Consider the following 59,137-nt stretch of genomic DNA (forward strand, 5'->3'; position numbering starts at 1 on the left):
CTCCAGAGGTAGAATTCCTGGGGATGAGGGTAGCAGCAGATGGGATCAGTCCTACTGCGTCCAAGACGGAAGTGATCCAGAGAGCACCCAGACCCCGTAACATGACGGAGCTGCGTTCGTTCCTGGGGCTCCTGAACTATTTTAGTAACTTTCTTCCCAAATTGAGCACGCTGCTAGAGCCGCTACACGTGCTCCTATGCAAAGGTCGTGAATGGGTCCGGGGGAACAGCCAGGAAAGGGCTTTTAATAGAGCACGCAATTTGTTATGTTCCAACAATCTGTTAACGCTATATGACCCATGTAAGAAACTTGTAATTAACGTGCGATGCGTCATCCTATGGTGTCGGGTGTGTGTTGCAGCATGTCAATGCCAAGGGTCAGTTACAGCCGGTAGCTTATGCCTCCAGAAGTCTGTCCCAGGCAGAAAGGGGCTACGGGATGGTAGAGAAGGAGGCGCTCACATGTGTATATGCGGTAAACAAAATGCACCAGTACCTGTTTGGCAGGAAATTTGAGCTGGAGACAGATCACAAACCCCTAACGTCCCTTTTGGCTGACAACAAGGCCATAAATGCAAACGTACCAGCCTGCATACTCACATTAGCCTCCTATGACTATACAATTCAGCACAGACCGGGCACCGAAAACTGCGCCGATGCACTCAGCAGGCTCCCACTAGCCACCACTGAGGGGGCTACCGAGCATGCTGCTGAGATGGTCATGGCTGTTGAAGCTTTCGGAAGCGAAGGCTCACCCGTGACAACCCGTCAGATTAAAGTCTGGACAAATAGAGACCTATTGTCTCTAGTCAAGAAATGTGTCCTGAATGAGAACTGGGCATTTCACAGGAGCAGGGATGAATTCTCGATTCAGGCCGATTGCCTACTGTGGGGAAACTGTGTAGTCATGCCCCAGATGGGCAAAGAGGTGTTCATCAGAGATCTCCACAATGAGCACCCGGGCATTGCCATGATGAAGGCAATTGCCAGGTCACACATTTGGTGGCCAGGGATAGACGCAGATCTGGAACTTTGTGTTCGCAGGTGCAACATGTGCGCCCAGCTGTGCAATGCGCCCAGGGAAGCCCCCCTGAGCCCCTGGCCATGGCCCGCCAAGCCTTGGTCACGCATCCATGTGGACTACGCAGGTCCTTTCATGGGAAAAATGTTTTTGGTTGTAGTAGACGCCTACTCCAAATGGATCGAATGTGACATTTTAAATTCAAGCACATTCTCTGCTATGGTAGAAAGTCTACGGTCAATGTTCGCCGCCCACGGTCTACCGGACATCTTGGTCAGCGACAATGGCCCGTGCTTCTCAAGAACTGAATTCCAGGATTTCATGGCAGGCAATGGAATTAACCATGTCAGAACGGCACCGTTCAAGCCGGCCTCAAATGGTTAGGCAGAACGAGCAGTGCAGATAATCAAACAGGGGATGCTCAGAATCCAAGGGGGTTCCCTACAAACCCGCTTATCACGCCTCCTGTTGGCCTACAGAAACCGACCACACTCGCTCACAGGGGTTCCACCCGCAGAGCTGCTAATGAAAAGGACGCTCAAAACCCGGTTATCCCTTATACACCCCACTATGAAAGAAATTGTCAAGAGCAGGTGTCAGTCACTATGGCCCCAAGTTTCCACATGATTTGCTCCTGATTTTTAGGAGCAACTGGTGTAGAACGGAGTATCTTAGAAATCGGAATTCTCCACATTTAGTTTCCTCCAGTTCTAGTCAGGTAGAACAGTTTCACTTTGGAACAGAATTTTTTTTTCAAAAGAGGGCGTGTCTGGCCACTGACGTCTGCTTTCAAAGTTTCGTGAGTGAAAACTTACTCCAAACTAACTTAGAATGGAGTAAGTGAAGATTTTTGTACGCTTGAAAAAACCTTGTCTACACTTTAAAAAATCAGGCGCAGGTTACAAATTAGGCGAAGGGATCGAGGTGGGGGGGGGAGGGGGGGGAGAGGGGGGAAGGGAAGTCATTAAATTCTACAATCAATCCTTAGTTATACTTATACAAATATTATACAAATAAATCCAACCTGAATAAAAATTTATAAGCAAAGAAAAGGTTAAATAAACCATGTTCCTACCTGTGTGAAAGTGCTTCAGGCAGGCCTTTCAGGCAGCGGTGTGGCGTCAGTGTCTCGACGGCAGCGGCAGCAAGCAGCCTTCGAGCTGAGCTGCAGTGCTTGAGGCAGGCCTTCATTCTCTTCGTGGCTGGCCGCGAAGAAGCAGCACCGGACGGACCCGAGGCCATTCGGCCATGAGATATCAGCGGCGTCAGTGGCTGGCCGGCAGCCGAAGATACAGCAGCAGCCTTCGAGCTGTGAGGGGGACTGAGGCCATTTGGACAGGGAGAGGCAGCCACATCGACAGTTTTATATTTAAATTCGCAGAATGGGTGCTGCATTGTCAACACCACGTATTATTGCAAAGTTGAATTGGCACTCTTATTTCTCCAAACACACAGTCCTTAATTTGCATGCACCAATGCAGCACCGGTTCTGCAAGTTTAGCAGTGAAAAGCTGAACTCACTGATTTCAGCAGGTGATTTATTCAGCAGTGCTGCTAAAAGCACTCCCTCACACACAGAAATATCAAAAAAAATTAAATTACAAGCCTTTGCAGGGTCCAAGAAACAAATCTTCACTTTTTCGGCAGTATTTAAAAAAATGGCTGAGTGCCAATGTTTGTGTGAGACTGCGCGCACGCTCCAACGCGCACGCGCAGGTTTGCCGGCACCTCGAAGGCTAATTTAAATTGTACCCGCCCCCTGCTTCTTAGAAAATCGGCGCGAGTGTTAGGCTCCGCCCCCTGCTGCGAAGAGCGCGCCGCGTCAAGCAGACATCGAGCTCCAAGGAGCCCGAGAATATCGGATTTTTTCTTAGGCGCACTTTCCGGCGGGAAAAACAGGCGCCCAGCTCGGAGGTGCGCCGTTTTCGCTGCGGCACGAAACTTGGGGCCAATATCACTACCATGACAGGAATGCGAGGGCGCGATGTATTGATGTAAATGACCCTGTTTTTGTCCTCAACTACGCTGCAGGGCCCAAGTGGCTCGCAGGCACTGTGATTGCCAAAGAGGGAAATAGGATTCTGGTAGTTAAACTTACCAATGGACAAATCTGCCGCAAACACGTGGATCAAACAAAAAGGAGGTTCAGCAACCCCATAGAAGAAGCAGAGGAAGAACACGATATAGAGTTTACTCCACCACAGGTGACCGAACACCGGAACCAAGTGGAGGAGAGCCCAGTCACTGTGGGCAGTCCAGATAGGCCTGAGGCACCGCAAACAGCAGACACTCAGGCCAGCGCCCAACAACTGGAGCCCGAACTCAGGCGCTCTACAAGAGAGCGTAAACCACCAGAGAGACTCAACCTGTGATCCCAATAAGACTTTGGGGGGGGGAGGTGATGTCATGTATTCAACCAGCATTGTAACCCATGTATAATCTGACCTAAGTTGTACACCGTGAGAACATTGACCACGAGGTGGTGAACTTGTGGGAGACACTCCTAACCTGGACTTTCAGGTATAAAAGGGGAAGCTCCACCCACTTCCATCACTTGAGTGCTAAGGAATAAAGGACAGGTCACAGACTGACCTTCTCTCAAGCATGGGCCTCGTGTGCATTTATACTGTATAGTAAGGACTTATCAATAATGACTTAAGTCTTCACATTCTAATTATATGATGCAACCCATTGGTGAGGTGAATGGCCCATCAGAATGAGCGAGGGAGTTTTAGATTCAACTGTTTGGCTCAACCTGTCACATTATTTAACTCAGTAAATGATTCTTTCAGCCATCTCGTTCTGTTACGATCAGACAGAAATAGCATCCGTCCCAATACAACCAGCTCTGGCAGGAGGGGAAAAAACTTTCATTCATCCTTTTTACTATTCCCAACTGCCAGACAGCCTATTCTCAACGTAATTGATTAACCCATTCACCTATCTATTCCCAGTGTCAATGGATGATTAGAGATTGGCTTCGGCTGGACAGCATTAAAAAAGAAAGACTTGGATTTATATAGCACCTTTCACGACCAGATTTACAATCAATGAAGTACTTTTGGAGTGCAGTCACTGTTGTAATGTGGGAAACGTGGCAGCCAAGTTTAACACAGCAAGCTCTCCCAAAAAGCAAAGTGATCATGACCAGGTCATCTGTTTTAGTGATGTTGATTGAGGGATAAATTTTAGCCAGGACAGCGGGGATAACTCCCCGGGGCCGAAATTGCCCTGCACCTCATTTGGGGACAGTAACCTTCCGGGCCCGGGACTTTTACTGCTCAGGCCGAAGTCCCTCCCCCCCCAGCATGCAATCGGGGCGTCAGCGCAGCGTTGAGTTCAGCACCGTGCTGAAGAGGTCAACGCTAAGCGGCAGCTCCTTCAGTTAAAGGGGTGGGCCGCCGCGCACTCTGCAGCCTGGGGCCACCAGGGACGTGCTCAACCGGGCCAGTGGCCCAGCACCCAAAAGGGAGTGCCGGGCTGTACCATGGCGGCCCGAGAGACGCGAGGGCTGCCACTGTCAGGCCGACTGAAGAGTCAGCTGACAAAATAAAATGGCGGTTACCGGGGCGCCCTCGTGGCCCGCAGGGCAATTTCCTCCGTGGGCCGCAAAGGGGTCAGCGTGCACGGTGATGACGTCATCACCTGTTGTGTGCCGGAACGGGGCACTAACCGCAGAGTGCAGCACTACCAGCAAATTGCCCCCAAAATCTCTGGGGCAATTTCACCCAAGGCGCTACTGCCATCTGCCCCCAGCTGCCCCGTTAGCGCCTCCCGTAGGCACTAACGGGTCGCAAAAAAGGGGCAATTTTGCCCCCCGCCCCCCCCTCCCCTCACTGCTCTTCTTAGGAATAGTGCCATGGGATCTTTTACATCCACCTGCGAGTGGAGACAGGGCCTCGGTTTTACATCTCAGCTTCCATGAGAATGTCTGTTTAACGGAACGCTTGTGTTGACAGGGTTTGTTTCAATGACGCTCTTCTGTATCTTAAGATAAATGTATTGCTTGGAGTTGGGCTATGAGAATAGAAATTGATAGCACAAGACTGCCCATCTTCTGAGTATAAGCTTTCCAACAGCCCATGTGCAGCTCGCACTGTTGAAGATTCAATCTGACTAGTCCTCACAATAAGAAACAGGAGGTGATGAAATCTATCCACCATTGCTCCATGTCCCTCGATACTCTTACCTAACAAAAATCGATCGATCTCAGCCTTGAAAGCTCCAATTGACCTTTTGGGGGAGAGAGTTCCAGATTTCTACTATCCTTTGCGTGAAGAAGTGCTTCCTGATTTCACTCCTAGATGGCCTAGGTCTCATTTTAAGATTGTGCTCCCTTGTTCTGGATTCCCCCACCAAAGGAAATAGTTTCTCTGTGTCGACCCTATCGAATCCCTTTATCATTTTAAATACAGTCACCCATCGCTTACAGTAGGCACGTTGGTGCTAATGCTATTTGCCCACTCTACCGAGTGATAGCTGAGCCCAGAGAGTGAGTATCGGAGTGCGGGGATCTCCCAGCGTTCTACCCGAAGCCCGTACACCTGGATTTTGCAGAGGGAGCCCCGCACAGGTGGGGCAAAGACCTTACGGCGTCTGCCAGCTGAGATCCCACCCGCTGCCAGTTCGCATTTGGACCACGAAGAAGGAATTGGCCTGGGGAGTGAGATAAGTGGGCACATAGGCGAGCTGAGAAGCATTCTCAGAGGGAAGGAAGTCACAGCTGTCCTGAGAGAGTAGGGCTGATTGAACCCTGGGGATGGGGATTCGGAGCCAGGAGAAGGAAAGAGATCTTAGAGGAGAGAAACCGAACACTCTCAAACAACAACTGGATCAACCATCAAAGAATATCATTATTAAGTAATCGTGGTCAACACATCATCGATTTGTAGCATTTATTCGAGAAGCTTATTTTTTTGAAGCAGTCAACTACGGTAATTTACGATAATGCAAATGGAACATGGTTAGGGTTTTTGGTCGATTTAAACGTGGGCATCTTAAATGGTGGGAACTACCTCGATTAGATCACCCCTCAACCTGCTAAACTCAAGGGAATATAACCCAGGTTTATGGAAGCTGACCTCATCATTTAACCCACTAAGCCCCGGGATAATTCACAACTCTCAAGAAAAATATATTCCAGTGAGGAGGAAAGGGTGTAAGTGAAAAGATAGCCATCTGTGGCTAACTAAAGAAATAAAAGACGGTATCCAATTAAAAACAAGGGCATACAAAGTGGCCAAAATTAGTGGGAAGACAGAAGACTGGGAAGCTTTTAAAAGCCAGCAAAGAACGACTAAAAAAATGATTAAGAAAGGGAAGATAGACTATGAAAGTAAACGAGCATGAAATATAAAAACAGAGAGCAAGAGTTTCTATAGGTATATAAAAAGGAAAAGAGTGGCTAAAGTAAATGTTGGTCCCTTAGAGGACGAGACCGGGGAATTAGTGTTGGGGAACATAGAGTTGGCAGAAACTCTGAACAAATATTTTGTATCAGTCTTTACAGTAGAGGACACTAACAATATCCCAACAGTGGATAGTCAAGGGGCTATAGGAACAGGGAGTGGGGGGAGGAGAGAAACTTAACACAATCACTAAGGAGGTGGTACTCAGTAAGATAATGGGACTAAAGGCAGATAAATCCCCTGGACCTGGTGTCTTGCATCCTAGTGTCTTAAGAGAAGTAGCGGCAGAGATAGTGGATGCATTGGTTGTAATTTACCAAAATTCCCTGGATTCTGGGGAGGTCCCAACAGATTGGAAAACTGCAAATGTAACGCCTCTATTTAAAAAAGGAGACAGACAAAAAGCAGGAGACTATAGACCAGTTAGCCTAACATCTGTGGTTGGGAAAATGTTGGAGTCCATTATTAAAGAAGTAGTAGCAGGACATTAGGAAAAGCAAAATTCGGTCAGGCAGAGTCAGCATGGATTTATGAAGTGGAAGTCATGTTTGACAAATTTGCTGAAGTTCTTTGAGGATGTAATGAACAGGGTGGATAAAGGGGAACCAGTGGATGTGGTGTATTTGGACTTCCAGAATCATTTGACAAGATACCACATAAAAGGTTACTGTACAAGATAAAAGTTCACGGGGTTGGGGGTAATATATTAGCATGAATAGAAGATTGGCTAACTAACAGAGAACAGAGAGTCGGGATAAATGGTTCATTCTCTGGTTGGCAACCAGTAACTAGTGGGGTGCCACAGGGATCAGTGCTGGGACCCCAACTATTTACAATCTATATTAACGACTTGGAAGAAGGGACTGAGTGTAATGTAGCCAAGTTTGCTGACGATACAAAGAAGGGAGGAGAAACAATGTGTGAGGACACAAAAAATCTGCAAAAGGACACAGACAGGCTAAGTGAGTGGGCAAACATTTGGCAGATGGAGTATAATGTTGGAAAGTGTGAGGTCATGCACTTAGGCAGAAAAAAAAAATCAAAGAGCAAGTTATTATTTAAATCGAGAAAGATTACAAATGCCACAGTACAGCGGGACCTGGGGGTACTTACTAATGAAATACAAAAGGATAGTATGCAGGTACAGCAAGTGATCAGGAAGACCAATGGTATCTTGGCCTTTATTGCAAAGGGGATGGAGTATAAAAGCAGGGTAGTCTTGATACAGCTATATAAGGTATTGGTGAGGCCACACCTGGAATACTGCGTGCAGTTTTGGTTTCCATATTTACGAAAGGATATACTTGCTTTGGAGGCAGTTCAGAAAAGGTTCACTAGGTTGATTCCGGGGGATGAGGGGGTTGACTTATGAAGAAAGGTTGAGTAGGTTGGGCCTCTACTCATTGGAATTCAGAAGAATGAGAGGTGATCTTATTGAAACATATAAGATCATGAGGGGACTTGACAAGGTGGATGCAGAGAGGATGTTTCCATTGATGGGGGAGACTAGAACTAGAGGGCATGATCTTAGAATAAGGGGCACCCATTTAAAACAGAGATGAGGAGAAATTTCTTCTCTCAGAGGGTTGTAAATCTGTGGAATTCGCTGCCTCAGAGAGCTGTGGAAGCTGGAACATTGAATAAAGTTAAGTCAGAAATAGACAGTTTCTTAAATGTTAAGGGGATAAGGGGTTATGGGGAACGGGCAGGGAAGCGGAGCTGAGTCCATGATCAGATCAGCCATGATCGTATGAAATGGCGGAGCAGGCTCGAGGGGCCGAATGGCCTACTCCTGTTTCTATTTCTTATGTTCTTATAATTCTCGTGAATCTGTGCCCCCTCCAAGGCCAATATATCCTTCCTGAGATTCGGTGCCCAGAACTGAAGGCAGTACTACAGATGGGACCTAACCAAACCTTCGTACAACTGAAGCACAACTTCCTCCCCTTTGTATTCCGAACCCATGTATTCCGAGACAAATCCAACATCCCATCAGACTTTTTGATTATTTATTTGGACCTGTGACCTGTGCACTAGCTTTTAGTGATTTATGAACATGGACACCCAAATCACTTTGCTCTTGCACAGGTCGCAGTTTCTCGCCCTTAAAAAAATATTCTGACTTGTCTTTCTAAAACTGACAAGGAGCTGCATTGAAATGCCTGGAAATCACTGAAATCCAGTCAGACCAGAGTGAGATTTGGACCTGGTTCCTGAGTTATACTGCACCTGGTGAAATCTCTGACCAGAGATTGGGACCTGGTCCCTGCGTTATACTGCACCCAGTGCAAACTCCAACCAGAGATTGGGACCTGGTCCCTGAGTTATACTGCATCTGGTGAAACCTCTGACCAGAGATTGGGACCTGGTCCCTGCGTTATACTGCACCCAGTGCAAACTCCGACCAGAGCAAGATTGGGACTTCACTAAATTTAAAAATAAACCAGAGGGGAGATGTAAAGACTTTTTTTATGCAGCACGTTGCTAGGATTGGTGCTGGAGTCACTGTTGCTCACAATTTACATAAATGATTTGGACTCGGGAATTAGATGTACAATTTCAAAATTAGTTGATGACACCTGTTTGTGGCGTCTAGTCAATAGAAAGCAAGAAAATACAGGAGGACATTAATAAACTTGCAGAATGGGCATGTAATTAGCAAATAAACTTCAATATAGATAAGTGTGAGGTGGTACATATTGGTAGGAAGAGTAAGGAGGCCACACACTGCTTGGGAAATAAGAGTCTAAATGGGGTAGGGATGAGGGATCTAGAGGTTCAGATACACAAATCACTAAAAGTAGCGATGCAGGTTGATAAGACTATTAAAAATGCATCCAAGCACGGGGATTTATTTCTAGAGGGATAGATTTGAAAAGCCAATAAGTTATGTTAAACTTGTATAGACCTTGTGTAGACCCTTGGTTAGACCACTATTACAAAAGCAAAATACTGTGGTTGCTGGAATCTGGAATAAAAACAGAAAATGCTGGAAATCTCAGCGGGCCAGGCAGCATCTGAGGAGAGGAAGCAGAGTTAACGTTTCAGGTCAATGACCCTTCGTCAGAACTGGAGAGTGTTCGAAAAGAACAGATTCTTAACAAGTACTGAAAGGGGGAGGGGATGAAAGAACAAAAGGGAAGGTCTGTGATAGGGTGGAAGACAGGAGAGATTAGAGAGACAAAAGGGATGATGGCCCAAATTCAAATGGTAATGCCAGGAGTTAGAAAAGCATTAGTCAAGATAGGGTGTGAATGGTGGGATAATGACCAACTGGAGTAGTGTAAACTGTTCTGGTCTCCATATTATAAAAAAGAAATAGAAGCACTGGAGAAGGTGCAAAATAATTCCTAGAATGATACCAGAACTGAGAGGTGATACATATCTGGAACGATTGAACAGGCTGGGGCTCTTTACTCTAGAAAAAAGAAGACTGAGGGGTCACCTGATAGAAGTCTTTAAATTTATGAAATGGTTTGATAGGGTAGACGTAGAGAAAATGTTTCCACTTGCAGGAGAGACCAGACCTGGGGAGCATAAATACAAGGTAGTCACTAATAAATCCAATGGGGAATTCAGGAGAAACATCTTTACCCAGAGAGTGGTGAGAATGTGGAACTCGCTACTACAGGGAGTGGTTGAGGCGAATAGTATCGATGCATTTAAGGGGAAGCTGGATAAACACACGAGGGAGAAAGGAATAGAAGGTTATGCTGATGGGGTGAGATGAAGAGGTGGGAGGAGGCTCGCGTGGGCCTAAACACCGGCTTGGGTCTGTTGGGTCAAATGGCCTGTTTCTGTGCTGTAAAATGCTATGTAGGACTATAAGTGACTGTCGATGGTTAGTGGTTGTCAGGTGTCAGTGACTGAGTGGTTCATAGAAAACACAGAAATTTACAGCATGGAAGGAGGCCATTTTGGCCCATTGTGTCTGTGCTGGCTGACAAGAGTTATCCAGCCTAATCCCACTTTCTAGCTCTTGATCCATAGCCCTGTAGGTTACAGCACTTCAGGTGCATATTCAAGTACTTTTTAAATGAGGTGAGGGTTTCTGCCTCCACCACCCTTTTAGGCAGTGGTTTCCAGACCCCCGCAACCCTCTGCGCGAAAGTAATTCTCCTCAAATCACCTCTAAACTTCCTACCAATTACTTTAAATCTATGCCCCCTGGTTGTTAGCCCCTCCGCTAAGGGAAATAGGTCCGCCCTATCCACTCTATCTAGGCCCCTCATAATTTTACACACCTCAATCAGGTCTCCCCTCAGCCTCCTCTGTTCCAAAGAAATTAACCCGAGCTTAACCAATCTTTCCTCTTAGTTAAAATTCTCCAGTCCAGGCAACATCCTCGTAAATCTCCTCTGTACCCTCTCTAATGCAGTCACACCTTTCCTGTGATGATCTGTGGACATACACTCCGAGATCCCTCTGTACACTCTGTTCCTCTATGCTTCTCAGTGTCCTACCATTTATTGTATATTCCCTTGCCTTGTTAGCTCTGCCCAAATGCATCACCTCACACTTCTCCAGATTGAATTCCATTTGCCACTATTCTGCCCACCTGGCCAGTCCATTGATATCTTCCTGCAGTCTACAGCTTTCTTCTTCAGTATCAACCACACAGCCAATTTTTGTATCATTTGCAAACTTTTTAATCATATCCCCTACATTCAAGCATAAATCATTGCTATATACCACAAAAAGCAAGGGACCTAGTACCGAGCCCTGTAGAACCCCACTGGAAACAGCCTTCCAGTCACAGTGAAGCACCTTGGAGGGGGGGGGGGGTTGTTGTAATACATTAAAGCCGCTATATAAATGCAGGTTGTTGCTGCCTTAGTGTACTGTAAAGGCAAAATAACGAGAAGTATCTTGTGCAGCAAATGAGTATGTTTGTGCCAACCGTGTGTTCCCCTCAGCAGAAAGGCTCCTGCGATGGGCACTGTATTGATCGGTGGTCTCGGTACAGTTCCCGCCTGTGGTGCTTGGCAGGTCGCTGGTGGGTGGGGGGGGGGGTTGTCTCCCTCGCCTTGAACCGCTGCAGTCCGTGTGGTGAAGCAGAGTGGCCGTTTCAGAGGGGCGGTTAAGACTCAACCACGGGGTGGTGTGAGACTGGAGTCACCAGTAGGCACGAACCGGGGTTAGAAACATAGAAATTTACAGAGCAGAAGTTGGCCATTTCGGCCCATCGTGTCCGCGCCGGCCGACAAAGAGCCGCACGGCCCTCGGTCATTTTAACCAATAAGGGAATTAAGGGTTATGGGGAGCGGGCGGGTAAGTGGAGCTGAGTCCACGGCCAGATCGGCCATGATCTTGTTGGGTGGCGGAGCAGGCTCGAGGGGCTAGATGGCCTACTCCTGTTCCTAATTCTTATGTTCTTATGTAAAACACCCATTGGCCATTACCTTTTGCTTCCTGCCTCTGAGCCAATTTCGGATCCAACTTGGCACTTTGCCTTGGATCCCTTATATACATCAAATTTGCTAAAATCCATATACACTACATCAAACGCACTACCCTCACTGACCATCCTTGTTGCCTCTTCAAAAAATTAAATCAAGTTAGTCAGACACGATCTTCCCTTAACAAATCCATGCTGACGGTGCTTGATTAATCTGTGTCTGTCTAAATGAAGATTTATGCTGTCCCTCAGAATTTTTTCCAATAATTTTCTCACCACCGAGGTTAGGCTGACTGGCCTGTAATTACTTGGTCTATCCCTTTCTCCCTTTTTAAACAATGGTACAATGTTAGCAGTCCTCCAGTCCTCTGGCACCACACCTGTAGCCAGAGAGGACTGGAAAATGATGGTCAGAGCCGCTGCTATTTCCTCTCTTGCTTCTCTTAACAGCCTGGTATAAATTTCATCCAGGCCTGGGGATTTATCCACTTTCAAAGCTGCTAAACCTCTTAATACTTCCACTCTCACTATGTTTATTTCATCTAATATTTCACATTCCTCCTCCCTGATTGCAATGTCTGCATCGCCCCTCTCTTTTGTGAAAACAGATGCAAAGTATTCATTAAGAACCATACCCACATCTTCCGCCTCCACACATGGGTTACCTTTACGGTCTCTAATGGGCCCTACCCTTTCTTTAGATATCCTCTTGCTCTTAATGTATTTATAAAATATATTTGTTCATGCTCCCGCTTTGCTTTCCTAATTTGCTTTTTAATTTCACCCCTGCACTTTCTCTACTCCTCTAGGGTTTCTGCAATATTGATTCTCAAGGGTCAGTGGCTGAGTGACTCTCAGAGGTTGGTGACTGAGTGACCCTTGGGTTAGTGACGGAATGATTCTCAGGGCTCGGTGACTTGAGTGACTCAGGGGTTGGTGACTGAGTGACGTTGTGTCAGTGAGTGAGTGGGGTGGGGGTTCCAGGCAGCTGCTTTCAGAAATGTATGTATTCCTGGAAGGGGTGTGCCTGCTGACTGTCCAGTCAGGGTATATCAGAAGGGGGTGTGAGACAGGCGGGCAGTGTTAAACCACACAACCTACTTCAGGATTGAGGGGACGGAGCAACCCGCTGTGTGTGTGTGAGAGAGAGAGTGAGGAGAGAACTCGCACCAACTAGCCAGTCACTGCCGGGTCGTCGCAGGTAGGAGATCAACTCTCAGTTCCTCATCTCACCCTTTAACACCCAGTGCTCGCTTTAAACTTTATTCCTCTTTCTGTGCCCCGAGCCCCCTTTAATCCTTCAGCTCTTGCTGCCTGTCCTCCCATTACTCTCCCCCTCTCCTTCCCCCTCCCCCCCCCCCAACCATCTCTGGACTCTGTTCATGATTTCCTTTCCTGGTCTCGCTAAATATTTTTTCCCTTTCTCTTTGTGGTCAACTCCTCAGGTTTCACATCTGGATTGCTGCTCCGTGGGATTCTCTCTCCTTCTCACTTGTTCTGCTTCATTTCCCAATTTCTTTTTTCCAACAACCTTTAACTTCACCGGTACTTGTCACTTAATGGGACGCAGATTCCCCGCCGTCCTCCCCCACTTTCGCCGGTCCCTGCCCCCACCCCAGCTCCCCTTGGTCCTCTCTCTTTCTCGCAATCACTCCCCTCTCCGGCGTCCCAGCTCCCGGAGTGTTTGACCCGGATAGAACCCGGGCCGGCTCCCGGAGTGTTTGACCCGGGTAGGGGTCGAGCCGGACCCCGGGGGCGAAGGACGTGCAATTTCGGGTCAGTTTCCCTCTGCACTCCCCCTTCACTTTAAGTCCTGAGGTGGGGGGTTTCAGGGAATGGAGTTGCCCGGGTGGGACTGGGGTCCGAACCCGGGGACAAGTCTACATCACAAGGTGAGAAAGGACAATAAAATCAAAGTATAGATGGCGGATGCCATGCGAGGAAGCGGGCGCGCTGGGTCAGTGGCTTGTACAGTCTGTCACTGAATCCCGCGAGCAGCAAGGTCCCAGGTTTGATCTCCGCTCTGGGCTGAGGACAGTAGTGCAGCTCTTCATGCGAAGGAGGGGGGATGTGTCTGGGTGTGTGTTGTGTATTTCCAGCTCTGTAACATCGCCTGTCTCCGCCCCTGCCTCAGCTCACCCGCTGCTGAAACCCTCATCCATGCCTTTGTTACCTCTAGACTTGGGTAGTCCAACACACTCCTGGCTGGCCTCCCACATTCAACCCTTCGTAAACTTGAGGCATGCCCATGTCCTAACTTGCACCAAGTCCCGCTCACCCATCACCCATGTGCTCGCTGACCTACATTGGCTTTGGGTTAAGCAACGCCTCGATTTCAAAATTCTCATCCTTGTTTTCAAATCCCTCCATGGCCTCACCCCTCACTATCTCTGTAATCTCCCCCAGTCCCACAACCCCCAAGATGTCTGCGCTGCTCTAATTCTGCCCTGCGGCCATGCCTTCTGTTGCCTGGGCCCCAAGCTCTCGAATTCCTTCCCTCAACCTCTCCGCCTCTCTACCCCCTCTTTCCTCCTTTTAAGACACTCCTTAAAACTTACCTCTGACCAAGCTTTCGATCATCTGCTGTAATTTCTCCTTGTGTTGCTCAGTATCAATATTTTTGTCTTGTAATACTCCTGTGAAGCGCCTTTGGACATTTTACTATGTTAAAGCTGCTATATAAATACAAGTTGTCGGGTGTCTGTGTGTGTGTGTGTATATGTGTATCTGGGAGTGTGCGTGGACTCTGGGCCAGGGTCAAGCTCCAGTGGAGTGCTCTGCATTGACCTGACAGCCATATCCAGGCAATACAGGAGGATTAGTGCCCGCAGAAATTCACTCCCCAGTGCTTTCGGGATGGGGAGTGTGGATAACAGTTGGGGGAGGAGAGAGAAGACAGAAAGAAAGCATAGGTGTGACAAATAGACAGCCACAATGAAGATTAAAGAATCGAATCTGGATAATGAGATGCGATAGAATAAAAAGGAGCAGGAGTTGGTGGACAGAACTGCTTGCCTTTTTTCACCTTGTTTTATGCAGTTGAATATTGGTGAGCTCTCCCTGGAATAATGTTCTATGTCGAAGGAAATGTCTGAATGCAAGGAGAAAGATAGAGAACCAGAGATTCAGATACAGTACCGGGAACTACAAGCAAGGGTCGGGAGCCCCAGGCAGAGAACATTCTTTCCTTTTGTGACCCTCGGGCATGTAAATACGATTTCAACTGATGGGCATGTTTTGAGTTTTTTTGCAGTGTAACACTAGATTCCATGTTGTTGAATTACTGAATATTTCGATTCGACAGGTTTCATGGACAGCTACATTGATAGAATGAGTCTGTTGGCATTGATACGGGGGCTTAAAGGGTTAAATTTTAAGGACCGGTTGCATACACTTGGCTTGTATTCCTTTGAATTTAGAAGAATGAGAGTAAATCTAATCAGTTCTTTTTAAATGATAAAGGGATTTAATACGGTAGATAATTAACTATTTCCTCTGATGGGGAAATCCAGAGCAAGGGGGCAAAAAAATAGGTCAGAGGTATATCAGAGGTATAGCGAGTGTCTCATCTCCTGACTCCCTAAAGCCTTTCCACCATCTACAAGGCACAAGTCAGGAGTATGATGGAACACTCTCCACTTGCCTGGATGAGTGCAGCTCCAACAACAATCAAGAAGCTCGACACCATCCAGGACAAAGCAGCCTGCTTGATTGGCACCCCATCCACCACATTAAATAGTCGCTCCCTCCATCATCGGTACACCGTGGCTGCAGTGTGTACCAGCTACAAGATTTGTCCATTGGATTACGGATGGGAGCAGGGGAAGCTGGATGTGGAGGCCCTAACCCATGACATGTTTTCACAAGTGCCACATGCAAACAGATGGCACACCGTAAAACATAGGAACTCCGGAGTAGGCCATTTAGCCCCTCGAGCCTGTTCCGCCATTCAATGAGATTAGGGCTGTGCATGGAGAGTGGGTCTTAAGGACGAGATTATTAATGTTACAGCAGCAACCACTTGGGCAAACATCCACTTGCTGACTAATAACAATTTGAAAGATTGTAGACTGCTGAGAATGGGCTCCCGCTCCATTGATTTGGCTTTCCGCCAACAGCCTTTTTAGAAATGCCCTTCAGGGCTGGAAGTCCACTTGTTTTATGCAAAGGCTGAGACCGTTACATTCGTCATTAATGCATTTGACAGCGACAACCTCTCGGAAAGGTAACGCTGGAAATGCTGGGGGCACCCTACTTCCTGCAGATCCTCTCCCCATGTGATGGTTATAACAAAGTAGGATATTTGGCATCACCCCTAACATGATCTCTGAAACAATTCACATGCAGCATAAAATAACAAGGCTAATTGGGGGGGGGGGGGGGGGGCGAAATGCATTGACATGAGCATAGAGGTAATTAAAAGCCCAAAATACCTGTCCACACCATGTACCCTTATAGGACAGAGCTCTCATTGTGACACAGGGCTGTACACATGGTGGAACTGAGTCCAAATCTCAGTCGCTGGGACTTAATTTTTGACCTGCAAAAGGATTCAGTACAGCTCAATATCCATTGGGTTAATTTCAACATTTGTTTACTTTTCATTTTCCAAACGCCAATGGAGCATAATAACGGCTACAGTGTGGGATTCCAATGGCTAATGGCCATAGGTTCAAGTCCCATTCCAGGATTTGATCAATTAATCTAGGTTGACTGTCGGTGGTGCCGTCTTTTGGATAAGACGTGAAACCAAGTCTGCGCGCTCAGATGGATGCAAACAATCCCATGGCACAATGGGAAGAAGAGCAAGGGAACTCTCCTGATATCCTGGCCAACATCTACCTCTCAACCAACATCATTAAAAACAGATTACCTGGTCATTGATGACACTGCTGTTTGCGGGACCATGCTGAGTGCATCTGGCTGCTGCGCTTCCCTACCTTACAACAGTGACTACACGTCAGAAGTACTTCACTGCTGTAAAGCACTTTGAGATGTCCTGAGGTTGTGAAAGTCATTATAGAAATGTAAGTCTTTTTTCTTGGAGTTCTTCATTTTATTCTATTCTAGTCAGCTCCACCAAAATATAGTTAAATACCCTTGCTGCATTTAACTGTGAGCTGGGTTCAGTGGCTGGCACTTTTGTCTCCTGACTGAAGGATTATGGGTTCAAGCCTCACCCTTTGACCTAAGAATGCAATCTTGACGGAGACTCCAGTTCAGGACTGAGAGACTGTTGTGCCATTGGAGGTGTTAAACCGAGAGCTTGTCTTCCGGCTCAGCATTATTGGAAGAATAGGGAATTCTCCAGCCAACATTTTTATTCATTCACTGGATGTGGGCATCCCTGGCAAGTCCAGAATTTATTGCACAATCTTAATTATTCTTGAGAATGTGGTGGTGAGCCACCTACTTGTCCACTGCAGTCCTTGTGGTGAAGATACTCCCACAGTCCTATTGGAGAAGCAGTTCCAGGATTTTGACCAAGTGACAATGAAGGAACGGCGATATATTTCCAAGTCAGGGTGGTGTGTGACTTGGAGGGGAACTTGGAGATGATGGTGTTCCCATGCGCCTTGTCCTTCTAAGTGGTAGAGATCACAGGTTTGGGAGGTACTACCAAAAAAATCTTGCGAGTTGCTGCAGTGCATCTTGTAGATGGCAAACACTGCAGCCATGATGCGTCGGTGGTGGAGGGAGTGAATGTTGAAGGTGGTGGATGGGGAGCCAATCAAGCGCCTGCTTTGTCTTGGATGGTGTCGAGCTTCTTGAGTGTTGCTGGAGCTGCACTCATCCGGGCAAGTGGAACATATTCTATCACACTCCTGATTTGTGCTTTTGTAGGTGGTGGAAAGACTTTGGGGAGTCAGGAGGTGAGACACTCGCTGCAGAATACCCAGCCTCTGACCTGTTCTTCTGTCACAGTATTTATGTGGCTGGTTCAGACAAGTTTCTGGTCAATGGTGACTCCCCAGGATGTTGATGTTGGGGAATTTAGCGATGGTAATGCCATTGAATGTCAAAGGGAGGTGGTTAGGCTCTCTCTTGTTGCAGATAGCCATTGCCTGGCACTTGTGGGTCACGTATCAGCCCAAGCCTGATTGTTGCCCAGGTCTTGCTGTATGCGGGCATGGACTGCTTCATTATCTGAGGAGTTGCAAATGGAACGGAACACTATGCAATCATCTGACCTAATAATGGAAGGAAGGACATTGATGAAGCAGCTGAAGATGGTTGGGCCTAGGGCACTGGCCTGAGGAACTCCTGCAGTGATGTCATGGGTTGCGATTATTGGCCTCCAACAATCACAACCATCTTCTTTTGAACTGAATATGACTCCAGCCAGTGGAGAGTTTTCCCCCTAATTCTCACTGGCTTCAATTTTACTAGGTGTCCATGATGCCACACTCTGTTAAATGCTGCCTTGATGTCAAAGTCAGTCACTCTCACCTCACCTCTAGCATTCAGCTCTTCCATCCATGTTTGGCCCAAGGCTGTAATGAGATCTGGAATTGAGTGGTCCTGGCGGAACCCAAACTGAGCATCGGTGAGCAGGTTATTGGTGAGTAAGTGCCACTTGATAGCGCTGTCAATGACCCCTTCCGTCACTTTGCTGATGATTTGAGAATAGACTGATGGGCGGTAATAGACCGGATTGGATTTGACCTGCTTTTTGTGGACAGGACATACCTGGGCAGTTTTCCACATCGTCGGGTAGATGCCAGTGTTGTAGCTGTACTGGAACAGCTTGGCTAGAGATGCGGCTAATTCTGGAGCACAAGTCTTCAGCACGACAGCCAGGATGTTGTCGGGGCCCATAGCCTTTGCTGTTTCCAGTGCACTCAGCTGCTTCTTGATATCACGTGGAGTGAATCGAATTGGCTGAAGACTGGCTCCTGTAATGGTGGGGACCTCAGGAGGAGGCCGATATGGATCATCCACTCGGCACTTCTGGCTGAAGATGGTTGCACTCACCTGCTGGGCTTCGCCATCATTGAGGATGAGGATATTCGTGGAGCCTCCTTCTCCCATTAGTTGTTGAATGGTCTATCACCATTTATGACTAGATGTGGGAGGACTGCAGAATGTTGATCCGATCCATTGGTTGTGGGATCATTTCGCCCTGTTCTGTTTCTGCTGTTTAGCAAACACGTAGTCCTGTGTTGCAGCTTCCCAAGGTTGGTACTTCATTTTTAGGTACGCCTAGTGCTGCTCCTGGCATGCCCTTCTACACTCTTCATTGAACCAGGGTTGGTCCCTTGGCTTGATGGTAATGGTAGAGTGAGGGATATATCGGCCCGTGGGGTTACATATTATGGTGGAATACAGTTCTGCTGCTGATGGCCCACAGCGCCTCATAGATGCTCAGTTTTGAACTGCTAAGTCTGTTCAGAATCTATCCCATTTAGCATGGTGGTAGTGCCACACAACACGATGGAGGGTGTCCTCAGTGTGAAGATGGGACTTTGTCTCCATGAGGATTGTGCGGTGGTCACTGCTACCAATGCTGTCATGGACAGATGTATCTGCGACAGGTAGACTGGTGAACGAGGTTAAGTAGGTTTTTCCCTTGTGCTGGTTCTCTCACTACCTGCCGCAGGCCCAATCTGACAGTTATGTCCTTCAGGGCTCAGTCAGTAGTGGTGCTACCAAGCCACTCTTGGTGATGGACATTGAAGTCCCCCGTTCAGATTATGTTCTGTGCCCCTTGCTACCCTCAGTGCTTCTTCCAAGTGATGTTCAACATGGAGGAGTACTGATTGATCTGCTGAGGGAGGGTGGTAGGTGTTAATCAGCAAGAGGTTTATTTTCCTATGTTCGACCTGATGCCAGGAGTCAATATTGCGGACTCCCCAGGCCACTCCCTGTATACCACTGTGCCACCACCTGTGAGGGGGCTGTCCTACCGGTGGGACAGGACATATCCGGGGATGCTGATGGAGAAGTCTGGGACATTGGTTGAAAGGTATGATTCTGTGAGTATGAGTGTCAGGCTGTTGCTCGACTAGTCTTTGGGGCAGTTCTCCCACTTTTGGCAGAAGTCCCCAGATGTTAGTGAGGAGGTTTTATTCTTGGTAGTATACTTTGTAGCAATTTGGTACAACTGAGTGGCTTGCTAGGCCATTTCAGAGGGCAGTTAAGTCACCATTGCTGTGGTCTGGAGTCACATATAGGCCAGACCAGTTAAGGACGGCAGATTTCCTTCACTAAAGGATATCAGTGAACCAGATGAGCTTTTACGTCAATCCGGTAGTTTCATGGTCGCCATTACTAATACTAGCTTTTTATTCCAGATTTATTTAATTAACTGAATTTAAACGCCCCAGCTGGTGGGATTTGAATTCATGTTTCCGGATCATTAGTCCAGGCCTCTGGATTACTAGTCCAGTACCATAACCACTTTGCTATCATTCCCGTTATTTAACTTTAACTAAAATAGATGAACTAACAATTTATCTCCCTGCTTTGTGGGATATAGTGCTCAAAGTGGCTTTAATGTGGAGTCTCTTCAGATGGAGTGGAAGCAGATCCTGCCTTTCATTACTCGTATCATCCTTTTAAAGAAATAAAACCCAGGATATTTGCATCATCTATCAAGTGACATTTCTATATCGTCCTGTTCTTCGGACTGTTGTTTAGGGATTTTGTAAAGAAAGCGAACAGAAATCTGTAGCGAAATATCAGAGGAAACATTACGTGCCTTCAGAGCAGACCAATCTGAAAGCAAGCTCTATTTTAATTGTTCTATATCAGTGTGTGTCAGTTATAGAAAGCTCAGTATTTTATTTGTCCTATATCAGGCAGGTAAGGGGATTCCAGGTGCAGTGCTGGAGGAGCCTCAGTCTGTGTCCTTATCCAACAGGTATGAGGTTTTTGCTGCTTGTATGGATGAGGGGAAAGTCTGCAGATTGAAGGAGCAGGCTGACCATGACACCGTGGTGCAGGAGGCCAATCAAGTGGGGGGAGTGAAAGGGAATGTAGTTGTGGTAGGATACAGTAGAGTCAGAAGGACAGTTCTGTGCAGCTGCGATCGGGAGTTCCGAAGGTTGTGTTGCCTGCCCAGTGTCAGGGTTAAAGACATCTCCTCGTGCCTGGAGAAGAACTTGGAGTGGGAAGGGGAGGATCCAGTTGTCGTGGTCCACGTAGGAACCAATGACGTAGGTAAAACTATGGAATGAGGTTCTGCTGAAAGAGTTTGAGGAATTGGGGTTAAAATTAAAAAGCAGAACCTCAAAGGTAATAATCTCTGGATTGTTACCTGAGCCACGCGCCAATCGGTATTGGGACAAGCAGATTAGAAGGTTCAATGCGAAGCTCAAAGAGTGGTGTGGGAGGCAGGGTTTTGCTTCACGGGGCTCTGGCACCAGTCCTGGGGAAAGAGGGAGCTGATCCGTTGGTACGGGCTCCACTTGAACCGGACAGGAATCAGCGTCATGGTGAATCGAATAACTAGGGCAGTAGACAGTGCTTTAAACTAATGAAGAGAGGGTGGGAGCATTCAGGAAAGAGTAAATTTTAAAGCAGCAAGAGAAATGTCAAGGCTCTAGAGCAGAGCAAAGTTTTGGGTAAAAATAAGCAGTGTGTGTTCAGCCATGAACTCATTCAATGGCAGTGCAGGCTCGAAGGGCCGAATGGCTTACTCCTGCACCTATTTTCTATGTTTCTATGTTTCTAAGGACAGAGAGAGTCACATCACTGACGAAGGTGACATCAGGGAAAATAGAAAAAGGCAAAGCTAAAAGCACTATATCTGAATGCGCAAAGCATTCGCAACAAAATAGATCATTTTATAGCAGATAGAAATTAATAGGTTTGATCTAATAGCCATTACGGAGATGTGGTTGCAAAGTGACCAAGGTTGGGAAATAAATATTCCAGGATACTTAACTTTTAGAAGAGATAGGCAAAATGGAAAAGGAGGATGGGTAGCCCTGATAAAGGATGTGATAAAGACAGTAGAGAGAAAGGATATTGGCTCAGAAACTCAAGAAATAGAATCTGTTTGGATGAAGCTAAGAAACAGCAAGTGGCAGAAAACATTGGTGGGAGATCTTTATAGGCCTCTACACAGCAGTGGTAATGTAGGGCAGAATATAAATCAGGAAAATAGAGGTGCATGTAACAAGGGTAATACAGTCATCATGGGGGACTTTAATCTACATATTGACTGGGTAAACCAGTTGGCTAAGGTAGATTGGGAAACAAAATTAAAAGGTATGATGGTAGGCAAGCAATGGCTAGTATTTAAAGAATTAATACATAATTTACAACAAACATACATTCCTTTTAAGGCACAAAAACCCCACAAGAAAAGTGGTCCAACCATGGCTAACAAGAGAAGTTAAATGTAGTATTATATCAAAGGAAGAGGCTTATAATGTTTCCAAAAAGAGCAGCAAGCCTGAGGATTGGGAGGATTTTAGAATCCATAAAGGAGGACCAAGAAATTGATAAAGAATGGTAAACAGAATCTGAGAGTAAACTAGTGAGAGACATGAAAACAGACAGTAAAAGCTTCTATAGGTATGTAAAAAGATTAGCAAAAGTAAATGTGGGTCCCCTACAGGCTGAGACAGGAGAAATTATACTGGGGAATAAGGGAATAGCAGAGAAACTAAACAAATACTTTGTGTCTGTCTTCACGGAAGAAGACACAAAAAACCTCCCGGAAATAGTGGAGAACCGAGGGTTTAGCGAGAATGAGGAACTGAAAGAAACTAGTATTAGTAAAAAAATAGTACTGGAGAAATTAATGGGACTGAAAGTCGATAAATCCCCTGGACCTGATGGTTTATATCCTAGGGTTTTGAAAGAGGTGGTTACAGAGATAGTGGATGCATTGGTTGTCATCGTCCAAAATTCCACAGATTCTAGAATGGTTCCCGCAGATTGGAAGGTAGTTAATGCAACCCCACTATTTAAGAAAGGAGGGTGAGAGAAAACGGGGAACTACAGACCAGTTAACCTGACATCAGTAGTCGGGAAAATGCTAGGATCTATTATTAAGGATGTGGTAACAGGACACTTAGAAAATAATAATAGGTTTGAGCAGAGTCAACATGGATTTATGAAAGGGAAATCATGTTTGATGAATCTGTTTGACGAGCTTTTTGAGGTTGTAACTAGCAGAATAGATAAAGGGGGAACCAGTGGATGTGGTGTATTTGGATTTTCAGAAGGCATTCGATAAGGTGCCACACAAGAGATTATTGAACAAAATTAGGGCTCATGGGATTTGGGGTAATATACTATCATGGATTGAGGATTGGTTAACGGACAGAAATCAGAGAGTAGGAATAAACTGGTCATTTTTGGGTTGGCAGGCTGTAACTAGTGGGGTGCCACAAGGATCAGTGTTTGGGCCCCAGCTATTCGCAATCCATATCAATGATTTGGACGAGGGGACCAAATGTAATATATCCAAGTTTGCTGATGATACAAAGCTAGGTGGGAATATAAGTTGTGAGGAGGATGTAAAGAGACTTCAAGGGGATATAGTAAATGGACAAGAACTTGGCAATGGAATATAATGTGGAGAAATATGAAGTTATCCACTTTGGTAGGAAAAATAGAAAAGCAGAGTATTTTTTAAATGGTGAGAGATTGGGAAATGTTGGTGTTCAGAGGGACCCTGGGTGTCCTTGTACACAAATCACTGAAAGTTAACATGCAGGTACAGAAAGCAAATGGTATGCTGGCCTTTATTACAAGAGGGTTTGAGTATAAGAGTAAAGACGTCTCACTGCAATTATAAAGGCCCCTGGTGAGACCGCACCTGGAGTATTGTGTACAGCTTTGGTCTCCTTACCTACGAAAGGATATACTTGTCATTGATGGAGTGCAACAAACGTTTACCAGACTGATTCCTGGGATGAGGGGATTGTCTTATGAGGAGAGATTGGGTAGACTAGGCTTATATGCTCTAGAGTTGAGAAGAATGAGAGATGATCTCATTGAAACATACAAAATTCTTGACCGGGAGGATGTTTCCTCTGGCTGAGAAGTCTAGAACCAGGGGTCACAGGCTAAGACTAAGGGATAGACCATTTAGGACTGAGATGAGGAGAAACTTCTTCACTGAGGGTGGTAAATCTTTGGAATTCCCTACCCTAGAGGGCTGTGGAGGCTCAGTCATTGAGTATTTTCAAGACAGAGATTGATAGATTTTTGGATATTGAGGGAATCGAGGGATATGGGGATAGTGCAGGCAAGTGGAGTTGAGGTAGATCAGCCATGATCTCATTGAATGACGGAGCAGGCTCGAGGGGCCAAATGGCCTGCTCCTAATTCTTATGTTCTTATGCTTCAATTATAGAAAGCTCAGTGTTTTATTCGTTCAATATATATGGTTGGTACATTTTGCTGGGACATTTGAAGACCACCTCAATGAAGCTGACGGTTAAGGTGTATGTTTAATGTATCTTTTTATTTTGCAGCCTATCCTAACTGCATCAATTATGAAGACCTCACTCCTGTCTCTCGTACTGCTCTTCTGCCTGGTTCCTTGTTGTCAGGGAGACTGCAAGGCGGAGTGCCTCACCTGTAACAAACCCTTCTACCAGCATCAGCACTTCAACATACTGGTACGTCTCAGAAACCCTGTCTCCATTTCACAGTCTCACATGCCAGTTTTCATCAGGATATGCCCTGTCACTTTGTCTGCTGCTGTCCCTATTATTAACCTGAGCTGTGAATCATTCTGTAAAGAACTGTATGGTTAGAGGGGATGGATGCTGAGAAACTTTCTATTTCTGGTTGAATCCATAACAAGGGGGCATGAATATAAGCTAGTCACTAACTGATCCAATAAAGAATTTAGGAGGAAACTCTTTACACATACACAGTGGTGAAATTGTGGAACTCAGTGTCATATGGTGTGGTTGAAGCAGAGGGCAGTTTATTCGGTTAAGGGGAGTCTTGCATGAGGGAGAAGGAAATAGAGGGATATGAACGCTGTGCAGAATTGAATCGAAAGGGAAATGTGGCGGCCAATTTGCACGCAGCAAGGTCCCACAAACAGCAAAAAGATAAATGACCAATCAATCTGTTTTGATTGAGGGATATGTATTGCTCTATGACCTCGGGAGAGCTCCCTTGCTATCTTCCAATAGTGCCATGGAATATTTTACGTTCACCTGAGTGGTCAGACAGGTCCTCGGTTTAACGTCTCATCAGAAAGACGGCACCTCCGGTAGTGCAGCACTCCCTCAGTACTGCACTGGAGTGTCAGCTTAGATTTTATTCTTAAGTGTCTGGAGTGGCACTTGAACCCACTCAGAACATGTTCCAACCCACCTCCTCTTTCAACTGTGGACCTGTTCACCTGCATCTTGCTGGATCCAGGGGCCGATGATCCCCCTTATCTGGAATATAAAACAATACAATGGGGGCAGCTGCAGTAATAAATTACAGTAATAAAGACTGAGATTGATAGATTTTTGCTGGGTAAGGGTATATGGAACAAAGGTGGGTAAGTGGGGTTGAGCTACAGATCAGCTGTGATCTAATTGAATAGGCTCAAGGGGCTGAATGGCCTTCTCCTGTTCCTGTGTAAGAATGCTTGTAGATTGATAAAACTTGCAGATTGATCAAACAAATTATTTAATAAAAAGGAAGTATCAGAAGTACACTCCATCACTGTATAACCTGTTCTGTTGTTTTAGGTCTGCATTCTAGAGTGTGAAGGGAAAGTTGGATCCTCTGTTATTTGGGAAGACTGCAGGAAGCTTGCCTCTGCATCACCAGTGTTGCCTCTGGATGTGAGCACGTCTCAGGCCAGAAGTCTGCCTTTTGGAATTACTGGAAGCAATGGGAGACTCCACTCGTGGAGTCGTGGCTCTCTCCAAACTGTGAAGAACATGCCGCCCATTGGCAAAACAGAAGACATCTACGATGACGGAGACGAGGCCACACTTGAGGTGGACAACAGTCAACAAGATACAGAGATGCCATCAGACCAGAGCTCCTTTGGTTTCCAAGCAGGGCCACTGGCTTCCAAAAGATATGGAGGGTTTATGAAGACGAGAGACGATTTCGGAAACGTTGCCGAGGACAAGAGAAGTTTCCAGAAGAGATACGGCGGCTTCATGGGCATCAGGAAATCGGCCAGGAACTGGAGCAATCTGAGCAGACAGACCAATCAGAAAAGATATAGCAAATTTCTGAGGCAGTACCTTGGGTTGACAACACGTGCTGCTGAGTATGACAGTTTACCAGGAGACTTGGCTGTGTAAATTTGGGATTGTGAGACTTGGTAGAGCTAATGCCTAGGCTAGTTTATAGGGGAGTCAGCCTTAACATTAGTCATTTACTGCTTTGGGATACTGACACACCTAACTCACGGGTAAATATAAAGTCACCACCACTACACACAACACACTCTGATGGCTCACATGTTTCCTTCAAAGGAAAAATTTACATTTTGTTTTTTTGCCCAGTTCCTCTGCCATTTAAAGAATCTTCATCATCTGCCAAAAGTGTTGAGCGGGCCATTGGACCAGATTTGGTGGACGGAGGTGCCATGAAGTGATGTGGTGGTAAACGCTAGGATGTTAACTCACCACTGATTGCATCTGTCTAACCCTGAAAGACCGCACCACGAAACGCTGACCTGTTGGACCTGCAATGCTGCTACTCTGAAACACATCTGATGTTCAACTGGACAGACACTCGGAGGGGTTTCATAGACTCTTAGAGCAATATCGCACATGAGGCTATTCAGCCCATCGTGCCTGTGCCAGCTCTTTGAAAGAGCTATTTAATTAGTCCCTGCCCATTCCTCAAAGCCCTGCATTGTTTTTTCCTCCCAAGTATTTATCAAATTCCCTTTTGAAAGTTTCTATTGAATCTGCTTCTACTACCCTTTCAGGCAGTGCATTCCAGATCACAATAACTCCCTGCGTAAAATAATTTCTCCTAATCTCACCTCCGGCTCTTTTCTGGGAATGAATCTGAAGTTTTCTGGTATGGCTAAAACAACCCTTTAAAATAGGGTGCCCATATTTTCTAAATCTAATCCGGCGACACACACGCAATGTTCCTTTAAAAAATCTTTTGGGTGCTCAGCCCTTTTAAAAGACCATGCTTGCTCGGTGTTTCCTAGTTAGAAGCTAGTGAGCTGACTGCACGGGACTATGGCTTAAAGGAAACATTGCACACAGGGTGGGAGCACAGCAAAAGTAACCAGAACGGAAAAGGTAGGTAGTGCAGAGCAGCGAGGCAACATTTTTTAGCAGCCTATATTTTATTATTAATAATATTTATATAGCGCCTTTAACTTGGTAAAACATCCCAAGATGCTTCACAGCAGTGTCACAAGACAACATTTTAACAGTTGCACATTTACACTACAAATGCAAAACATGTGCATATAATTATCAAGGTTGTGACATCACATTCACTCACCGTTTATAAATAATCCACTAACATTGTTCAGGAACGTCAGTTTTTCGTACTCACTGTCTATACGACCTATTCAGAAAATCTTTCTTCACATCACTGCCCAAGTCATTTATTTTTCACAGAATTACAGCCTGTGCTATCTCCGCATTTAAAGAAACAAACATAACGACTTTGTTGCTTCGGCTAGTGGAATACGGGTAGAGATTAACCTCCATCAACCATCACGCAGTTAACGATAATGTGGATATGTAGAACAGGTGCTCTGCTGTCCGCTAGTTCCAGGATATGAAAGGTTACCCGGGAGGGTCTCTGATAGTTTGTCCAATGTTCCTATCTTTACTTTGCACACTGAAGACCACAAAGTACAACCAGCAGCATCCACCTGTTGGTCCCAAGCTTTCGGCAGTGACTGACACCCAGCTCTACCTTTCCACCACCTCTCTCTACATTTCCACCGCCTTTGTGTTGTCAGATTGCTTGTCTGACCTCCAGTCCTGGATGAGTTAAACATTGAGAACACCCAAGCAATTGTTTTCTGCTCCACCACAAACTGTTCCTTGGCCACCGATTCGGTCTCCGTTCCCTGACTACTATCGCAGGTTGAACCAAATTGTCCCCCACCGCAGCGTCCCTAAACTTAGCTTCCAACTCCACAGTCCTCTCCATCACAAAGACCACCCACTTCCACCTCCGTAACATTGTCCCTCTCTGCTCCTGCTTCATCCCATCTACCCTCCTATATCGGAGGGGTTTCAGCTTTCTGAATTTTCTCCAGTGTATGTTTGATGGAAATTCCAATGTTCTCGCCAACAACACGTGGAAGGAGCTCACAGACTTGTTTGTCACGAAGATTCAGACCATCTGTTCATTTGCCTTTCCCACATCCCGCAATCCACCAAGCCAAATCTCTCCCAAGGCTCCCCTGTGTCCTAGCCTTGAACCCATGTCCTTAGTTTCTTCCTTACCTCCTGCTCTTTTGATGTGAATGAGCCCCACTTTCTGACTCACTTGATCCCATTCCCACTAAACTGTTGGCCACTAATGTACTAGGAATGGAATCAATTGAGCCAGGAAGTGGGGCTCATTCACATCGAAAGAGCAGGAGGTAAGGCAGAAACTAAAGACATGGGTTCAAGGCTAAGGCACAGTACATTAGGCCCAAGACCGCCCTAAGTGGAGGAAGTGCAACCGAGAGGGCGCTGAGCACCTCGAGTCTCATCGCTGAGAGCATGCAGAAATCAAGCTCAGGCAGTGGAAAGAGCGTGCTGCAAACCAGTCCCACCCACCCCTTCCCTCAACGACTGTCTGTCCCACCTGTGACAGAGTCTGTGGCTCTCGTATTGGACTGTTCAGTCACCTAAGAACTCATGCTAAGAGTGGAAGCAAGTCTTCCTCAATTCCGAGGGACTGCCTATGATGATGATGATGACTAGTGTTTATTTCAGTATCACTGCACACAAGCAACAAACTAAGACAAAGGGCCGAAAAAGGGTGGTAAAAATTGATTCAATATGCTAGAATTTTGAAACAAAACAAATAACAAATCAGCATCTATGAAAATAAATAACATTTTTTGGCCCCAGAGTTCTTTAGAACTTGGGGTTGAATAAAGCACCTCAGTTAGTAAGGCTACAGCAAATCCAAGTACTTAAAAGATACTGGTTAAATAAATGTACTTTCTTAAATTTGGCGGGCTTTCTTTGCTCCATTCTTATGTTGCTCTTTCATAAATACACCACCCACTCCCCCTCTGTCTTTCAGCGGATAATCCCGCCTCTGCTCGCACTTTAATTTATTTATGATGTAGCTGCAGTTCAATCTCCCCCTGCCTAGGTTGGTCAGTTCCGCCATCATTCATCAGTCACCCCAGTTTGCCGACATGGTGGACAGTGCCACCAGTACGTGACGGCCAAGGTTGTTGAAACTTCAGCTGCACCCACGATAAATAATTATGATCGCTGAACATTTTATTTGGGGACGAGTTTCCTGAACCGGGGAACTCTTCCGGGGATATTGTTTGTTTGGAGACACCGTACCAAATCCAGGGACTGTCCCAGGAAAACGGGGACGTGTGGTCACCTTACTTTAACAGCCCATGGTCATTATGAATCTAAATATCAGACAGGAAAAGACCAACTGGTCGATCCAGCCTGTCCCGTACAGCTGTGATGCCTTGTGCATTGTGATTAAAACATGGCACCTAGGGGGTAGGGAATGTAATAATCTGGGAGAGGCGAAAGACCAAATAAAAACCCAAGGCCAATTGGGGGGAGCAAAAACTGGAAAATTCCTCTAGGTGAGTGGAACTAGTCCAGGAGGACCACACTGCCCACGACTTGTATTACTTGGTACCTACCGCTTGTATAACCTTGGGTCAAAATGAACACATTTGGTTTAGCTAAAGTCTGGGGCAGTGAGACATGGCTAAAGTTCTTACTGTGTGCATGGGTGAGGTACCCTCATTAAAGCTTTGGCCTTCCCTGTTGAGCACCAGAATACAGGAATCACAACATTGCATTGTAGTCATAACTAAACTGAATAAAACTCTGCACGGCCACCTTACTCTCCAGTGACCACTTGAGTCTCCAATCAATTCTACTTCTCATTCCCAACTGTTTGGATCTGGAGGTTTAAAAGACTTACACTCCAAGATAGTCATTCAACACTCCCCGGTCGTTAGCACCGGTGACAAAAATATAATTACTGCCTAAAACCTCAAATTACCACTTGGCCTGGTTTACCTTCTCTGTGAGGACAGGTAGGGTAGAATTTCTGCTGTGTTCTTCCAATTTTCCACCATCTTCGGCGAAAAATTGGCTGAAAACCCCCCAAAGAGGGCCGTTTACGCCATTTCATCAGCTGCCTCCAAAGTTACAGGCAGGAGATCGTGTGAACCTTTCTTCCTCCACCACACAAAGTTCTTAGTAAAAAACAATATTCATTTGTTGCCCCTCGCTGTCTCATCGATTAAAAGCTTAATTTCTTTGAGGGTCATCCACAGAAACAATCCCAGGAATGGATTACCCTACGGCAGGGGTAGTTAATGATCACCTATTACCTACCTCGGGGTCAACAGGGTTCATGAGAATGACCGACTTTGCAATTACTTTTTTTTGTGTCTGTAACCAGGTATTTTTGTAGTTATATTACCAGACAAACATATGGTGGAATACAATTGGACTTGTGTTGAGAAATACATAATGCACACAGACAGTGGGTTTGTAGGTTCCATTTTGTTGATCCATTTTGGGACTATTTTGAAATGTCCCACTGCTCATTCTCCCTCCCCTCCCCCCCCCCAACCCCTCTCACTCAGCTAACCATCAAAAGAAACCCAAGAGAAATGGTATTGGTGTTTTAGAATTACTGGCTGCATTCTGTCCCTGTTACAGCAGTAAACTGGTCACTAGGGTCATAAGGACAACAGGTATGGGACAAGGAAAGCCCATCAAACCCATTCCTTGGACAGGCCACATACAATTCTCCGTATCACAAGCTGCACTCAACCTACAACGCCAGTGACTTGCAATTACATAGCGACTTTACTATAGAGAAAAGTCCCAAAGCGCTCTACAGATTCGACATATTTTTTTCAAGACCTGCTTGCAGCCTTATATCTCCGACTAATTATATTCCATGGGTGACCCCTCTGTGCTAATAGTGGCAACAATCTGGCCCTAGAAAAGACTGAAAGGATCAGACCACGGTTACAAACATGTGGGAGATGACTTGAACATCTTTGCCTAAATTACAGCCCAGGTATTTAGCATTCTAGATATGAACCATCTGGCCTCTCACTTGTAATCTGGAATCACGCTGGTGAAGTCATTACTTTCTGTGTTTTAATGCCATTACATTCACTGCTTTGTCGAATATACCTAAACAGAAGTAGTTAATTTTCTTGCTCTTGCCATGTATTAGATAAGCCATCCATGAATAGGTACGTTACACTTAGGTGTGTGTGATCCTCAACAGTTAAGGCTGACTTCCCTTTCAATGGAAAGTACTTGTGTTTAGTTTAGCTGCCGCATGCACTGTAACCAGCGATATAATTTCTAAAACTGCTTTTTTTTTCCAACTCTGCCGCCTGTATTTATGGATTTGATTAAACCAGACTTGTTGGTTCAGCCAGCTTGCCTGCCTGCAATTCCGTAGCACTGAGCATGACCAATAAAGAGAACCTGCTTTCATTGTCACATCAGCAAAATGTTTGTAACGTTGTTTGTATATCGGACCACAATTTTCAGCATTATAAACTGTACATAGGAAACTATGAATAAATTAGTTTACTATTTATTTAATCTCAGTGTTGCAGGCAGATAATGGTTTATCCAGATTTGCTCCTGTGCATTTATTGTTTCTGCGCTTTCAGCCTTGTTGGCCAGTCTTAATTCAGAATCAAAGCACGTTCTAGGCATCCTGGAATGCTCTCGCTGACCGAGCCCTTGCTCTGCATATCTCTCTCTCTCTCTCTCTCCCTTCAGCAAAGACCTTAAACTGCACTCATGGATTACCCGTGGCATTGCTCATCTCATAGATAGCCTTCAATGACAAATGTACCAAAGGCATTTGTCATGCGATTGACAGAGCTTAAAAATATTACACATTACTGATCCTGAATGATAAAGGCTGCCCACCACTGAATGGTTTTCCATCCATTCATTTATACGGATGGTAAAGTGCGGGATTCAGAAGCGGAAAGCCCTCAGCCTTATGTCTTCCACATACTACACTTGTAATACTGTTTCATCGGCGATTTACAAAACTCACGAGGTGTAACTAACTTTTGTTCGTTCTTCCCTCCCCGAAAAGCGCTTATTCCCAGTTATTATTCGCGCTACCTGGGTTGCAGTACAGTATCCATTGCGTACAGCAAGTGTGCTGGTGTTAACGTGATTCGCCTGCTATATGCGATGGTGGACGTGAGAACCAAAAATCTAATATAACCAACTTATTTTTTTAAACCAGGCTTGATGTAGAACCCCTGTAAACTCCACTTAACTGTTAGCCTCTCCTAACTGTTAACAGTTGCATTCAAAGTCTTGTCACTTGGGTAATGGTGTTCTTTTCCTCTCTCTCCAACGTCCTGGTAGCAGTGTTGTAGAAACTGCTCTCCTCCTCTCCCCTGAAGTGTTGAAGCAGTAGTCCCCTTCCTCGTCTTCCTGGGGTCTAAGGTTTGCAGACCTACAGTCAGGACCAACGTGGGTAATGGTACTTTAACTAGGTGTGAACAGCTGATTGAAACTACTTGAAGACCCGAGAAGTTAATACTGGAGGATTTGGTTGTGGAGAAGGCGAGGCAGTATTAATTGAGCCGGTCCAGCCACATCTGGCTGTAGGCAACAGGCCAGTTATATGCCATGTATGTCTAGGGTCTGCACGCATCAAGTCGCTGCCTGTGAACCAGTCTTTGGCCAGACACAGGTCGTTGATCGACAATCCGAGATGGGGTCTTGGATGTGGAGTCCACACTTACAAGGGAGCCAGCATGCTTGGTGGACAACATGGAGCGGGCTGGTGGTTGGAGAACAGCGTGTCGGGAAAGCAGGCACTGGCGAAGGGAAGAGGGGTAGGAAGGAGGTTAAAGAGGCATTGTATTGGGTGAGATACTCAGTGGGAGAGGGAGATGCCACTGCTCTGGCACAGCCAACAATGGGTCCTGTGGATTCCATGGGTAAGGTCAGCTAGAGGGAAGCTCTGGACACTCAAGCTAGAATGCAAGAGGGACATGAGGTCATAGAAACATAGAAACATAGAAAATAGGTGCAGGAGTCGGCCATTCGGCCCTTCTAGCCTGCACCACCATTCAATAAGATCATGGCTGATCATTCACCTCAGTACCCCTTTCCTGCTTTCTCTCCATACCCTTTGATCCCTTTAGCCGTAAGGGCCATATCTAACTCCCTCTTGAATATATGCAATGAACTGGCATCAACAACTCTCTGCGGTAGGGAATTCCACAGGTTAACAATTCTCTGAGTGAAGACGTTTCTCCTCATCTCGGTCCTAAATGGCTTACCCCTTATCCTAAGACTATGTCCCCTGGTTCTGGACTTCCCCAACATCGGGAACATTCTTCCTGCATCTAACCTGTCCAGTCCCGTCAGAATTTTATATGTTTCTATGAAATCCTCTCTCATCCTTCTAAACTCCAGTGAATACAAGCCCAGTCGATCCAGTCTCTCCTCATATATCTGTCCTGCCATCCCAGGAATCAGTCTTGTGTACCTTCGCTGTGCTCCCTCAATAGCAAGAACGTCCTTCATCAGATTAGGAGACCAAAACTGAACACAATATTCCAGATGAGGCCTCACCAAGGCCCTGTACAACTGCAGTAAGACTTCCCTGCTCCTATACTCAAATCCCCTAGCTATGAAGGCCAACATACCATTTGCCTTCTTCACCGCCTACTATACTGTATGCCAACCTTCAATGACTGATGAATCATGACACCCAGGTCTCGCTGCACCTCCCTTTTTCCTAATCTGCCGCCATTCAGATAATATTCTGCCTTCGTGTTTTTGCCCCGAAAGTGGGTAACCTCACATTTATCCACATTATACTGCATCTGCCATGTATTTGCCCACTTGCCTAACCTGTCCAAATCACGCTGCAGCCTCTTAGCGTCCTCGTCACAGCTCACACCGTCACCCAGTTTAGTGTCATCTTCAAACTTGGAGATATTACACTCAATTCCATCATCCAAATCATTAATATATATTAGAAAGAGCTGGGGTCCCAGCACTGAGCCCTGCGGCACTCCACCAGTCGCTGCCTGCCATTCTGAAAAGGACCCGTTAATCCCGACTCTCTGTTTCCTGCCTGCCAATCAGTTCTCTATCCAGCCAGCTAGGGAATGGAAGACCAGCAGGAAGAGCAGTGCAAGGAAGGTAGTGCAGGGGTCCCCTGTGGTCATCCTCCTGCAAAACAGATACACCGTTTTGAGTACATTTGAGGGGGATGACTCATTAGGGGAGGGCAGCAGCAGCCAAGTTCATGGCACCATGGCTGGTTCTGCTGCACAGGAGGGCAGGAAAAAGAGTGGGAGAGCGATAGTGATAGGGGATTCGATTGTAAGGGGAATAGATAGGCGTTTCTGCGGCCGCAACCGAGACTCCAGGATGGTATGTTGCCTCCCTGGTGCAAGGGTCAAGGATGTCTCGGAGCGGGTGCAGGACATTCTGAAAAGGGAGGGTGAACAGCCAGTTGTCGTGGTGCACATTGGTACCAACGATATAGGTAAAAAAAAGGGATGAGGTCCTACGAGACGAATTTAAGGAGCTAGGAGCTAAATTAAAACGTAGGACCTCAAAAGTAGTAATCTCGGGATTGCTACCAGTGCCACGTGCTAGTCAGAGTACGAATCGTAGGATAGCTCAGATGAATACGTGGCTTGAGCAGTGGTGCAGTAGGGAGGGATTCAAATTCCTGGGGCATTGGAACCGGTTCTGGGGAAGGTGGGACCAGTACAAACCAGACGGTCTGCACCTAGGCAGGACCGAAACCAATGTCCTAGGGGGAGTGTTTGCTAGTGCTGTTGGGGAGGAGTTAAACTAATATGGCAGGGGGATGGGAACCAATGCAGGGAGACAGAGGGAAACAAAAAGGAGACAAAAGTAAAAGACAGAAAGGAGATGAGTAAAAGTGGAGGGCAGAGAAACCCAAGGCAAAAAACAAAAAGGGCCACTGGATATAAAGGGGCTGCAGGAGGGGGGAAAACTAAAATTCATGGTTTAAAAACTAGTATTAAAACACTCTACCTAAACGCATGTAGCATTCGAAATAAAGTAAATGAGTTGACGGCACAAATAATTACAAATGGGTATGATTTGGTGGCCATTACAGAAACGTGGTTGCAGGGTAGCCAAGACTGGGAATTAAACATACTGGGGTATCTGACGATTCGGAAAGATAGACAAGAAGGGAAAGGAGGTGGGGTAGCTCTGTTAATAAAGAATGATATCAGGGCAGTTGTGAGAGACGATATTGGCTCTAATGAACAAAATGTTGAATCATTATGGGTGGATATTAGAGGAAAAAGTCACTGGTGGGCGTAGTTTATAGGTCCCCAAATAATAACTTCACGGTGGGGTGGGCAATAATCAAGGGAATAATGGAGGCATGTGAAAAAGGAACAGCAGTAATCATGGGGGATTTTAACCTACATATCGATTGGTCAAATCAAATCGCACGGGGTAGCCTGGAGGAGGAATTCATAGAATGCATATGGGATTGTTTCTTCGAACAGTATGTTACAGAACCTACAAGGGAGCAAGCTATCTTAGATCTGGTCCTATGTAATGAGACAGGAAAAATAAACAATCTCCGAGTAAAAGATCCTCTCGGAATGAGTGATCACAGTATGGTTAAATTTGTAATACAGATTGAGGGTGAGGAAGTAGTGTCTCAAACGAGCATACTATGCTTAAACAAAGGGGACTACAGTGGGATGAGGGCAGAGTTGGCTGAAGTAGACTGGGAACACAGACTAAACGGTGGCACAATTGAGGAACAGTGGAGGACTTTTAAGGAGCTCTTTCATAGTGCTCAACAAAAATATATTCCAGTGAAAAAGAAGGGCGGTAAGATAGGGATGACCAGCCGTGGATAACCAAGGAAATAAAGGAGAGTATCAAATTAAAGACCAATGCGTATAAGGTGGCCAAGGTTAGTGGGAAACTAGAAGATTGGGAAAATTTTAAACAACAGCAAAGAATGACTAAGAAAGCAATAAAGAAAGGAAAGATAGATTACGAAGGTAAACTTGCGCAAAACATAAAAACAGATAGTAAAAGCTTTTACCGATATATAAAACGGAAAAGAGTGACTAAAGTAAATGTTGGTCCCTTAGAAGATGAGAAGGGGGATTTAATAATGGAAAATGTGGAAATGGCTGAGACCTTAAACAATTATTTTGCTTCGGTCTTCACAGTGGAAGACACAAAAACCATGCCAAAAATTGCTGGTCACAGGAATGTGGGAAGGGAGGACCTTGAGACAATCACTATCACTAGAGGGGTAGTGCTGGACAGGCTAATGGGACTCAAGGTAGACAAGTTCCCTGGTCCTGATGAAATGCATCCCAGGGTATTAAAAGAGATGGCGGAAGTTATAGCAGATGCATTCGATATAATCTACAAAATTCTCTGGACTCTGGGGAGGTGCCAGCGGATTGGAAAGCAGCTAATGTAACGCCTCTGTTTAAAAAAGGGGGCAGACAAAAGGCAGGTAACTATAGGCCGGTTAGTTTAACATCTGTAGTGGGGAAAATGCTTGAAACTATCATTAAGGAAGAAATAGCGGGACATCTAGATAGGAATAGTGCAATCAAGCAGACGCAGCATGGATTCATGAAGGGGAAATCATGTTTAACTAATTTATTGGAATTCTTTGAGGATATAACAAGCATGCTGGATGGAGGTGTACCGATGGATGTGGTGTATTTAGATTTCCAAAAGGCATTCGATAAGGTGCCACACAAAAGGTTACTGCAGAAGATAAAGGCACGCGGAGTCAGAGGAAATGTATTAGCAATGATAGAGAATTGGCTGGCTAACAGAAAGCAGAGAGTCGGGATAAATGGGTCCTTTTCGGGTTGGAAATCAGTGGTTAGTGGTGTGCCACAGGGATCGGTGCTGGGACCACAACTGTTCACAATATACATAGATGACCTGGAAGAGGGGACAGAGTGTAGTGTAACAAAATTTGCAGATAACACAAAGATTATTGGGAAAGCGGGTTGTGTAGAGGAAACAGAGAGGCTGCAAAGAGATTTAGATAGGTTAAGCGAATGGGTTAAGGTTTGGCAGATGGAATACAATGTCGGAAAGTGTGAGGTCATCCACCTTGGAAAAAAAACAGTGAAAGGGAATATTATTTGAATGGGGAGAAATTACAACATGCTGAGGTGCAGAGGGACCTGGGGGTCCTTGTGCATAAATCCCAAAAAGTTAGTTTGCAGGTGCAGCAGGTAATCAGGAAGGCGAATGGAATGTTGGCCTTCATTGCGAGAGGGATGGCGTACAAAAGCAGGGAAGTCCTGCTGCAATTGTATAGGGTATTGGTGAGGCCGCACCTGGAGTACTGCGTACAGTTTTGGTCACCTTAGTTAAGGAAGGATATACTAGCTTTTGAGGGGGTACAGAGACGATTCACTAGGCTGATTCCAGAGATGAGGGTTACCATATGATGATAGATTGTGTAGACTGGGTCTTTACTCGTTGGAGTTCAGAAGGATGAGGGGTGATCTTATAGAAACATTTAAAATAATGAAAGGGATAGACAAGATAGAGGCAGAAAGGTTGTTTCCACTGGTCGGGGAGACTAGAACTAGGGGGCACAGCCTCAAAATACGGGGGAGCCAATTTAAAACCGAGTTGAGAAGGAATTTCTTCTCCCAGAGGGTTGTGAATCTGTGGAATTATCTGCCCAAGGAAGCAGTTGAGGCTAGCTCATTGAATGTATTCAAGTCACAGATAGATAGATTTTTAACCAATAAGGGAATTAAGGGTTGTGGGGAGCGGGCGGGTAAGTGGAGCTGAGTCCACGGCCAGATCAGCCATGATCTTGTTGAATGGCGGAGCAGGCTCGAGGGGCTAGATGGCCTACTCCTGTTCCAAATTCTTATGTTCTTATGTCAGTACATTACCTCTAATACTATGTGCTTTGATTTTGCACACCAATCTCTTGTGTGGGACCTTGTCAAAAGCCTTTTGAAAGTCCAAATACACCACATCCACTGGTTCTCCCCTGTCCACTCTACTAGTTTCATCCTCAAAATATTCCAGAAGATTTGTCAGGCATGATTTCCCCTTCATAAATCCATGCTGACTTGGACCAATCCTATCACTGCTTTCCAAATGTGCTGCTATTTCATCCTTAATGATTGATGCCAACATTTTCCCCACTACTGATGTCAGGCTAACTGGTCTATAATTACTAGTGGGGCACTAGCATCGAGTGGAGTATGGGGACCCGTGAAATAGAGGAAGGAACAATCTTATTCAAGGAACATCTGTCTTATCCACAGGTCCAGACCTCCCATTACCAAAGTTAAGAGTTAGCATGCAAAACACATTTATGTCATTTTATCTGGTCATTTTATTTTCCTGTTACCCTTTGCTGAGATGAGATAACAACAACAACTTGCATTTATATAGGGGCACAGTTATTTGCACTGTGAAAATGGCCGCATTGTCTCTGATTGGCTTTCCATTATCACATGACTTGAGTGCTGATTGGTCCCCTTGGAGGATAAGCCACATCCAGCAGTTTCTCTGGAATGTGTAACTGGAACTGCCCTGCCCAAGTATTGACTCACTTTGCAAAGTGTAATTTGATGCATTCTGACTTCAGAAGCCACAGAGGCTAGATCTCCACCAACCCAGCAAAAGCTCCTTTCCCCAGCCCAATTCCATGCCTCCCCCAGCCCAAGTTCCTTATGTTAAACCTCCGCCCGCCATAGATGGGGCATTGTGTGTGGCTCACGGATTGTTAACAGGTTTATTGGGTATTAAGTGAATAGTGACAGTGCCGTGACTTCTGGATTTCATCCACTCCAACCATGTCCTTTGTAACACACGCACCAAGCTTTCTGAGAAATTGGGAGTGGGTGTAAAGGGGGTTGGAAGAACGTGATCCGTCTTCCCTGAGTTCCCTCTCTCCCCTCCGATTCCCCCCTCCCTTTTCCATCCCGGTCACTCTCTCTCTCTCTCTCTCTCTCTCTCACGCGCCCCCCCCCCCCCCCGTGCCTCTCTCCTCACCACCCCCGTCTCTCTCTCTCTCTCTCCTCCCCTATATCTCTCCACCACTCCCCGCCCACTCCCCCGTGTCTCTCACTTTCTTACCTCCACCCATCTCTCTTGGTCTCTCTCTCTCTTCCCCCTCCCATCCCTCTTTTTCCTCCCCCCTCCCCCCCACACATGTCTCTTTCCTCCCACCCCACCATCTCTCTCTCCCCATCTCTCTCGCTTCAGCCCCCCCATCTCTCTCTCTCCCCTCCCCCCTCCACTCCACCGTGTCTCTCTCTCTCCCTCCCCCTCCACCCGCGCCCCCCGTCTCTCTCTCTCTCCCTCTCCACACCCCCGTCTCTCTCTCTCTCCGCCCCCGGTCTCTCTCCCCTCCCCCACGGTCTCTCTCTCCCACTCCCCCCCCCCCCCACGTGACTCTCTCTCCCCCCACCCCTGTGTCTCTTTCTGCCCCCCCCCCACCCACCCCGTGTCTCTCTCTCTCTCTCTCTGCAACCCTCCAACCCCATGTCTCTCCCCCCCAACCTCACCCCCCCCCCTGCGAGAAATCGGGTGTGGGTGTAAAGGGAGTTGGAAGAACGTGATGCGTCTTCCCTGAGTTCCCTCTCTCCCCTCTGATCTCCCCCTCCCTCGTCTCTCTCTCTCTCTCTCTCTCTCTCTCCCCCCACCGTGTCAATCTCTCTCTCCCCCCACCCCATGTCTCTCTCTCTCCACCTCCGCCCCCCCCCCACCCCGCCCCACAAACAACAATGCAATAATGACCAGATAATCTGTTTTTAGTGATGTTGATTGAGGGATGAATATTGGCTAGGACACCGGGGATAACTCCCTTGCTCTTTTTTGAAATAGTGCCATGGGATCTTTTATGTCCACCTGAGAGAGCAGACAGGTCCTCGGTTTAATGTCTCAACCGAAACACGGCATCTCCGACAGTGCAGCACTCCCTCAGCACTGCACAGGAGTGTCAGCCTAGATTTATGTGCTCAAGTCCCTTGGGTGGGATTTGAACCCACAACCTTTTGACTCAGAGGTGAGAGTGCTCCCAACTGAGTCATGGCTGACATGTCCTTCACCATCATGAGATCATACAAACATATAGAATTGATGGACATGAAAAGATAAGCTGGTCCATCAACCTGCCCCACATCTCAGGATCATAGAATCACAGAATGGTTACAGCACGGACGGAGGCCATTCGGCCCGTCGAGCCCGTGCCGACTCTCAGCTAGTCCCACTCCCCCGCCCTTTCCCCTGTAGCCCTGCAAATTTATTTCCTTCAGATATTTATCCAATTCCCTTTTGAAAGATAAAATTGAGTCTGCCTTACTCCACCCTTTCAGGCAGTGCATTCTAGAACCCAACTACTCGCTGCATAAAAAAGTTTTTTCTTACATCGCCTTTGGTTCTTTTGCCAATCACCTTAGATCTGTGTCCTCTGCGTCCCGACCCTTCTGCCAATGGGAACAGTTTCTCTCTATCTGCTCTGTCCAGACCCCTCATAATTTTGAAGGCTCCTCATGATTTTGATGGCTGGAGCATCACGATTGTATCAGCACTAATGACTGCAGACAACTCAGGACAACTCCAACACAAAAGGTCCTGGACCTCAGGTAAAGTTACCATTTGTCAGTGGAAACATTTACTGTAACTCATCATTGACTGAGCAATATGATAAGTTTCCCAAACTCTTATTAAATGTTGCCCATGAAAGTCCAAAGTACAAAATTGGCTTGTATTTAGAACGTCGCAAACATCTAAGTAAGTTGGACGTAAACATAAGAACTTAAGAACATAAGAAATAGGAGTAGGAGTAGGCCATATGGCCCCTCGAGCCTGCTCTGCCATTAATACGATCTTGGCTGATCCGATCATGGACTCAGGTCCACTTTCCCGCCTGCTCCCCATAACCCCTTATTCCCTTATCGGTTAGGAAACTGTCTATTTCTGTCTTAAATTTATTCAATGTCCCAGCTTCCACAGCTCTCTGAGGCAGCGAATTCCACAGATTTACAACCCTCTGAGAGAAGAAATTTCTCCTCATCTCAGTTTTAAATGGGCGGCCCCTTATTCTAAGATTATGCCCCCTAGTTCTAGTCTCCCCCATCTGTGGAAACATTCTCTCTGCATCCACCTTGTCAAGCCCCCTCATAATCTTATACATTTCGATAAGATCACCTCTCAATCTTCTGAATTCCAATGAGTAGAGGCCCAACCTACTCAACCTTTCCTCATAAGTCAACCCCCTCATCTCCGGAATAAACCTAGTGAACCTTCTCTGAACTGTCTCCAAAGCAAGTAAATCTTTCGTAAATATGGAAACCAAAACTATTGTGTTCCTAACACAGATGAGACTGCACACAGGGAGGTTAAAGTAACAGTGACCTCAGTCTTTATTAAGACACTCCAGAGTGAGTAACAGGCCTTAGGGGCCGGCTTATATACAGTGCTCCCAAGGGATGCTGGGATCCCTTGAGACTTCAGGGGATGCGCTCCCTGGTGGTGGAACATGGGAGTGCATGCTTTACAGATACACAACAAAAACTACACGCAATACTCCATGTGTGGCCTCACCAATACCCTGTATAGCTGCAGCAAAACTTCGCTGCTTTTATACTCCATTCCCTTTGCAATAAAAGCCAAGATTCCATTGGCCTTCCTGATCACTTGCTGTACCTGCATACTAACCTTTTGTGTTTCATGCACAAGTACCCCCAGGTCCCGCTGTACTGCAGCACTTTGCAATCTTTCTCCATTTAAATAATAACTTGCTCTTTGATTTTTTTCTGCCAAAGTACATGACCTCACACTTTCCAACATTATTCTCCATCTGCCAAATTTTTGCAAAGATTACATTATCCTCTGTCTTTGATATGAACTCAGTTACATCTACCCAGCCATCCTTGTTGGAAGCGGATGTGTGTGGAGGTTGGGAGAGGGCCAGATTGACCAGGGATTTGATGCCCCCATAGTTGAATAGCGCACTGCCATTCACTGTCAACGTGAGAATGGCCCCCTTGCTCATTTATCGGAGGGTGCGAGCAAGGACTCAGGAGTGGAGAAAATAAATAAAGAAAAAATATAAAATGAAAATACAAAACATAGGAAATGTTTAAAACAATAATCTAATGTTAGAAATACATCAGAAGGAGTGAGTAGGGAATAATTATGAGGGGGGGAGTAAAAAGAGCAGAAACAATATTTTTAAATATTTTTTCAAATATAGCATTTATATTACAGTAATGAAGATATTCCCAATATTTTAGTACTTACAGTAAGATACTCCTAATGTCATATTACTTACGGTGATACTGATACTTTCTGGGGGTCGATGATGGGAAGTGTAAGGTTTGGATCCAAGAGAGACAAATCAAGTATTTTCTGAATGGTGAGAGACTAGGAGCTGTGAAAAAGCAAAGGGATGTGTGTGTACAGGTACAGAAATCACTAAACGCTAGTGCACAGGTACAAAACGTGATCAAAAAGCCGAATGAAATGTTGCCTTTTATCTCAAGTGGTCGAATACAAAGATTCCATGATATCTTAATTTTAACAGTGATACATACTCTCAATATCTTAGTATTTACAGTATAAACACTCCCAATATCTTAGTATTTACAGTACTAAAGATGCTCTCGATAGCTCTGTATTTACAGAAAGATAGGGCTCAAAATTGGCCCACCCTTTTTTTCAGCGCACTCACCAGAGCTGTGCTGACTTTGTGGGCTGAAAACGGCGCCGAAATGATGTCTCCGGATTCTGGCCGCTCTGTGGCCTCTCTCATGACGCGGCGTGGTCTGTTGATTAGGGAGCGGAGCTAGGGCCCTGCGTGAAAAACAATGCCGGCAGCTCTCTGCATGCGCACTGGAGCGTTCACGCATGCGCAGTAGCTCCTCTGCAGTGTGGAACCCGATGTGTCCCGCCCCTATCCCAGACCGAATGGCCTCATGACGCGCGCTGGACTAGTACTATGTTCGCTGGAATAGTCAGAGAGAGAGAGTCAGAGAGAGAGTCAGTCAGAGAGAGAGTCAGTCAGAGAGAGAGTCAGAGAGAGAGAGAGTTAGAAAGAGAGTCAAGTCAGTCAGAGAGTCAGAGAGAGAGTCAGAGAAAGAGAGTCAGTCAGTGAGAGAGAGAGTCAGAGAGAGAGAGTTAGAAAGAGAGTCAGCCAGTCAGAGAGTCAGAGAGAGAGTCAGAGAGAGAGAGTCAGTCAGTGAGAGAGAGAGTCAGTCAGAGAGAGAGTCAGAGAGAGAGAGTCAGAGAGAGTCAGTCAGAGAGAGAGAGTCAGAGAGAGAGAGTCAGAGAGAGTCAGTGAGAGAGAGAGTCAGTGAGAGAGAGAATCAGTCAGAGAGTCAGTCAGAGAGAGAGTCAGAGAGAGAGAGTCAGAGAGAGTCAGTCAGAGAGAGAGTCAGAGAGAGTCAGAGAGAGAGAGAGAGTTAGAAAGAGAGTCAGTCAGTCAGAGAGTCAGAGAGAGAGTCAGAGAGAGAGAGTCAGTCAGTGAGAGAGTCAGAGAGAGAGAGAGTCAGTCAGAAAGTCAGAGAGAGAGAGTCAGAGAGAGAGAGTCAGAGAGAGTCAGTCAGAGAGAGTCAGAGAGAGAGAGTCAGAGAGAGTCAGTCAGAGAGAGTCAGAGAGAGAGAGTCAGAGAGAGTCAGTCAGTGAGAGAGTCAGAGAGAGAGAGAGTCAGTCAGAGAGTCAGTCAGAGAGAGTCAGAGAGAGAGAGTCAGAGAGAGTCAGTCAGAGAGAGTCAGAGAGAGAGAGTCAGAGAGAGTCAGTCAGAGAGAGAGAGAGTCAGAGAGAGTCAGAGAGAGAGAGAGAGAGTTAGAAAGAGAGTCAGTCAGTCAGAAAGTCAGAGAGAGAGTCAGAGAGAGAGAGTCAGTCAGTGAGAGAGTCAGAGAGTCAGTCAGAGAGAGAGTCAGAGAGAGAGAGTCAGAGAGAGTCAGTCAGAGAGAGTCAGAGAGAGAGAGTCAGAGAGAGAGAGTCAGAGAGAGTCAGTCAGAGAGAGTCAGAGAGAGAGAGTCAGAGAGAGTCAGTCAGAGAGAGTCAGAGAGAGAGAGTCAGAGAGAGTCAGTCAGTGAGAGAGAGAGTCAGAGAGTCAGTCAGAGACAGAGAGTCAGTGAAATACCCAGTGGAAGTAGAGGTTCCATGTATCCTTTGGCAGGTTGGCAGTTTATCTTAGAAATCATTTTCTGCTTGGATGTTGGCAGCCTGTGCTCTTCCCATTGTCCTGCATCTATCCCTGGCCGAGAGGCCTCCCACACCGGCTGGGCCGCAGACTTCCCGGGCCAAGTTTTGATAGGAAGGTAGTGTTATATATATAAAGTTGTATTTACTCTGTACAGCCACCAGAGAGCTCATCCCCTGGAGTACAAAGGGATCCCATAATCCCTTGGGAGCACAGGTATTGAAGGAGGCCTCACAGGTTGGAGAGGCACTCTGGAGACCTGCAATAAAAGACTATGGTCACACTTTACTTTGAGCTTCAGTCTGACTCTTTCTCCATACATAACAACTGGCGATGAGATACAGATAGCGAACCCAAAGATGCAGAGAACAGTGGGCATCCTGGAGAAATTCTCGGAGGGAGATGATTGGGAAACCTTTGTAGAGCGACTCGACCAATACTTCGTGGCCAATGAGCTAGATGGGGAAGAGAGCGCTGCCAAACGAAGGGCGATCCTCCTCACCGTCTGTGGGACACCAACGTATGGCCTCATGAAGAATCTGCTCACTCCTGCGAAACTCACGGAGAAATCGTACAACGATTGTGCACACTGGTCCAAGAGCATTTGAACCCGAAGGAAAGCGTTTTGATGGCGAGGTACGGGTTCCACACCTACAAAAGTTCTGAAGGCCAGGAAGTGGCGAGTTATGTCGCCGAGCTAAGACTCTTTGCAGGATATTGCGAATTTGAAGGACATTTGGAGCACATGCTCAGAGACTTTTTTGTATTTGGCATTGGCCATGAAACCATACTTCGCAAACCTTTGACTGTAGAGACCCCAACCTTGAGTAAGGCCATAGCGATAGCCCAGGCGTTCATTGCCACCAGTGACAATATTAAACAAATCTCTCAGCACACAAGTGCTGCTACAAGTACTGTGAACAAAGTGATGTTGTTTTCGAATCATAACGTACAGGGCAGGTCACACATGCCTGCAGCTGCACGCAGATGTCTCAGAGTCCACCATCTAGGATGATGAATGCAAGACCATGAACACCTTGTTGGCGCTGCGGGGGTGATCATCGTTTCCATTCATGCTGATTCAAAAGGTTCGTTTGCAAGAGCTGTGGAACAATTGGACACCTCCAACGAGTGTGCAGGCAAGCTACTAATCCTGTTAAACCTGCAAACCACCATGTTGCAGAGGAGGACAGATCCACGGAGGATCATGATGAACCAGAGCCTCAGACCAAGGAGGCAGAGGTATATGGGGTGCACACATTCATCACGAATTGTCCCCCGATAATGCTGAATGTTGAACTAAATGGACTTCCGGTGTCAATGGAGCTACACACGGGCACGAGCCAGTCCATCATGGGCAAAAAGACTTTCGAAAGGTTGTGGTGCAACAAGGCCTCAAGGCCAGTCTTAACTTCAGTTCGCACGAAACTAAGTTACACTAAAGAACTGATTCCTGTAATCGGCAGTGCTACCGTAAAGGTCTCCTACGATGGAACGGTGCACAAGCTACCACTCTGGGTAGTACCGGGCGAGGGTCCCACGCTGCTCTGCAGGAGCTGGCTGGGAAAGATACGCTGGAACTGGGACAACGTCCGGGCGCTATCGCCTGCTGAAGACACTTCGTGTGCCCAGGTCTTATACAAATTTCCTTCGCTGTTCGAACCAGGCATCGGGAAATTCCAAGGAGCAAAAGTGCAGATCCACCTAATTCCGGGGGCGCGACCCATCCATCACAAGGCGAGACCAGTACCTTACATGATGAGAGAAAGGGTAGCGATCGAGCTAGACCGGCTGCATAGAGAGGGCATCATTTCACCGATCGAGTTCAACGAGTGGGCCAGTCCTATTGTCCCAGTCCTCAAGGGAGACGGCACCGTCAGAATCTGTGGCGATTACAAAGTAACTATCAATCGTTTCTCCCTGCAGGACCAATACTCACTACCAAAGACCAATGACCTCTTTGCAAAACTGGCGGGAGGAAAGACGTTCACGAAGCTGGATCTGACTTCAGCCTACATGACGCAGGAACTGAAGGAATCACCGAAGGCCCTCACCTGCATCAACACACACAAAGGTCTTTTTATTTATAACAGATGCCCGTTTGGAATCCGATCAGCGGCAGCAATACTCCAGAGAAACATGGAAGGCTTACTGAAGTCGGTCCTGCATACCATGGTCTTCCAGGACGACAACTTGGTCACAGGTCGGAACAAAGTCGAGCATCTGCAGAACCTGTAGGAGGTTCTTAGTCAACTCAACCACGTGGAGCTCAGGTTAAAACGCTCGAAGTGCGTTTTCCTGGCACCTGAAGTGGAGTTCTTGGGAAGGAGGAATGCAGCAGACGGCATCAGGCCTACCAATGCGAAGATAAAGGCAATCGAGAACGCACTGAGGCCACAGAACGTGATGGAGCTGCGGTCGTTTCTGGGACTCCTAAACTACTTTGGTAACTTTTTACTGGGTCTCAGCACACTGTTAGAACCACTACATGTCTTACTCCGAAAAGGGGACAAATGAGTTTGGGGAAAAAGCCAAGAAAATGCCTTTGTAAAAGCGAGAAAATTGTTATGCTCAAACAAATTGCTTGCGTTGTATGATCCATGTAAGCGTTTGGTACTAGCATGTGATGCGTCGTCATATGGCGTCGGGTGTATATTGCAGCAAGCTAGTGATTTCGGGAAACTGCAACCGGTTGCTTATGCATCCAGGAGTCTGTCTAAGGCTGAGAAAGCCGACAGCATGATTGAGAAAGAAGCGTTAGTGTGTGTCTACGGGGTAAAGAAAATGCAACAATACCTGTTTGGGCTAAAATTCAAATTGGAAACTGAGCATAAGCCATTAATGTCCCTGTTTTCCGACAGTAAAGGGACAATTACCAATTAAAGGCCCGCATCCAGAGATGGGCGCTCACGTTGTCCGCATACAACTACGTCACCCGCCACAGGCCAGGCACAGAAAACTGCGCCGATGCTCTCAGTAGACTGCCATTGCCCACCACGGGGGTGGAAATTGTGCAAGCTGCAGATCTAGCCATGATTTTGGAAGCATTTGAGAGTGAGCAATCACCCATCACTGCCTGGCAGATCAAAACCTGGACAAGCCAGGACTCCTTATTATCCTCAGTCAAAAGCTGTGTGCTTCATGGGAGCTGGTCCTGTGTCCCAGTGGAAATGCAGGAAGAGATAAAGCCGTTTCAGCGGAGCAAAGTTGAAATGTCTATACAGGCAGACTGCCTTCTGTGGGGCAATCGAGTAGTGGTCCCCAAGAAGGGCAGAGACACCTTCATCAATGACCTCCATAGTACCCACCCAGGCATTGTAATGATGAAAGCAATAGCTAGATCCCACGTGTGATGGCCCGATATCGATGTGGACTTAGGAGTCCTGCATTCACAGATGTAATATATGCTCGCAGTTGAGCAATGTACCCAGGGAAACGTCGGTAAGTTTATGGTCTTGGCCCTCCAAACCGTGGTCTAGGGTACACGTCGACTATGCAGGCCTGTTCTTGGGTAAAATGTTCCTTGTGGTTGTAGACGCGTACTCCAAGTGGATTGAATGTGAGATAATGTCGGCTAGCACGTCCGTTGCCACCACTGAAAGCCTGCGGGCCATGTTTGCCACACACGGTCTACCCGATGTCCTGGTGAGCGACAACGGGCCATGTTTTACCAGTGCTGAGTTCAAAGAATTCATGACCCGTAACGGGATCAAACATGTCACATCTGCCCCGTTTAAACCAGCGTCCAATGGTCAGGCAGAGAGAGTAGTGCAAACCATCAAGCAAGGCTCGAAGAGGGTAACTTAAGGCTCACTGCAGACTCGCCTATCCCGAGTCCTGCTTAGTTACCGCACGAGACTCCACTCACTCACTGGGATCCCACCTGCTGAACTGCTCATGAAAAGAGCACTTAAGACAAGGCTCTCGTTAGTTCACTCTGATCTACATGAACAGGTAGAGAGCAAGCGGCTTCAACAAAGTACTTACCATGATAGTGCAAATGTGTCACGCGAGATTGAAATCAATGATCCTGTATTCGTATTGAATTATGGACAAGGTCTCAAGCGGCTTCCTGGCAGTGTCGTGGCCAAAGATGGGAGCAGGGTGTTTCGGGTCAAACTTTCAAATGGACTCATTCACCGGAAACACTTGAACCAAATCAAACTCAGATTCATGGATTATCCTGAGCAACTCACCTTGGACCTTACCTTTTTTGATCCCCCAACATACACACCAGTGGCAACCAGCACCACGGTTGACCACGAAGCAGAACCCATCATCCACAGCAGCCCAGCAGGGCCCAACACACCAGGCTGCCCAGCAAGGCCAGCTGCACAGCAGCCCAGCGAGGGCCCAACAAATGATTCAACAACACCAGCTTTCATGCCGAGATGATCAACCAGGGCAAGAAAGGCCCCAGATCGACTCACATTGTATATAATTACACTATTGACTTTGTGGGGGAGTGTTTTTATATATGTATACTTATATTTACTCTGTACAGCCACCAGAGGGCTCATCCCCTGGAGTCCCAAGAAATCCCATAAGTCCTTGGGAGCACAGGTATTTAAGGAGGCCTCACAGGTTGGAGAGACATTCTGGAGACCTGCAATAAAAGACTATGGTCACACTTTACTTTGAGCTCACAGTGTTCAGTCTGACTCTTTCTCCATACACAACAGGTAGGACTTAGTTTTATTTTTTATTTTTTCTTGAATGTTTTTATGCTTCTTGAATGTTTTGTTTAGTGCTTTGTTTAGTGCTTTGCAAGGTCCTCTCCGATTCCCTTCCCACCCATATCTCTGGCCGAATGGTCTCAGATGTACCTACCTGCGCTGATTTCTTAACTCTCCGCAAGGGTTTTCTGTGTGGCCACAAGTGGCCACATACGCTGGCTTAAGTTAGTTTGGAGTAACTATTAGCTGTCCAAAGTGGCCTAAATGGTCAAAACGGGCGTAGGTGGCTGGTAACACCCACTTTTGAAAAAAAAAACGAGACTTAAAAAAAATCTTAACTCACTTACACTGCGCACATTGAATGTGCAACATGGGGACTTTTAAGATACTCCAGAAAAATCAAGTTGCTCCAAAAAAAAATGGAGCAACTCCTGGCCAATTTTGAGGCCATACTCCTGATCTTAGTATTTACACTCCCGATATCTTAGTATTTAGAGAACTAGACACTCCCGATATTTTAGTATTCATACAGTTCTACAGCATCACTGGGGTTTGAGCTGAAATCGTTACAAACAGGCATCACTGGACCTAATGGCATTTGAAGGATTAACAAATCTGGAAGCTGGGATATGATAGCATTTTTGATAGTTTTTCTTTTAATTATAATGTAGATACACTCTTCCAAAGTTGCATATTTTCTTCGTTGATGATTTCTTCAATGTACTCACAGCCCCTACAGAACCAAACCAAAATTAAACGATGTTGTAGGATACCAATCAAACCACTGTGATCTTTCATTGCATTAAAATTACACTAAAATGTGCAACTTGTTTTTTTTCTGAAGACTATAATCAATAGATTTTATTGCAAAATAAATTTCAATAATTTTGTCAAAAATAATGTTAGTTCAACATTTAAAAATAATGAGTACAAAGAGATTAGAAAGGTTAGCCTACTTCCAGTTCCAGTTGTTTTACATTTGATAGAACCATAGGATCTTACAGCACAGGAGGTAGTTGGCCCACCGTGCCTGCACCGGCTCTCTGGTCGAGCTATCCAACTAGTCACACTCCCCCTGCTCTTTCCCCATAGCCCTGCAATTTTTTCTCCTTCAATTATTTCAGAATAAGGGGCCACCCATTTAAAATGGAAATGAGGAGGAATTTCTTCTCTCTGAGAGTTGGGAATCATTGGAATTCTCTGCCCCAGAGAGCTGTGGAGGCTGGGTCATGAATATATTTAAGGTGGGGCTAGACAGATTTTTGAGCGATAAGCGATTAAAGGGTTATGGGGAGCAGGCAGGGAAGTGGAGCTCAGTCCATGATCAGATCAGCCATGATCTTATTAAATGGTGGAGCAGGCTCGTGGGGTCAAATGGCCAACTCCTACTCCTATTTCTTATGTTCTTATGTCTGCCACTGTTTATCAACAGTCTTACTCTTTAATCGAAGTGGTTGGCATCACGGAGACATGGCTCCAGGGTGACCAAGGCTGGGAACTCAACATCCAGGGGTATTCAACATTTAGGAAGGATAGACAGGAAGGAAAAAGAGGCGGGGTGGCGTTGCTGGTTAAAGAGGAAATTAATGCAATTGTAAGGAAAGACATTAGCTTGGATGATGTGGAATCGGTATGGGTGGAGCTGCGGAATACCAAGGGGCAGAAAACGCTAGTGGGAGTTGTGTACAGACCTCCAAACAGTAGTAGTGATGTTGGGGAGGGCATCAAACAGGAAATTAGGGGTGCATGCAATAAAAGTGCAGCAGTTATCATGCATATAGATTGGGCTAACCAAACTGGAAACAATACGGTGGAGGAGGATTTCCTGGAGTGCATAAGGGATGGTTTTCTAGAAGAATATGTCGAGGAACCAACTAGGGGGAAGGCCATCTTAGACTGGGTGTTGTGTAATGAGAAAGGATTCTCGTTGTGCGAGGCCACTTGGGGAAGAGTGACCATAATATGGTGGAATTCTACATTAGGATGGAGAATGAAACAGTTAATTCAGAGACCATGGTCCAGAACTTAAAGAAGGGTAACTTTGAAGGTATGAGGCGTGAATTGGCGAGGATAGATTGGCGAATGATACTTAAGGGGTTGACAGTGGATGGGCAATGGCAGACATTTAGAGACCGCATGGATAAACTACAACAATTGTAATCCATGTCTGGCGTAAAAATAAAAAAGGGAAGGTGGCTTAACCGTGGCTATCAAGGGAAATGAGGGATAGTATTAAAGCCAAGGAAGTGGCATACAAATTGGCCAGAAATAGCAGCGAACCCGGGGACTGGGAGAAATTTAGAACTCAGCAGAGGAGGACAAAGGGTTTGATTAGGACAGGGAAAATAGAGTACGAGAAGAAACTTGCAGGGAACATTAAAATGGACTGCAAAAGCTTCTATAGATATGTAAAGAGAAAAAGGTTAGTAAAGACAAACGCAGGCCCCCTGCAGTTAGAATCAGGGAAAGTCATAACTGGGAACAAAGAAATGGCGGACCAATTGAACAAGTACTTTGGTTCAGTATTCACTAAGGAGGACACAAACAACCTTCCGGATATAAAAGGGGTCCGAGGATCTACTAAGAAGCAGGAACTGAGGGAAATCCTTATTAGTCGGGAAATTGTGTTGGGGAAATTGATGAGGTTGAAGGCCGATAAATCCCCAGGGCTTGATGGTTTGCATCCCAGAGTATTTAAGGAGGTAGTCTTGGAAATAGCGGATGCTATTTTCCAACATTCCATAGACTCGGGATCAGTTCCTATGGAGTGGAGGGTAGCCAATGTAACCCCACTTTTTAAAAAAGGAGGGAGAAAGAAAACAGGGAATTATAGACCGGTCAGCCTGACATCGGTAGTGGGTAAAATGATGGAATCAATTATTAAGGATGTCATAGCAGCGCATTTGGAAAGAGGTGACATGATAGGTCCAAGTCAGCATGAATTTGTGAAAGGGAAATTATGCTTGACAAATCTTCTGGAATTTTTTGAGCGTGTTTCCAGTAGTGTGGACAAGGGAGAACCAGTTGATGTGGTGTATGTGGACTTTCAGAAGGCTTTCGACAAGGTCCCACACAAGAGATTAATGTGCAAAGATAAAGCACATGGGATTGGGGGTAGTGTGCTGATGTGGATTGAGAACTGGTTGGCAGACAGGAAGCAAAGAGTAGGAGTAAATGGGTACTTTTCAGAATGGCAGGCAGTGACTAGTGGGGTCCCGCAAGGTTCTGTGCTGGGGCCCCAGCTGTTTACATTGTACATTAATAATTTAGACGAGGGGATTAAAGGTAGTATCTCCAAATTTGCAGATGACACTAAGTTGGGTGGCAGTGTGAGCTGCGAGGAGGATGCTTTGAGGCTGCAGAGTGACTTCGATAGGTTAGGTGAGTGGGCATGGCAGATGAAGTATAATGTGGATAAATGTGAGGTTATCCACTTTGGTGGTAAAAACAGAGAGAAAGACTATTATCGGAATGGTGACAGATTAGGAAAAGGGGAGGTGCAACGAGACCTGGGTGTCATGGTACATCAGTCATTGAAGGTTGGCATGCAGGTACAGCAGGCGGTTAAGAAAGCAAATGGCATGTTGGCCTTCATAGCGAGGGGATTTGAGTACAGGGGCAGGGAAGTGTTACTACAGTTGTATAGGGCCTTGGTGAGGCCACACCTGGAGTATTGGGTACAGTTTTGGTCTCCTAACTTGAGGAAGGACGTTCTTGCTATTGAGGGAGTGCAGCGAAGGTTCACCAGACTGATTCCCGGGATGGCGGGACTGACATATCAAGAAAGACTGGATTAACTGGGCTTGTATTCACTGGAGTTCAGACGAATGAGAGGGGATTTCATAGAAACGTTTAAAATTCTGACGGGTTTAGACAGGTTAGATGCAGGAAGAATGTTCCCAATGTTGGGGATGTCCAGAACCAGGGGTCACAGCCTAAGGATAAGGGGAAAGCCATTTAGGACTGAGATGAGGAGAAACGTCTTCACCCAGAGAGTGGTGAACCTGTGGAATTCTCTATCACAGAAAGTTGTTGAGGCCAATTCACTAAATATATTCAAAAAGGAGTTAGATGTAGTCCTTACTACTAGGGGGGATCAAGGGGTATGGCGAGAAAGCAGGAATGGGGTACTGAAGTTGCATGTTCAGCCATGAACTCATTGAATGGCGGTGCAGGCTCGAAAGGCCGAATGGCCTACTCCTGCACCTATTTTCTATGTTTCTATGTTTCTATCTATTTTCCCAGTCCACTTTAGCCAGCTCTGCCTTCATACCTTTATAATTGCCTATATTTAAGATCAGGACACTGGTTTGAGACCCAACTTTCTCACCCTCCAACTGAATTTGAAATTCAACCATGCTATGATCACTTTTTTCTAGAGGATCCTTTATTATGAGATCATTTATTAATCCTGTCTCATTAAACAGTACCAGATCTAAGATAGCCTGCTCCCTGGTTGGTTCCACAATGTATTGTTGAAGGAAACTATCCCGGATACACTATGAACTTGTCCCTAAGGCTACCTTGGCCAATTTGATTTGTCCAATCAATATGAAAATCACCCATGATTATTGCCGTACCTTTCTTACAAGCCTCCATTATTTCTTAATTTATACTCCGTCCAACAGTGTAGCTACTGTTAGGGGGGTCTGTATACTACGCCCACTTGTGACTTCTTCCCCTTATTATTTCTTACCTTCACCCAATCTGATTCTACATCTTGATCTCCTGAGCCAATATCATTTCTCACGATATGTGACTCCAGTCCCGCACCAATGTGACTGAGTTTTAATTGCCCTCTGAAGTGGCCGAGGAAAGCCTCTTAGTTATGATAACTTGGGATGGGCAATAAGTGCTGGTCTTGCCAGCAATGCCCACATTCCAAGAATGGATTTTTTTAAGTAATTCTTTTGCGGGGGCGGGTGATGAGAGAGGGAGGGTTAACCACAATTTTTTCTCCTCTCTACAAGGAACTGTCTCATACTGGATTTGATTGTATGCACCTGTGAGTATGCTCACAGGTTTGAAGGGGGCACTTGAAATGTTTTTGAAGTGTGTCTCCCCCCTTTAATAATGGGGCACTTGATTATTGATGTCTACAAAAATAGTTGTAGAGCTGTTGTACCCATTTCCTCTATCTGGGAGTCTACCTTAGCCCTGACGAGGAAGCTTGGCCGGCGAACTGGCAGGAGCTGGAGGCCAAAGTCTCCGCCTGCCTAGGGCGCTGGACAGGACTGCTCCGAGTGCTGTCCTACAGGGGTCGAGCGCTAGTCATAAGCCAGCTGGTGACCACTATGTTGTGGTACCGGCTGGTCACTTTGACCCCTCCCCCTTCGTTTGTCGCCAAGATACAGAAGAAGCTGGTGGACTTCTTCTGGAACAACAGGAAGCACTGGGTCTCTGCTGCGGTTTTGCGTCTCCCGCTTAGGGAGGGCGGTCAGGTGTTGGTGTGCGTCAGCACCCAGCTAGCGACTTTCCGTCTTCAGACCCTGCAGAGATACCTCTACGTCAAGCCCCCATCTAGGTGGTGTGCGCTGGCGATGTATTTCTTCCGCCAGCAGTACAGCCTCAATTATGACACGCAGCTCCTGTTTGTGAGCCTGGGGGGCGTCAGGACCGCCATGCAGGGGCTGCCTGTCTTTTACCAGGAACTCATCAGGGTCTGGAACAGAGTCACCACCAAGTGCAGCTCTCCCCCGTCTGGAGTGGCGGCTGTCCTGACGGTGCCGACTCCCTTGGAACAATCGAACTGGCCCACCCGTTGAATTCGATGGGCGAAATGATGCCCTCTCGTTGCAGCCGGTCCAGCTCGATCTCCACCCTCTCTCTCATCATATACGGTACTGCTCTCGTCTTGTGATGGATGGGTTGTGCGCCCGGAATTAGGTGGATCTGTACTTTTGCTTCTTGGAACTTCCCCGTGCCTGGTTCGAACAGCGAGGGGAACTTGTTTAAGACCTGGGCACATGAAGTGTCGTTGACGGCCGAGAGCGCTTGGACGCCATCCCAGTTCCAGCGTATCTTCCCCAGCCAGCTCCTGCCGAGCAGCGTGGGGCCATCGCCCGGTACCACCCAGAGTGGTAACTTGTGCATCGTTCCATCATAGGAGACCTTTACGGTAGCACTGCCGATTACAGGAATCAGTTCCTTTGTGTAAGTTCTCAGTTTAGTGCGAATGGAAGTCAGCACTGGCCTCGAGGCCTTGCTGCACCACACATATCAAAAGTCTTTTTGCTCATAATGGACTGGCTCGCGCCCGTGTCCAGCTCCATTGACACTTGGAGTCCATTTAATTCAACCTTCAACATTATTGGGGACATTTTGTGGTAAATATGTGCACCCCATATTTTTCTGCCTCCTCGATCTGAGGCTCTGGTTCGTCGTGTTCCGTCGTGGATGTGTCCACCTCTGCAACATGATGGTTTGCAGGATTAGCAGGGTTTGCAGCTCGCCTGCACATATGTTGGAGATGACCCATTGTTCCACAGCCCTTGCAAACGTATCCTTTGAAGCGGCATGAATGGAAATGATGATCACCCCTGCAGCACCAACAAGGTGTTAATTGCCTAGCATTCTTCAACCTTGATAGTGGACTCTGAGACATCTGCGGACTTGCAGCTACAGGCATGTGAGGCCTGCCCTGTACATTGCAATTCAAAAGCAACATTACTTTGTTCACAGTACTAGTAGCAGCACTTGTGTGCTGAGAGATTTGCTTGGTACTGTCACTGGTGGCAATGAACGCCTGGGCTATTGCTACGGTTTTACTCAAGGTTGGGGTCTCTACAGTCAAAAGTTTGCGAAATATCATTTCATGACCAATGCCAAGTATAAGGAGTTCCTGAGCATGTGCTCCAAATGTCCTTCAAATTCGCGATGTCCTGCAAGGCGTCTTAGCTCAGCGACATAGCTCGCCACTTCCTGGCCTTCAGACCTTTTCTACGTGTAGAACTGGTACCTCGTCATCAGAACGCTTTCCTTGCAGTTCAGATGCTCCCAGACCAGTGTGCACAAATCATCGTATGATTTCTCTGTGGGTTTCGCTGGAGCAAGCAGATTTTTCATGAGGCCATACATTGGTGCCCTGCAAATGGTGAGGAGAATCGCCCTTCGTTTGGACACGTTCGCTTCTCCTTCCAGCTCATTGGCCACGAAGTATTGGTCGAGTCGCTCCACAAAGGTTTCCCAATCATCTCCCTCGGAAAATTTCTCCAGGATGCCCACTGTTCTCTGCATCATTGGGTTCAGCATCTGTATCTCATCGCCAGTTGTTGTGTATGAATAAAGAGTCTGACCAGATACTGTGAGCTCAAAGTAAAGTGTGACCTTAGTCTTTCATTACAGGTCTCCAGAGTGCCTCTCCAGCCTGTGAGGCCTCCTTAAGTACAGGTGCTCCCAAGGGATTGTGGGATCCCTTGGGACTCCAGGGGATGAGCCCTCTGGTGATTACACAAGGTATTTACAGGTTTACATATATAACACACTCGACCCCTATAGGACAGCACTCGGAGCAGTCCTGTCCAGCGCCCTAGGCAAGTGGCGACTTTGGCCTCCAGCTCCTGCCAGTTCGCGGCCAGGTTTCCTCATCAGGACCAAGGTAGACTCCCAGATAGAGGAGATGGGTACGACAGCTCTACAACTATTTTTGTAGACACCAATAATCAAGTGCCCCCTTATTAAAGACGGGGGGGGCGAACACTCCAAAATCTTTTCAAGTGTCCATTTCAACTACTTTTGTTATAATCAGAAAATCAAGTGCCCCCTGATTAAGTGGGGGGGGGATACCAAACACTTTCAAACAAGTGCCCCCTTGTTTTGTTTTGTTTGGTTTTTTTGGGGGGGGGGGGGTTTTGAGGGCACTAAACACAAATTATACAAGTGCCCCCTGGCTAAAAGGGTGGGGGGGGGGGCACTAAAACGGACACAATAAACAAATTAAACTTTAGACAAAACATCAAATTAAAATTTGGTTGCCGGGGGTGATAATGCACTCCAGTCCCTCCGGTGCCCACCTCTCGCGGAAGGCCGCGAGCGAACCGGTGGACACCACGTGCTCCATTTCCAGGGACACCCTGGCTCGGATGTAGGCGCGGAAGAGAGGCAGGCAGTGGGGCTGAACGACCCCCTCGACCGCCCGCTGCCTGGACCGGCTGATGGCACCCTTTGGCCGTGCCCAGGAGCAGTCCTACGAGGAGGCCCTCGGATCTACCCGCTCCCCTCCGCACAGGGTGCCCAAAGATCAGGAGTGTGGGACTGAAGTGCAACCAGAATTTGAGGAGCAGCCCCTTCAAGTAATGGAACAGGGGCTGCAACCTCGTACATTCGATAAAAACATGGAACACGGACTCTTCCAGACCGCAGAAATTGCAGGCGCCCTGGGAGCCCGTGAATCGGCTTGAAAACTCATTGCACGGGACTGCTCCATGCACCACCCTCCAGGTCAAGTCCCCAATAGATAGAGGGAGGACTCCCGTGTAGAGAGCACTCCATTGGGGACCCCCGCCTCCTCCGGACGGCAAGATGGTACGCCATGGTGTGTCCGGACGGCAGGCGAGGATGGCGAGGTTGAGAGTGTGCAGGAGCAGCCCGTACAGGAAACCCCTCCGCGCGGAACTGAAAGGCACGGAGGGGATTTCCCTGAGGAGGCTCAAGTTGTGAGGCGTCGGTTTCCGAGGGAGGTTCCGGGACTTGGTGCAGATGAGGAATTCCGTCCGGACGGGGGTCAGTTTGGACGGGATCTCCCCACGTGCTTGAGCCTCCTCGACACACCGAACGGAATCAGGGCCCGGTGCTGTTTTTAGCGACTCGATAGCATTGGCCACGCGCTGGACGTCGGCCCAGTTTAGGCACCGTGCCAGCACGTCTGGCACCATCCAGCCCGCTCCTCTGCCATCCAGCAGGTCCCTGACCCTGGTCACCTCGCCAGCCACAGCCCTCTCGGCCGTCTGTCACCTAAAACCTCGGTTGTGGAGGTACGGATTCCTGAGTGTGCTGAGTTCCTGTGGTGATTACAAAGTAACTAGCAATCATTTCTCCCTGCAGGATCAATACCCACTACCAAAGGCAAACGACCTTTTTGCGACGCTGGCCGGAGGAAAGACATTCACGAAGCTGGACTTGACCTCAGCCTACATGACGCAGGAGCTGGAGGAATCATTGAGGGGCCTCACCTGCATCAACATGCACAAAGGTCTCTTCATTTATAACAGATGTCCGTTTGGGATTCGATCAGCCACGGCGATATTCCAGAGAAACATGGAAAGCTTACTGCACGGTCGTCTTCCAGGACGACATCTTGGTGACAGGTCGGGACACAGTCGAGCATCTGCAGAACCTGGAGGAGGGTCTTAGTCGGCTCAACCGCATGGGGCTCAGGTTAAAACGCTCGAAGTGCGTTTTCCTGGCGCCTGAAGTGGAATTCCTGAGGAGAAGAATCGCGTCGGACGGCATCAGGCCCACCGATTCGAAGACAGAGGCAATCGAGAACGCACCGAGGCCACAGAATGTGATGGAACTGCGGTCGTTTCTAGGACTCTTGAACTACTTTGGTAACTTCTTACCGGGTCTTAGCACACTGTTAGAACCACTGCACGCCTTACTGTGAAAAGGAGACGAATGGGTATGGGGCAAAAGCCAAGAAAATGGCTTTGTAAAAGCTAGAAAACTGTTATGATCAAACAAATTGCGTGTGTTTGGTACTAGCATGTGATGCGTCGTCATACGGGGTCGGGTGTGTATTGCAAAAAGCTAATGAATCTGGGAAATTGCAACCGGTTGCTTATGCATCCAGAAGTCTGTCTAAGGCTGAGAGGGCCTGCAGCATGATTGAAAAAGAAGCGTTAACATGTGTTTATGGGGTAAAGAAAATGCATCAATATCTGTTTGGGCTCAAATTTGAATTGGAAATTGACCATAAGCCACTGATATCCCTCTTTTCTGAAAGTAAGGGGATAAATACGAATGCGTCGGCCTGCATCCAGAGATGGGCGCTCATGTTGTCCGCATACAACTACGCCATCCGCCACAGGCCAGGCACAGAAAACTGTGCCGATGCTCTCAGTAGGCTGCCATTGCCCACCACGGGGGTGGAAATGCACAGCCCACAGATTTAGTTATGGTAATGGAAGCATTCGAGAGTGAGCAATCACCTGTTACCGCCCGACAGATTAGAACGTGGACGAGCCAGGGCCCCTTACTGTCCTTAGTAACAAAACTGTGTGCTTCACGGGAGCTGGTCCAGTGTCCTGTTAGAAATGCAGGAAGAGATAAAGCCGTACCAGTGGCACAAAGATGAAATGTCTATACAGGCA

General features: G+C 46.7%; 1 protein-coding gene across 1 annotated transcript; it reads left to right on the top strand.

Annotated features, from left to right (window-relative positions):
• The first annotated feature begins 12,932 nt into the window (after window positions 1–12,932).
• On the top strand, window positions 12,933–28,274 carry pnocb (prepronociceptin b). The gene is made up of 3 exons (XM_070884787.1): window positions 12,933–13,027; window positions 24,264–24,410; window positions 25,491–28,274. The coding sequence occupies exons 2-3, from the start codon at window positions 24,285–24,287 to the stop codon at window positions 26,058–26,060; spliced, it is 696 nt and encodes a 231-aa protein (XP_070740888.1). The 5' UTR covers window positions 12,933–13,027; window positions 24,264–24,284; the 3' UTR covers window positions 26,061–28,274.
• Window positions 28,275–59,137: the final 30,863 nt, after the last annotated feature.

Source organism: Pristiophorus japonicus, chromosome 7, assembly GCF_044704955.1.
Source record: "Pristiophorus japonicus isolate sPriJap1 chromosome 7, sPriJap1.hap1, whole genome shotgun sequence".
In the NCBI taxonomy this organism is placed as follows: Eukaryota; Metazoa; Chordata; class Chondrichthyes; family Pristiophoridae; genus Pristiophorus; species Pristiophorus japonicus.

Bases quoted from the DNA above. Each gene is read 5' to 3' on its own strand.
- pnocb (XM_070884787.1), top strand. From the start codon at position 24,285: ATGAAGACCTCACTCCTGTCTCTCGTACTGCTCTTCTGCCTGGTTCCT. The intron at 24,411-25,490 runs GTACGTCTCAGA...CTGTTGTTTTAG, and splicing joins ATCAGCACTTCAACATACTG to GTCTGCATTCTAGAGTGTGA.